We start from the raw sequence: 60,948 nt of genomic DNA, 5'->3' as shown, positions 1-60,948 counted from the left end.
TACTAAGTTCAAGTAGCGTTAAGCCATTAACAGAGTCCCGGCTTCAGCCATCGCTAATACTTGATGCATTCAAAATTGACCAAATGTTCTGCCATTAAAAAAAGACCAAATGTTCCGCTACCGTTCTGTCATGTCCAATTCTGGCAACGTTTTCAGAGGGCAAAACTTGAACACACGGTGAGATGGCATACAAGTAGCAAGCATGGATAGTCCACCCAACACCATAGTATGCAAGGCAAGGGAAGGCATTTCTTTGCGGTCAAGAATCAGAATTCACAGCAGCCAGCAGGGTTAGACGTGGCACTATAGTGGCCACTTCTGTCATGGAACAATAATAGTGACAGCAACACATAAATACTTCCTGCATACTACTACTCAACCTCTACAGAAACATCACCCCGTGGCAAAAACACCTAAGCAAGCATAGCATACAAAATGACAAGGGAGAGATCATTGGATTTACAGCCTCATAAGATGATCCATGTCTTACGAGTAGGAACACCCCATTGGGAGCTCCAGAAGGACTAAAAATGAAACTGCACCCTGGATTATTGAGTACCTGGGCTACAGATTCAGATGGGTGAATATGGCTGGTACCAGGTCGACCACGGACCACGCGAGGCTGGCATACTGGACGAACCTTATGCCTGTGTCCACGTCATATGACTTCTGGGGGAAGAGGGAGAACACCCTCTGGAGGTATCCGACACCTTGCTTCACGTCGGGCTTGCTCTTGCTGTAGTCAGCTTTCAGGGCAGGAACATAGCAAGACGATACATTGGGAATGCCCAGGGTGCTGCACATGACGGGCAGCAGCCATTTGGAAAGCGCCTTGCTGCAGAACTTCACGACCAAGATGGTCGGTATCCCAACAAGGACACGCCCTGCAAATGCGAGCAGGGGCAATTGGGGGCTGAAGATGAGGGGGGCATCAGGGGTGTGGAAATGGAAGTAGGTTTGCTGGATGCCATAAACCTGAGTCAGGTTTGTCAAAAGAAAATGTCAGAGATAACTCATATACATATAGTATAATTCAGAATGGTGAAAAGGCTATACTGAAACATTAAGAAACAAAATAGACGAAAGGCCTAAAGTTTTTTTTTTTTTTTGAATTATGAACTTGGTACCAAGAGAGTGATTGACTGGCAACAAATCATCATAGAGAACTAAATCTTGTACCACATAATTGTTTTTGGGACAGTACAAATATTTAGTCAATGGCCAACTTTTATGCATTCCATCAACAAGATGCATTAGAAACTAGAGATATTATAAATAAATGGTTAAGGAAAGTGAAAAGCAACCAGAATCCATGCCATGTTATTTTTATCTTAAACTAGCTTCATTTCCAGTCTAAGGCTAGTACAGGAGGTATGTATCATATGTTCAGTCTGACCAGAATAGACAGAGTTCTTACAATTCCAAAAGCGACTCCGTTGAATGCTGCATGGTATTCAAAGCTAGGAGTTGGGAATTCTGGCTTCGGGTATGCAAAGCACATCAATAGAGAGAGGCCTGCCCAGAAGGATGCAACTGCAAAGGGGGCAAATTGTGAGGATGCGTTTCAACTTTCAATGCCACACCTTGTCCTTATGTGCCTCTAAAATTTGCAGTACGCGAGCAATGAGGTATATGGACGTACCGTTTTGTCCAGACACAACGAAGGCGTCAACGTGGTCATGGACAGCCAACCAGAATGCAAGGATGACAAAGCCAAAACCAATACCAGCAATAACATCGGTCAAGCTGTGCATACCCAGATATATCCTTGCTGTCAATTTCAGGTAAACCAAACCGTCAGTATCTTTTGGTAAGTTGAGAAAAACAGTTGCCTAAAGAACTCCAACTCACCAATGCCAACTAGCATAACAAGCAAGACAGCTAGAGATAAACCCGCAGCAATCATAACACTGCCATGTTCTCCATATGCAAGGACATAATGTAACAGATATCTGCATTGATCAGAAGCAGCATTAGTTGACAATTCTTTTCAAGCTTCCCCTATCCAAATAAGATCAGCAGTATACCCCATGAGACAAACAGTATTGAGAGCATGCGATGATGGCAGCCCATATTCCATGGCATTTTCCTTCTCATCTTCTGTAGCTGTTACTCTTCTTACAGGAGGGGAGCATGGCCGAGGAGCTGACACTATATCCTGCAACCAGAAACATGATGAGTGTCAGCAGTTAAACCAAAGGTTATACCTTCAATTGTTAATGAACAGATGATAAACCTTGACAGAGTTGCCGAGGTAATCACAGAAAGCCATGAGGAGGGTCATCTGTCTAGCCAGCTTGCCGTGTCCACTCTACAATATGTATAAAAAAACAAAAACAAATCAGAATCATAGGGAGTTGCAGCAGGAAATGGGGAAAGAGAGTCAATCAGTAAGCCACAAGACATACCCAGAAGAGGAGAGGGAGGAATCCCGTGTAGAAGGGAACAGAGACAACGCAGGACAGCACAGAGAAGAAATTGTCCAGCAATTTGTGCTGCAACCTCTGCAACAATTTCAACAGCCAACATAATTTAACTTCAGAACCTTACAAATGGACAACAGAAGCATCGAAGATAAGCAAAATCATAAGACTAAGATACCAATGATGTTGTGAGGCACATTTTATCTCTGTTTACTTGTTACTACCCATCCATACTAGTTAGGTTCAGGAGGTTAAACTCTAAAATTTGTGGCAAGTTCATCTCAAGTTTCTCCAGTTAATATAATCACATCCTTTCCTCTACCAGGCTTTCTTATTCCTGCAAAGTAGACTAATCGCGAAAACGTCAGGAACACAAGTGAAAAACATCAAATCGCGCGATACAATACAATTCCTAAAAGAGAAGCGCGGCTGCAAATGCAGTTAACTCGTCCATCGGTAAAATTAGCCGGAAGCAGCGAGGGGAGGGCAGAGATGACGCGCGCGGGGACGGACCTGGAACCTGAGGATGGCCGTCGTCTCGGCGTGCACCCGGCGCGTGACCCACGGCTGGACCAGCGCGCGCGCCCGGCGCGTGAGGTCGTAGAACGAGGCCGCCCAGACCCACCCGGCCACCGCCGACAGCGCCGCCGCCTGCCACCTGGTCAGCCCCGCGCCGCCCGCACCCACACCCACGGCCGCGGCCTCCATATCCAATCTCCCCCGGCTCGGTTCCTCTCTCGCTCTCGGGCGCAGGATCTCCGCACCGCAGGGAGGGACTCGCTGGGGCCGCGGCGCGGGAGGGCGGATTCTTGTAGCGAGAGGAGGGCGGGCGGGCGGGCGCAGGCCGAGGCGGACGGGGTCGTGTGGATCGCGGAACTGGACGGGACGGCGACGGGGGAAGGAGGGGAGGAGGTGGTGGCGTTGGCTCGTTTCGTCGATGCCGGCCGCCCCCCGCTCTGGACCGGGACGACCACGCGGGTTCTCGGGGCCTCCTCGTTTTCTCTCTTCTTTTCTTTTCTTTTTTGTGCCCCTGGAAGTTTCGGATTTGCGGGCGTCATGCGGTTTGACGTTGACTTTTGGAAGGTTCTAATCCTTTCATCCAAATTGTGGTTTGTTTTTGCAAGAATTAAATTGGTCATTGGGAAGTTTAAGTTTGATGAAGGTATAAAATACGCCCAGTAATTCAGTCAGAATACCCACAAACAGACGCTAAATAAGGCAGATGTTCCTACACAAAAAGGCTAGTAGGCTACGGTCTTTGCTTCAAAATGGAAATCAAACACAAACAGTCATAGCGCTGGCAAGTGCCAACAAAGAAACTTCCCAGGACACGCAGCGGCGGAGCCAGGAAATAAAAAATAACCGGGGGGGGGGGGGGTGAAGTTTAAAGGATTTTTTTTAGAACCTTAACATACCCTATCAACAATATATTAGTCTAAAATCATGAGCACGACCCAGTTAATCTTGAGCAGAAAGACAAATATGTTTTTTTATCCATACCAAACTATGAAACCAAAAGATGATGTGATCTCCATTACAGCACTACTCCATTATGCTTCTTCATTAGCAGCAACATGCAGATAGTAAAATAAAATTAGTGACAAGGTAAATAATATCTTCACAAAACTATGAAATTAGAAGAGATTTAAGCATACCACTATATTCTTTTGAGTTAGTAGCATACGACGTTTTTTCATGGCTTCAAACCGTTGTATGATTTTTTCATTAGTGATGCTTCTAAATATTTCCTTCTCGACATAGCATATCATCAAATCATTGAGTCATTCATCCCCCATTTTGTTGCGCAAATCTGTCTCTATAAAAGACAGTTGAAAAGACCCTCTCAACTGAAGCAGTTGCCACCAGAAGTATCAGTGTTAGTTCAATGAGCCGATAAACCAATGGATAAGATGTATTCATTTTGGTGTTGACCATAATTTCAGCAACCTTTGAAAGTTCTGTGCATCCAAGAAATTCTTTGTTGTTTCTAACACGGACGTGGAATTCTTTAAGTTCACTTGGTAACAGCAAAATATGGCCGACATCGAAATCTTCAGCATATATTTAAGCTAATCTCACTAATTTATCCACATCAAAGGTAGAGAAGGACTTCCTTGGGTTAAGTGCGGCCATGCACACTAACAGCTCTGAACTAACCTCACTAAATCGATGATTCATCTCTATCAAAATGGCATCGATGGCCGCAAGAAAAATCTCAACATGGTAGAAATGCATATTTGTTACCTTTTGCCTTCTACGTGCAGATGTCCTTCTAGCATTGACTTCCTTATCCATATTTGGCACTTTAATCTGATTTTTATCACAGAAGAACTTCACTCTTTTGAATAAAGGCTCCCATCCATTGTCTCTTGTATCCTGCAAGCGTTCTTTTCACACCCACGATCAAATGCATTGCTTCAACAATATCTTGATCCTTTCTTTGCAAAGCACGTGACAGATTATCTGTAATGCTCAATAACTCTATCATCAAATGCAGGATGAACACAAAATCAAAGGTTTCCATTTTACCAATTAAACCAAAGGAACCACCATTACATGTTGGTTTAATGGAACCTTTCTTCACAATCTCAAGCACCTCCAAGATAGCCTCCACATTACCAAAATACGAAGCAATGTTTTAAGATGTGAGCCCCATCTAGTATCTCCAGGCCTAGCAAGACTACTTTCTTAGTTCAAACCTCTTCCAGTGGCAATCTCACAATTCTCTACCTTTTCTAACAATTTATCATGATGTTTTGCGAGCAATACATCCTTTCTCATACATGATGCACCCACCGTATTGACTATCAAAGGAACATAGTTAAAAAAATCTGCAATAGCTGGAGTTGAAGTTGAAACAGCGACAACCACTAATTGCAATTGATGGGCAAAGCAATACACATAGAAGGCATATGGATTTTCATCACGAATCAATTTCTGGACACCATTAAATTCACCTATCATATTGGAAGCACCATCATAACCCTGCCCACGAAGCTTAGAGATGCTTAACTTGTGGCTAGAAATCATGTTGAGCAAAGCTTCTTTCAATGCAATTGATGTACATTTCTCGATGTGTTTTAGTCCAAGAAACATTTCCATCACCTTTCCTTCATCATTTACAAACCTTAGAATCATAGCCATTTGCTCCTTTATAGAAACATCTCGAGACTCATCAATAAGCACTTAGAATTTCCTACCATGAATCTCATCCAAAATCACGGCCGTGACTTCCTCTGCACAAGCTTTTGTAATATCCTTCTGTATATCTGGCGATAACATTCGACAATTTTTATACCCATTATTATATGCATCTTTCACTGTTTCAACCTTGTCTTTGTACCAATCAATCATTTCTCTATATGTACCCTTGTTGAGTGAAGTAGATGACTCATCATGTCCACAGAAAGCATCAGCTTGCAATATGAGAAATCTTGCAACATCTATAGAAGATGTTAAGCGAATCTTGTATCGACTTTCTTCCTCCTTAGTGTGCTTTTCAAGCCACACTTGTCCTTTGATTTATAAAGTCATCACAGTTCAACCTTGAATTGCAATGAGATTGAGAAGCAGCATGTTTATCAAATTTTTCCAAAGCCTTTTTGTAACCAATCTTTGCAAAGACATTACTACCAAATTTTTCAGGCTTTCCCAGCTGAAAGAAGAGATAACAATAAAAGCAAAATGCTGCATCCTTTGCTTCACTATACTCCAACCAATCATATTTCCCAAACCAATGGTGCTGAAAAGATCTCCATTCACCACTTTGCCATTTACGAGGATATGTAAAACCAAGAGCTTGTTGAGTTGGACCCCTCAAAACATATGCCCTCTTAACTTGATCTCTAATCTCAGATGGATAATCATCAATTGATTTGCGTAGTCCAGGATCACTAATGATATCCGAGCATCGAAACTCTACTCTGGGCATTTTTGGTTGTCTTGTGTTATCATTAGTCTCTAGAGGAGTACTACTGCTACTGCTTGAAAAATAGGTGAGCAGTGTCTTCTTCGACATCTTGCAATTCTAGGCATTATCCATAATGAATGGATTAATAATTGAACGATTGAATCGTTGACATACATATAAAAAAATAGATGCAGCAGGCGTAAATGTCAGACTCCATTTAGGCATTTACCTTTCTTGAATTTCTTCAAAGGATCCCAGCTTTGGCTAATTGGCTTGGCTGAATGGCTGTGCAGCCTGCTGCACGCCTGCAGGGCCCACGCGGCCACGCCCCTGCACCTGCTGCAGCCTCCGCCGGCCAGCCGCGCAGCTGCGCAGGCCAGAGCGCAAGGCGCTCGGCGTCCCAGCCCCCAGGCTCAGCGGCTCTGCTCCTCGGCCGCACGGCCCACGCGCACAAGCGGCCGCGCCTTGCGCCCGCGGGCGCCGCGCGCCTTGTGCTCGCTCGCGCCGTGCGCCTGCTTCCGCGCCGGCGCCGCAGCATTCCGCGCCGCCGGCTGCACGCCTGCAGGGCCCACGCGGCCACGCCCCTGCACCTGCTGCAGCCTCTGCTGGCCAGCCGCGCAGCTGCGCAGGCCAGAGCGCAAGGCGCTCGGCGTCCCAGCCCCCAGGCTCAGCGGTCTGCTCCTCGGCCGCACGGCCCACGCGCACACGCGGCCGCGCCTTGCGCCCGCGCACGCCGCGCGCCTTGTGCTCGCTCGCGCCGTGCGCCTGCTTCCGCGCCGCCGCTCACCCCTCCGCGACGAGCCTGCAGAGGTAGAGCTAGGGATTTGGCCGGTGGATTGGGGAATGTAATTTCCGTGTGAATGGAGAGGGAATGGATGGCCGGTTGATCGGGTGGGCTCTCGGTGCTGGAATTGGGCTTCACCAATTTGGGACAAAACTAAAAATGGGTGGGCATTTTGCTCTGGCTGGCCCAACAACGGAGATGGTGGTCGTCTTCAACCTTGAGTCCCCATTCCTGCCCCCCCACCAAAATCCGCCACTGAGGACACGCTGCCCGGCAGTTAGCTGTAGCTGTTTCTGCTAGTGCTAGTCTGCCACCTTTTCCATTTCCCCTATGGGTGACTTGGAACACACTACGCCTCTTGCACTGTAGAAGCATGATGCAAAATGAGATTCTATGAGTCGGGTGTCACGGCCTACGGGCGATTGGGCCGCGCGGGTTACTGTAGCGCGAGCTACTGTAGCACCGCGGCACAGAACCTTCAGCCCCAAACTACAGCCCCAAACTAAACGGCGAGGGAGTTGAACAGCTTGAATAGCCGGTCTCTGGAAAGCTAGTAACTCCGGTTCGAATTTTTTGTGCGAAGCGAGGACGAAAGCGCAAAAGAGTTATTTAGCAGGTGTGGTTTACTCAACGTTATTTAGCAGGTATGGTTTACTCAACGTGTAGAGTAGATTTTAGCCGTTATCTCAGACCGGGTCGTTTCATCGGACCGGACGGTGTTAAAGTGAACGGGTTTCTCACAATTTAAACGCAATACAATCCAAACTTAAAAAGGGTTAATTAGATCCACGTCATTACAAATTTTTATAGTTTTCATTTCGCACAAAAAAATATAGTTTTCAAATCTGGCATCAATTGATGATTGGCCCCGGGGGGGGGGGGGGGGCGGGACAAAACAAGTCCGCATGCGGTTTGGTACTTCAGCCGCACGTGTACGGGTGCACGGCAGCAACGAACAAGGGGAAAAACAATGTGCGCCTTGAGAATCTTGACTCCTTCAGCTTTGACGAGCACAAGAATGATGTTTGGCTCGTTGGGCTCTTCTGTCAACTGAGCTTCGCACAATCGCACTAGTCAATTTAGCCGTCTTGTAGTAGGCATTTTTTCCAGGCCTGCTGTGCATAAAGTCAGGATATGGATGCTGTTCTGCAGTACGAGCACGGCCTGTTCCGACGAAAATATACATCAGCACAGCCTTGATTTCCAAATGTGAAGCGTAACTTGCTTGGTCACTTCGTGCTAAGTCTTACATGATCACAAAAATAATAATTGGACATGCAGAGGATTAGAAACTGCAATGACACAATTAGAATTAAAAAATATTTAACATCCAAATATCCGATATGATGGTGCTAAACTTTAGCCTCGTTGGAACCAAACATCGAGGCCGCGGGGGGGCGGCGAGGCGGGCACGCGGGTCGCCGCATCGTATGGTCGCCGTCGATGCCACGGGCCGCCTGCCCGGTGCCCGCCTCCGGGCGCCAACCACACTACTGCTTCGTCTGCAGAGGCGGCGCCTGCGCCGCCGACAGATCCCAAGATCAACGGGATCGATGACGGCACAACGCCACCATGATCGTTGCAATTGCCATTTTGCCAACAGAATCACATTTGGATTCTTCTGGTTTCTGTATTTGAGATGATATGATCCGACACGATTACTCTGCAAATCTTCTCTAAACTAGATTTCCTCTCACAATCCCTTTTGAAAAGAAGCAGTAGCCGTACAAGGGCTAAAGTTGTGCCAAAAAAAAAAGGAGAAACAAATCTACTATACTATCAAGCCTTTGATATGCGCTGAGCATAATTCCAAAGTACCAAATGACAATGAGCATCCTATAGCCTTCGGCACAGCTCAGTGAATGATGCCTATTTATTCATTCTGCTTTATTGAAATGGAACGAGTGAATTTGATAATAATATTGGGACATGTGAAAAGGTATTCTTCACCGAAGGTAGGACAGTCAAACCACTCAAAGGTCAGAGCTTGCTGTGATTTGAGAGTTCCTGCTTCAGTTGGTCCCGCAGGACCCTTCTCAGAAGCTTGTTTGAAGCAGTTCTTGGGAACTCAGGAACAACTTTGACATGGCTCACCTGTCAAGATCGATATATGATTCCAGTGTCCTAGTGTAAGCATGTTTATCATACGATCATTTGACCTCGGCAGCAGAAAAGGGAATGTTTTACCTTGAAAAGAGGATTGAGGTTCTTCTGGATGGCTTTCTGGAACTTGCTCTTGAGAAGATTTACATCGTATTGGGCCGATCTATCTTTCAGCACTGCTAAGATTGCCAGATGTTCTGGTCCCCCACCAGCAGGTTTGATGCTAACTGCAGCTGTTTCTAGAAGTCTTTCATCGGCTCTATTGCATACCCTTTCTATCTCCACTGAACTTGTCTGCATATGCAGATGAGAACAATGTATTTGGTTCCATGAAATGCAAGGATAGTAATAAGGGATCAGAAACATTGGAAAGGGGAGGTTCAACCTTAATTCCTCCAAGGTTCATGGTGTCATCTGCTCTGCCCTGTACAATATAGTACCCACCTACTGTCCGCTGGATTATATCTCCATGTCGTCGGAGTTGCTACAGCACAAATACAAAATAAGGTTATTCGCCACTTTGTTCTACAACCTATAATAGCATGTAACCTGAATGCCCGATTCAGCAATTCAATTTGGTTCAGCAATTAAGTTTTACAGGCGAACACCACTGATGATATGTTCAGCATAAAATTCAAATATGCTGCTTGTTAAAAATTTAGGCAGACAGCCAAACAATGATGAGATGTTGCTGGTTAAAAAATTCAAATATGAACTGCTAATTTAGCAATCTAAATGGATAACCAACATATGCGGTTCCATACCCTTCCATTGTAAATGGGCATGCCACCAAAGTAAACCTTGTCATGGTCCGCATTGAGAAGCCAATTTGTAGCGCCAAAATGCAGAGGGAAGAGACCCACTTCTCCAGCACAAGGTACATCGTCAGGCTGCCATAGATAAGTCAAATGCTTATGCCTCAAACACAACAAACAAACTTGAAATATCTAGGGGGTGATACTTACATATGGAGTACCCTGTTCATCAAGTATGACAAACCCAGTGGACATTGATGCACCACTAAAAGCACCAAAGGCTTGCGGTTGCAAAAGACTACCTTGAATGTATGAGGATGCCAACTCCGTGCCCCCACAGCATTCGACAATGGGCTTGTATGAGGTGTGTGAAGTTAGCCACAGATTATCATCAATATCAGAAGACTCCCCTGTGGTGCCTAGTACCCTGCAAATATTATTGTAATCATCCTTCCACCAGACAGTGATGAAGATGACTGCCTTCCGAGTTCCAACAGTGCCACTAACCTGATTTTGGTCCAGTCAAGCCCTTTAACACAGTTCCCAGCTTTCCATGACTTCACCAAGCTAGGCACACTTCCTAATAAAGTCACACCTGCATCCTGCAAAATATTTTGCAGAAATAATCTAAGTGCACGAGGACAGATTGATTTCCTTTGTATTTTCTGTCCTACTATGAATATGCATTGATCAGCATTTGCTAAAACCAATAGTTTGATGAAAAAAAGGAACTGTAGTATACATCATTGAATCAAATGCTTTGGGAGCATAGACAGATTTGATGTTAGGTCGTTACTCAATATATAGAGGTATGCTAATAGTTTGACGAAAAAAAGGAACTGTAGTATACATCATTGAATCAAATGCTTTGGGAGCATAGACAGATTTGATGTTAGGTCGTTACTCAATATATAGAGGTATGCTAGAGCTGTAAACAAACAGATATGAAGTAAGCTATGCCTATGCTACTTCGACAGGGACTACTGAACATAACATACTGAAGCTCAAAAACCAACAGAACTATATGCAAGGAACAAGGATAAAACCTTTTAGGAGTTGCAAGCAAGTGATGGTGCAAGCTAGGCTAAGTGCTAACCCCACCTGTACAAATTTGCAGAAATCACGTCCAAGTGGAGATCCATGATATAAAGCCAAAGTTGCACCATTAAGAAGGCATGCGTACAGGGCTATAGGTCCCATAACCCAGCCCAGATTAGTAGGCCAACAAAATATGTCCTGTGGACGAACATCCATATGGGCCCACGTGTCAGCTGCACATCTTATGGGAGAAAGTTGTGACCATGGTATAGCCTTTGGCTCCCCTGCACAAGAAGCAAATGAAACAACAAAAAATAAATGTGAACATGAATACAGTGCAAGCAGAGAAAGAAAGGAAACGGTTGTAGGATATACCAGTTGTTCCTGAAGAAAATAATATATTAGTTAGCGCATCTACAGACTGATAAACCGGAGAATAGATAGGTGACCTGCAAATCCAAGAGATAATGTTCCTTACATGAAGAAATTGTCTTTATTTACAATGAAGCTGTGCTCAATTTTCACAAAAGAAGAATTATAGAATCATCTAAGCTCAAGATGCCATTTATTCATGTGTGACAAGGGAAAGAGGAAACTGAGCACATACCTTCCAGAAGCACGACAAAGAAAATCTTTCCAGGACATATCACCATTCCTCAGTGTAACTCCAAGATAGTCTCCGGTTGCAGGAATCACAACAGCTTTAGATGAAGACCCTTGCACGACACGGCTGTAAAATGGAATTATTACTAGCTAATCCAATGTGTGGTGATGATGATAAGTAATTAATTTTAGTAGTTCCATTCAATTGATCATAGGTAAAGAAAGGTTGACCAAATAATGCAAGTTCATGGTTTCACAGGATAATGCTTATTAATTCCGAACTGCAACATTAACATACTAGGTACAAAAATTTACAAGAACAACAAGTTTTTTTTTTCTTCTGAGAGGAGAAGAGACGAGACGAGAAGTTTTTTTTCTTTTCTTCTAAAAATGAGCAGATTAGATTACCATAACATGAATGAAACTGATGTCATACCTGTAAAGTGGAACTTTCTTCCCTCCTCTAATAATGAAATCCTGAAATTTACGTAATTTATAATGAGCCCACATCTAGTCCTAAATGGATATACCAGCATAAAATGCTTGCTTAATCTCTCACCTGAGTAAAAATTGCTTTTGCTTTTGAAACACCCATGCGAGTACCGATCTCCAGTGGTGCAAAACTATCTGCTATTGACACAACAACAAAGCCACCAAGGATGATAGCCAAATATATGATGACTGCATTGCATGTCATAGGCATGTCTATTGCGATCGGATCCCCTTTGTGGAACATGGTATCCAAGGCATTTGCAGCAGTTCTGAAAATATCGTAGCACCAAGGAAAGCCATATGAAGAATAATTCACAGAAAAGCTAAAAATTCTGTTGACTCAACTCTTAGTTTGGGAATAAAAACACACATCACTTGACTGCGAAGTTCTTTCAGTGACATACGGTTCACTGGATAATCATCATGGCCTTCATCCCTCCAAACAATAGCTGTACTGTCATCTGTCCTGTTCAGGGAAGGGCAAGGGAGCAGACAACACTCAGCAATGTTGAGCACTGCACCTTGAAGCCATGTCCCCCCTTTCTTTGATGTATCTGATGTACTTAGAATCGATTTTGGTTCTTTTTGGAACTTGACTGCGAGCTGCTTTAGCACCATTGACCAGTAGACCTGAAAAGTGAATCACCTCGAAGGCTAGGGTCACATCGTTGGAGGGAGGAAAACTTAAAGTACCCATCAGAAATTAAGTTCGGATAACCACTTTACACCAAGAAAATCTGAAAATTCAAGGACTGTTTGCTTTTATATGGAGTATTTTTATACTAAATTAGAGCAACTGACCTCTTGGTTCTCTACGGAGAACTTGTAAAAGAGATTGAAACTTGTTATCGGGTCCTTGTATGCTGGCCCTAACAGCTTGGGCCCGTTTGCTTCCATCAACCTCCCAAGGTTCGTTTGTCTACTGTCAATCCTGTGACAGTGAAACACTTGTTAGTATCAGGCATTCAGACAGCTTAATTGATAGTACAGCACCAACAACCTATCAATCTTACTGGTATTGTTGGACACAGCACAACTAGAAGCTTGAACGTTGCACAACACATTACACTGACATCACAATTTCCATTTCAAGCTCGTTCTGATGTGATCGTGGCAAAACGGGAGGTCGGAAGCTACTCGGTATCAAGCTGCCCTGTTTTCGTCGCAAAAGCAAAAGGAATAGGAAAAAAAACTCGACCTGCGAGGGGCAAACCACCCCGAGCGTTAATGTAAGAAGAGACCTCTCACGCAGGCCGAGAAAACCCTCCGAACTCTTGCTCCACCCTTGCGCAGGGTGCCGTAACCCATACGTAACTCGTGTGAGAGCGGACCGGGGTGAGCCGGGATCTATTTTCATATGCTTTGACGTGTAGGCAGCCGAGGAGATTTTTTTAACTTCAGTCTGAAATTCGCTCCCAGAATCGAACTCAGGATCCGAGAGAATCAAACTCAGGACCCGAGTGCTACTGACGGCACTTAACCCTTTCGCCGCAAAAGGAATAGGAGCGCGTCCGGCGATCGACTTACGGTGACGGGAACCAGTACGGCGGCGGGCCCCGTGTGGCGCGGTCCCACCCGGCGTAGACGGAGTAGTAGACGAGCTGGTGCAGCGCGTGCGGGTGCTCCGGCCGCAGCACCCCCGCGGCCGCGACCGCCGCCCACACGGCGTCCCCGGCGGCTCCCGGGCCCGCCGTGGCCGCGGCGGAGCGGAGAGCGGCGAGGAACGCGCCCGCGTCGGCCGCGCCGAGCCCCGCGGCGCCCACGTCGCCGGGCTGGATCTCCCACACGCTCCCCCTCGCGGTCGCCGCCATAGGATACGGATGTGATGGCCGCCGCCGCCCAAGCTCGCGTCTTCTTCCGGTCTCCCACTCTCCCTTGCGCTCTCTCGACCGGCCGGCTTGCTCGCGCGGTGTCTCTGTGGGCAAGCAGCGCTAGCGTCTCTGCGAGCGATCCGCGGACCCGCGGCAAGCTGATGAGCTGGCGGCAGGTGGGGTTCTGATTTTCTGTTCGATCAGTTAGGTAGGAGGTGTGGTGTGCCCGTGCGCGCTTGGTAGTTGGTAGTTGGTAGTTGGTCGAGGTAGAGCTCGCAGCTCGGGCGCTGCGCTGAGGTGACTGGCGAGCTAGCGGGTAGCGGCGCAGCCACGAGGTGGGAGTGGGAGTCCCCGGGTCGGTGGTTTCTCTTCTGAAGTCAACATGGCCGTTCGCGAATGGAGGAAGTTAACGCGCGACCAGTCGCGCGGGAGGGGCATGGCGCGACACCCCTCCTTCTACTTTGACTTCTATGTATGGTGTTAAGTTAAAACTACACTAACCTTTTTTAGTACAAAAGTATATTCTAAAAAATATTTTATCTCCTTTGTGCGAGCTCCGTTTTAAATACTGATTGCATCGTTGTGTTCTACGTGATGAGACGGTCAAAACAAAATCTCACTTGCATATATTTTAACGATATTTTGCAAAGGTAGCAAGTTGTTATATGTTATACAATAAGTTGCCACAAAACAGAAGATTTTATGCACATGAGTTGCCATACATATAAGATATAAGTTGCCACACATATATAATAAAAATTGTCATAAAAATATTCATAAATTATCACAAAAATAGTGCCACATAAGCAAAATATGTTGTAAACATCAATTGGCACGAACAATCATATACATAAGTTATCACAAATACAAAATGTTATACAGATAAGTAGTAAAAAAATAAGTATCAAACTCATAAGTTTATATATAAATTATTATAAACATAAAAGTTGTCATAGAAGTAAAACGAAAGTTGCTGTAAAAACAAAATTTATGATGACATGAGTTACCAAATATATAATATATGAGTTACCGTATATGTAAGATAATAATTATAAAAAAAATTATAAGTTGTGAAAGAATAAAGTTGGCAAAAAAACACAATTTGTTAAAATAGAATCGGTCATACGCAAAAATAAAATCAGTCATATATGTAATATGAATAAGTTGTCACAATGATAAAGTGTTGTACACATAAGTAGTTAAAAAGAAGTAACTTATCGTACACATAAATTTATATACAAATTGCTATAAAATTTAAAACACATAAATTTATATACAAATTGCTATACAAATAAAAATATTCGTACATGTAAAAATAAAAGTTGTCACAAAATCAACATCTATCATACACGAGTTTCCCCACATACAAGATACAAGTTGCCGCAAATAGAATTAATCATACATTGGGACATATGAGTTAACACAAAATAATAGTTGATATACACATAAGTTGTTACTATATTAATATAACATACACTTAAGTTGCTACAGAAAGAGAACAAGTGATCACATAAGTTGCTATAGTGAAAAACATCGTTAAAACATATGCAAGTGGGGTCTAGTTTTGTTCGTCTTGTCGCGTAGAACGTATTGGTGCAATCGATTCTCGAAACAGAGATACTATGAAGTAGATAAAATATTTTTTTAGGAAAGCTTCGTATATATAGAAAGGGGTCCATTTCCTTCCATGAATGCTATGTGCGTGGACAAACAAAAATGTAATAGCAACAACGTGCAGAGGTGCGTGGGTCGCTGGGCCATAGGTGTATAACACAGTCTGATATATGGGATTTGCTGGGCCACGGCCTGCGGATGCATACTAGGCCGTAGGCAGCCCTGCTCACGGTCGCGCGCTCGCATTTCAGCCGGACTGATCGTAGGATAGCTTTTTCCTTCGCGAATTCCGCTGGCAGAAAAGTGTGCGGTTATCGTATGATTAGAATCAGGCCCAACCAGCATCGTGAACGAAACCCAAGGCTCGAAAGCCCAAATGCTTTTAGTTTTCTCACACGCGAACTAGCCCACTAGGCCACGAAAGCTGATCGCTTGCTTGGTGGTGCTCGGGCCGGGGGATATACATCGCCCGCGCTACAAATGTGACGTCCATCGCCTGAAGAAGGACGCATCCACTAGTGAGCTGTTCTGTTAGCTTATTTGGTCCAATAGCACTCCACTCAGCACAGCCTGTTTTAGTTCTAAATGATGCGCAACCTCATTTGTCTGCTAGGAACCCTCAGGTCCACAGTTGCTGTTGGGTCTACTTGTGACGTGTTTAGTTTGAGCTTATAGTAGTATTAATTTTGGCAGAAAAGAGAAGATTTGTGGACCTAGTTTACTTTATTCTTTATTTTTATTTCTATTTTTTTGGGCTCCCATTGCTATTGCTCGTGTTACTTGTAATGCTAAATTATTTATTAGTAATGCTAAATTATTTGTTCTCTTTGTAGACTAAATTGTTCTATGATGCTGAACTATTTGTTCGCGATATTTATTTATGTTATTTAGCCTATATAATCAAATGTTCTCGATGTTTAATGTTTTGTTCGTTGTACATTATTATTTGTTCGTTATGTTTAATTATTTGTTGGTAAAAATACTTATTTGTTCGTGTTGTTAAAAAATTTGTTCCCAGCAGCCGAATCTAATTATTTAGTATTAAGAAACTTTTAAAAAAAATACATGCAAACATAGACAAGTTTGGTCTTGTTTTGAAGATTTTATCATAATAAAGATAATGGTGCAATTCAAATTTAATCTGGATGCTTAGTTCAAAAGTTATAACTTTTTTTAGTTTGGACTTGCATGCATGTAGATGATGTCAGCAACTTATGCATGCATGCTCATATTTTCTATAAATTAAACAACCTTACGCAAACATTCTATCAATATGCACGTATGAATTAGTAACGGGCCTAACAGGCCTGACTGCAGCCTAATAAATCTCACGCTCCCCCAGCGGTAGGGGAAAAGTCCGCTTCAGGTGATGGTTTCGGTAACCATCACCTCAAGCGATGGATAATCGCGTCCGCGCTCGGGTGCTTTGGAGCCATCCACCACTCTGTGGGACGGTGGGAGCAAGACGGCAGTGGGCTAGTGGCATCGCCGGCTGAAGCAGTGGATGGGATCGGGCGAGGCGGCGGCGGGGCTGCACCACCGACTGAGGAAGAAGGCGGCGATCCACGAGCGTCCAGTCAATTCATGGGAGACATAAGATCGGGTCTGTCAGTACGCGGCCGGCCCCATCATGTAATCATTTGCACGACAAACACCCATAATCAGTGACGGGGTTGGACCGCAGGGAGAGGTTCCTACGGTCGATTTTTAGACTATTTTTTGCTTTTTAGTAACTTTTTGTCGTTTTCTAATTTCAAAAAAAAATTAGAAGAATTTTTTCAAAAGAAAGATTGAAGAGATGGAAAAATTTTAGAAGGAAAAATTTGAGAAAAGTTGAAGAGGAAATTTTTTCGCCCAGAAAAAAATTAGGTAGAATATTTTTGCATCGAAAACAAAAAAAAGTCAAAGTAAAAAAATTATATCAAAAAACAAAAAGAAACATCGGTGATTTTTTTAATTTGGCAAATTAAAAAAAGAGAGAGAAAAACCACAGCCGTCGGGCGGCTCGCCGCCGCCGCCGGGGAGCGCGCAGCCGCATCGCGAGCGGATCCACCGCCGCGCCGCACCGCGAGTGGATCCCTCCGCCGCCGCAAGCAGAGCTCCCCAGCCGCCGCCGCCGCCGCGCGCGGAGCTCGGCCGCTGCCGCGCCGCGCTGCACTGCGAGCGGAGCTCCGCGTCGCGCAGCCGCCGCCGGGAATAGATCGGGGGGAAGGGGAGGGGGAGGGGAAGGAGAAGGGGAAGGGGAAGAGAAGAGAGTGCGGGAGTGGGAATGGGATGGGACGCGGATGGAGTATAGATATTTTTTATCGACCGTGAGTTGTGAAACTTGCAGTCGGCTGTAGATTCAATATTGGGATCAGTGACAGATTTATAGGAGCCTCTCCTTCCACCTCTTTTTTTCATCATCTTCTTCCTCCTTTTCTTCTTCCTCTTTTTTATTTATAATTGAAAATTGTGGCATTTTCTTATCATCTTATTTTAAGTTGAACCGGTCCGCACATACAACGTTAACTTAGGCCCATTTGGAGGGGCTAAATTTAAATGCTAAACTATGGCCCACTCTATTTTAAATACACTAGTACTAAGTTTAGCATTTGGATTGAATCTTACCTTAATCCTCTACGCAATACTACGTGTGTAGGCATTGTAGGTACTGGCGTTAATCGTGCACATGTCTAGATACGTAGGTGTATGGTGAGTTGGTGACTTCTCCGTTTCCTAAGCAATCCACGGGCGAGCAATGGCTCGCCGGCAGGTCACACAAGCGCAGCTGTCCAGCGCCTGACAGGCACAGCCGCGGTAGCCGGTAGCAGCTGGTCCAGCATTGGCCGACCGCGGCCGCGATTGCGATAGCGTCCTCCACCAGTCACCGCTCACCACTCCGGCCACTCCACACCCACAACGCATCCCTCCTCTAGCCTTTTGGCTGCGGCCACGCCAACCCCTCTCCCTTCACCTCCTGCTCCCGCGCGCCGGGCGCCATTCGCTTCCCTTCGCCGCCACCGCCGCGCCATTGAGCTCCAGGGGGCCGAAAGCCACCGTCCTGGCGCCAGGTCCCCGGCGCCGCGCCGCCCGGCTGTCGGTGCCCGCCGTGGCGGCCGAGACTGCGCGCGCCGAGGACGCGCCGTCCCCGTCGCCGTCTGGGGATGGCGCGTTCGACTGGCTGGACCACTGGTACCCTTTCGCCCCCGTGTGCGACCTCGACCCCGGCGCGCCGCACGGCAAGACGGTGCTCGGGCTCAGCGTCGTCGCCTGGTACGACCGTGGCGCCGGCGAGTGGCGTGTGTTCGACGACGCCTGCCCGCACCGCCTCGCGCCGCTCTCCGAGGGCCGCGTCGACGGCAAGGGGCGGCTCCAGTGCGTCTACCACGGCTGGTGCTTCGACGGCGCCGGCGCCGGCGCCTGCAAGTTCATCCCCCAGGCGCCCGCCCTCGGCCCTCCCGTGCACAAGAACAGCAAGGCGTGCGTGGCGTCGTACCCAACCGCGGTGCAGAACAAGATCCTGTGGTTCTACCCGAGGCCCGAGCCCGAGCACAGGGACGTGCTGCAGAGGAAGCGCCCGCCGTACATCAAGGAGATCGACGACCCGTCCTTCGTCACCGCGTTCGGCATCAGAGATCTCTTGTATGGGTAAATGCTCAGCCTCTTCTGTTCTTCTGAATATTCATTCATGATTCTTCCATTGCAATGCCCCATTCACAATTCTGAACTGCCTCCACTGCAGGTATGATATCTTGGCAGAGAACCTGATGGACCCTTCTCATGTCCCGTATGCCCACAAGGGGCTGATAGGCGGGCCCCGCAACACACAAGATCCCGGGAGATATGTACCTGAGCAGCTTACCCTGGCAATGCAGATTACTCTGAATTTTCAGAAGGGAGTTGCTCTGTCAGTCCTGTAACGACGGTGTTCGTCTCTTCACAGTTGAGCACGACAAAGAAGGCGGCGGCTCGATCAAGCTGAAGATAGAGGAAGCGAGCCTGGCCGGGTTCCTGTCGTCGTGGGAACGCGGCTCCTGGAGGTTCGTCGCGCCGTGCACGTTCTACAGCTCAGGGACTAGCATGCAGGTGTGCATCCCCTCTCCCTTTGGCAATGCAGCCTGCAGGTGATGCCATGCCCTGACGAACCCACAGAGCGAGCCACTTCAACAGCACGGCATTGTTCGCTGGCCCTGCAGGCGAAACCGGGGAAGAAGAATGTCGTGGTGTGGCAGTGGGTGGCGGAATGCACCCGCCTAAGCCCAGAGGGTGAGTATTCGGGGGTTAGCTAGCGATTAGTTCGATCTCGCTCAAGAACACGATGAACACTCAGGTTTAGAGTGGTTCGGGCCGCCGGAGCGTAATACCCTACGTCCACTGTGTGTTGTATTGCTTGAGTCTGGAAGAGCTTGGAGCTGAGTCCAGCTCGAGTCTGAGTGTGCTCTCCAGTGTCCTTGTCCTGTACAGCGAGCGCCTCCCTTTTATATCTCAAGGGAGACGCGTATATGGCCGTTGGGTCCCGACAGGTGGGCTCAACAATGTAGTACAAGATAACGTAATATTCATACATTATGGTTTTGTAGGCGGGGGAGATCTCACTTCTAGATTTCCTTGACTGCTCCTGGAATCCCCCGCTCAGCCTGTCCAGGCGCTGTCTTGTTGAAACGGCGCCTGGCGTAGCTTGCGGCGTCGCCTGCCACGCAGCTGAACGGGTCGTGTAGCTTACGGCGTAGGTGGCATGATGGAAAAACGTCGTGCCGTCGTATCCAATTAATGCGGCAGACGGGCTCTGCGTGGGTACGGCGCATGCGGCCTCACTGTGTACCTTGGTAATACACGGTCTACAGTGAGGACTGACAAGATCTGCTCCGCGTGCCGCGGCGGCAGACCACGCCTCAGTCACCCGCATTGAATGCGGTGGGAGGGCGAGGCTTCTAGTGGAAGACTCATGCCCACGCCCGCGCCTGCGGGACACATGGTGGCTCCGGACCCCCCGGCGGTATATTAGTTCTACGCGCGTGAGGGGCCCAGACGGACGCGGGAGGTCCCGGACCCCTATGGGGGTCCGAGGCCTCGGCTGTCGGTTCAGAGCTTCCCCTCCTTAAGGACACGTGGCGTCTCTGGACCCGTCCCTGAGCGGAGAGCGGGTCTGGGGCCGTTGGCCCGATGAGGTAAGGGTCTGTCCATGGCACTGGCGGAGCTAGAAATGAATCGAAGGGGGGGCTATTTTTCCCTGACTAAGAACCAAGGAGGAAGAAGTATGTTCCTGGTAGGTGGCGCTAGGAATTGTATCAACCACAAACTGATTGAGATTGATGGGTTGCGGCAGCCAGAGTCCGATTCATCTCCCAACCGGCTGCATACGCCGGCGACCGGCAGACGATGGAGACCGTAGACTGGGGGGCGGGGCATGACGAGGCGACAAGGCATGAGCGGCGATGCGCCAGTCACCTCGGCGCTGCGTGCTGTCTGCAATTTCTAGTATGGCTGCCAGTCTGGGTGATTGGGTGTACACAAGATGGGCCTTAAAAGCTTCAATTTTGCATATATCTATGTATATACGATATACCTATGTGATTTTATTTTGGTCTAGGGGGCAATGACCATCTTTTGCCGACATGTAGCTCCGCCACTGGTCCATGGGGCCCGGCTGCTCCGCTCTTTACTGCGTAGCTACGAATGACTACGCGAGCCTTGTCTTGCTGCAGTAGGAGTGGGTATCAGGGTACCGACAAAGAAGACGCCCCGGTTCATGCTCGTGGTGTTCTGCGTCCCGGTGGCTCCTGGCCGGAGCCGGCTGATCTGGGCGTTCCCGAGGAATTTTGGGGTCTGGCTCGACCTGATCATACCACGGTGGCTCTACCACGTCGGCCAGAACCGTGTGCTGGATTCAGATGCTTACATCCTCCATGTCGAGGTGACCGAAAGCCAAATGCCCGAATGTTTTGTACATTCTCAGGCTCAACTAGTTGAAGATCTATTACCCTTTGCAGGAACGCAAGTTTGCTGCGTCAGGCCTTGACAACTGGCACAATGATTGCTATGTGCCGGCATCGTCGGACACCATGGTCGTCGCCTTCAGGAGCTGGTTCAGGAAGTACTGCAAGAATCGGGTTGGCTGGGCGACCCCACAGCCTGACGAGCTGCCGCCGACCCCTAACAAGGACACACTCATGGAGAGGTAACTAAGCCCATAATCTACCACCGGTTTTTCACATTCACCTTAAGCAAAGCAACAAACACCATAGGATCACGGTGAGCTCTGGTGGTGCTCATCATCTCCGGATGCCATGGACAGGTACTGGTCGCACGTGGTGCAGTGCAGGAGCTGCAGCGCGGCGCTGAAGGCCATGAGGGCGCTCGAGGTCGCCTTGCAGGTCGCGTCGGTCGCCGTCGTCGGTGTCCTCGCGGTCGCCAAGGAGACGACGCTGGTCATGTCGGCTGCTCAGAGAGCCGTCGTCGTGTCCGCGGCCGTGTTGTGCTTCGCCGCGTCCCGCTGGCTCTCAAACTTCATCGAGAACAACTTCTTCTTCCAGGATTACTCCCATGCTTACAAGTGACGCGCTCTGGAGGATGAGGAGAATGCAATGATTGTGTTCGTAAAATTTTTATGAAAAATTAAAAAAGTCAAATGATTTATAATTTGGAATGCTGCTGCATTGAATTGAGGATGTTTTTTTACAGCGGACCCACCACATCGGCTGATCCAACCGCCACTGCCGGGCCCACAGGAGCCGCGTGCCCACGAGTACCGCCACACCCACACCGCAGCCACGAGTTCCCGTTCGTTGCGACGCCGCGAGATCTGCCCCGGTTGTGGCCGCGCTTGCCGCCGCCGCGCCATGGACCCCCTCTCCCTCCTCTCGCTCGCGCGCTCCACGCGCCCGTCGCTCCCCCTCGCCGCGGCCGCCGCGCCACTGAGATCCAGGAGGCTAAGCGGCGGCGCCAGGATCGCGCAGTCGCGGTGGCGCCGCGCCGCCCGGCTGTCGGCGTCGGCCGTGGCAGCAGAGACGCCGCGGACGGAGGAGCCGCCGTCGCCGTCCGGGCAGGAGCGGTTCGACTGGCTGGACCAGTGGTACCCTTTCGCCCCCGTGTGCGACCTCGACCCCGGCGCGCCGCACGGCAAGACGGTGCTCGGGCTCAGCGTCGTCGCCTGGTACGACCGCGGCGCCGGCGAGTGGCGCGTGTTCGACGACACCTGCCCGCACCGCCTCGCGCCACTCTCCGAGGGCCGCATCGACGGCAAGGGCCGGCTCCAGTGCGTGTACCACGGCTGGTGCTTCGACGGCGCCGGCGCCTGCAAGTTCATCCCCCAGGCCCCCGCCCTCGGCCCGCCGGTACGCCGCGCTCCGCCGATCCCCACATTTCCTCCATTGCCCTCATCACTCACCACCGCAAACTGAAGCCAAAATCCTTCTCGTGACTCTCGCGCGCGGCAGGTGCACAAGAACAGCAAGGCGTGCGTGGCGTCGTACCCCTGCGTGGTGCAGACCAACATCCTGTGGTTCTACCCGAGGTCCGAGCCGGAGCACAAGGACGTGCTGCAGAGGAAGCCGCCACCGTTGATTCCTGAGATTGACGACCCGAGGTTCATCACCGTCTATGGCATCAGGGATCTTCCCTACGGGTACATGCTCAAACATTTTTGCTATGCTTCTGCCATTGGTCGATCCAGCTGCATTGCACATTTGGATATTCATGGTTCAGTCATAAGTAGCTTGTAGCACTGTTGCAAACTGCAATGCAGGTATGATGTTTTGGTAGAGAACCTCTTCGACCCAGCTCATGTACCATATGCGCACAAGGGGATAATGCGTGGAATCCCCAAGAAGGAAGATCCCGGAAGATAAGTCCCTGATCTTACATGAATATCACCACTTACCTTTGGCATTGCAAGTGAAGTGGTTCTTTCAGCCTAATTTTTGTTGAGCTTTTATACTGGGGCTCATGCTAGAAAGAGTGAAAAAGAAGCTGCTTGAAAAAAACTCTACCCGAGGGGTGTGAAACAGCCCCACCATTTTTTCATTAAGAGGAAGCCTAACCGGCTTAACCGGGTAGAGAAACCCCCCGAACCCTGGCTCATGCCCGTGAGGGCCAAGCCTTGCGGCGAGCACAGCGAGGAGTTTTTTTTCACTCAGCAGCCTGAAATTCGCTTCTGATGAGATTCGAACTCAGGACCTGCTGAGAGCGCGACGCTACCGGACCGGGCTAGCCAACCGGCCGCCCGGCCTTTCGCGAAAAAGAAACTGCTTGGCATTCTGCATCGCTGATTGGGAGTGTTTCTTTTCTTCACAGATGACTACGATAAAGAGGGCGGCGGTCCGATCAAGATGAAGATCAAGGAGGCGAACATACAAGGGTTTGTGTCACCGCAGGAGCGTGGCTACTTCCAGTTCATCGCGCCATGCACGCTCGTGCGTTTACCGCTTTCCCAAGAGGTGTAAATCCATCCCCCTTTGTCAATGCAAGGCGAGATGGATAGGAATTCGTAAAACCATGTTGACACGCCGGCACGGTTTTTCTGTTTTTGGTGGCCGGCACGGCCAGTGGTACCTGCTGGTGTTCTTCAGCGTTCCGGTTGCTCCTGGTAGGAGCAGGGTGATCTGGGCGTTCCCGAGGAGGAACGTTTCGGTCTGGCTCCACAACATAACACCGCGGTGGCTGAACCATGTAGAGCAGAATCTTATATTGGATTCAGACATTTTCCTCCTTCACGTTGAGGTAACTCAAGTCCCGTCAGGCACAACCAACATCTGATTTCTGGTCTACCTCAAAGCTTAGTGATTCGGACTTGCTTATGTAACCCTTGTTTGTTGAATTCCTTTTGCAGGAGCGCAAATTTGCTGCGGTAGGCCTTGATAATTGGCAGAAAGCTTGCTATGTGCCCACATCATCTGACAACACGGTGATCGCATTTAGAAACTGGTTCAGGAAATTCTGCAAGAGTCAGGTTGGCTGGGCAACTCCACAAGTCGATCAGCTGCCACCAACCCCTACCAAGGATCAGCTCATGGAGAGGTAAATGAGACAGAAAACATCACCTGGCAGAGAATTCTCAATGCAGTCTGAACTGTGAATTGTGATGCTAAGCAACTGATTCCCGTCCAGGTACTGGTCACACGTGGCGCAGTGTACGAGCTGCAGCGCTGCGCTTAAAGCCATGAAGGCACTCGAGGTTGCTCTGCAGATCGCGTCTGTTGCCATTGTTGGAATCCTTGCCGTCGCCAAGGGAACGCTGGTAACGTCGACAGTCCAGAGGGCCGTGGTCGTGTCCACGGCCGTGCTATGCTTCGCCGTGTCCCGCTGGCTAGCCAACTTCATCCAGAAGAACTTCTACTTCCAAGATTACATCCACGCCTACAAGTGATGTGTTCTAGAAAACTTACGACTTTTGTTGCTAGGAGTTTGTTGATAGTAAATGCAAATTAGAAATGTGTAGGAAGCACAGCAAATTATTTGACACGGTAGTCGGTAGCTACTGTATATAATCAAGTATGTTCATGCAGTGACCACTGCCGATAGGATCTGGCATAATATATGCTGCGGGACATGTAAATCACATGCGAGATATGGATCATTGGTCAAACTACATATTTTGTTTGCATTGAAATCCAGACAATCAAATCCCATTGTTCCGAGGAACAGTAAGCCATACAAGGGAATATAAATAATTTCAAAATATCTATCAACATAGCTTCTGTATTAACATACAAGGGAGTATCAGGTTAATTCCAGATGCAGCAGTTCAATTTCTGTTGCATCAGATGCAGCAGTTCAATTCCAGATGCAGCAGTTTAATTACCGTGCGAGGACTGAGGCATCTCACGGCACGCGATGGCCTCGGGCTCCACGTGGCATCCATAGGAAGGGGAGCGCACCCAGGCGCTGGTGCGCCCGTCGCTCACCGAAATTAACTGAGATGTGTAAATATGCTAATTATGGTGTTTGAAAGACACTGATGATCTAATAGATTTGTAAGGGCAGGTGAGGGGCTAACTTAGACCCTGCACCGGCAAAAAAAAATGGCGCTTATTTATAGGGGCAGATGAGGGGCTAACCTGCCCCTACAAATGCATTTCTTAGGCGGTTTGACCCCCACTTACCTCTGAAAATGGCCGATAAAAACTACAAACTACCTTCTTCCTCCTCCCGAGAAGTCGTCGTTTGCTTGGGGAAGGAGCTCTCCGAAAATCCATAGAAAGAAAAAAAATAGGAGGGAAAAATGTTTTAAACTTGATTTCCTTCGAGTTGGGGGCTGTAGGAGATAAGTTGATGCTAATCTTATAACATTTCTGAGCTTTTTTCTTAGTTTTAAGTCTCAAATGAAACTCTCTTTATTAATGAGGAGTTTTTTTAGAAGTGACTGCATCTCCATCCGAGCATCTTACAAGCATATACGACTTGCATGCATGTCCAGACGTACGAACTTGCGGCTGGACAAGTGCCACCTAACCAGGGAGCAAGGTATATCATGCTGGCTCCGCTGTCCAGTACTGCATTGCCCAGGTGGCCACCAGTAGTGCGATCTCTAGATCCTCCACCGCTGTGCGCGCCTGTGCCGGCGCTTATATATTCCTAGCAGCTATTCCACTCCAGAGAGCCGGTACAATCGTCTTGGATAAAAGTTCTTGCGTTTGTAGAGAGCGAGCCATGCATGCATTTCATATAGAGCCATATATATCTGCACACCCATGATGCCTTAATTGATCGGCCCATTTTCCTTTTTTCATTTCATGTTCTAAAATGATTTCCGAGCATCTTAGGTTTTATTGTCGATCGAGACACGCCTGCTCGGTGATCTCTAGAAATGAAGTACTGCTACTCCTTCCTTCGCGTGCAGTCATCCTCAGGTCGCTCTCGCTCCAATGGTTCCTTTTCGACCGCGTGCTGGAGACACGCATGCATGTTCGGTTCGTGTTTTGATAGCTTCTGGATATAATCCGACGTTTTCAGGTGCGTATAAACTCTGTTTTCAGCGATTCGTGCATGCATATGCCTTCCCGAGGTCTGTTTGAGTTGAACTGATTAGTTTTATATTTTGTTTTTTTTCTTCTCAGCTATATGTGTCGCCTACGTCAACACGTGTGCGACACGTTTTTTTTCAGGTGCATATGTATGTATAATTATATATATTTGTATAGTTCGTATGTATTTATTCAGTACTGAGTACACACATACGCATGGTCACGTATAAAGGGGTGGTAAAGGGCCCAACATTTTGAATTTGAACTAGAAAATCTAAGGATCGGGCCCTAAAAGGGCCGGGCTCTAAACATATATATTTTTGAACTAAAAATTTTAAGGACTTTATTGGGCTGTGAAGAGGCCATTAGGGCCATGGCCCATTACCACCCCTACGTATAACCTCGCCTCGCTAGCTCCTCGAGATGCCTCCTTTCTGAAGATAGGTAGACTAGGATGCACAGCGCGCTTCGCCGCGAGGAATGATGCTGACCTCTCTGCTAAAGTCTAGAGAATTATCTTTAACATATTGGTTTAAGCACGACATTTATTATTTTATACCACAATAGAAGCAATAAAAAAAGCGAGGATATTTACTTGTAGAAATACAACACATTAAATGGAGGTAGTAATCTATGCTGGAGTATAAAATTAAATGGTATATGCTGGAGTACAAAATTGCAGTAATTATATGATTTGAAAATACTAAATAAACTGAGATATGTAAATATGCTAATTATAGTGCCTGAAAATATGCTAATTATAGTGCCTGAAAGACGCAGATGATTTAGCCGATCCACCGTGCTATAAATTTTTATGATAGAAGTACGGATTATAACAATTTCTTATATTTCTTCTTGAATAGTAGAAAGAGGTAGTAGTTTCATAGTCAGTCGACGGAGCAAATTTTCAGAGAGAGCTTTCACCTTCACAAATCTTCACAGAGAGCTTTGACCTTCATGCAGTGACACTCTACCCTGCTTTAATATTTGTTATTTTAGCTTTCTAGATATATTAATTTTGCTATGCACTTAGATATAGAAAAAACTATGTATTTAGAAAAATCAAAACAACTAATAATTTCGAACTGATGGAGTATTAATCAAAGAGCAAGCTACCAGCGATGTGTTTAAAATCTTATTGAAACCAACATAATTATTTTAATAGGTTTGCCCCGTACATTAAAGAGCAAGTTAGCGATGTGAACGTTTATCTAAATTAATGAATTTGTTGCAATGGTTTTTTTTTTCAAAAGCATCTCTGATCATGGTGGCGGCTGGCTTTTGGGCCAATATTGTTGGGCAAAATTTTGCTACGACACCGATGGTGGACACGGCAGGCCAAGCTTACGAGGACGTCAGAATGGGCAGGTCCGAAATAGATGCATGGTCTGCAAACGTAGCAACCTACTCGTAGGTCAGTAGCAGTAGAAAAGTTTCTTAAAAAACAGTAAAAAGAGTAAGACACTACACAGGTATTTCTTCGAGGATATGAAGGTACATATGCTAAACCTACTAACGTAGTGCTCCAGAGGTTCTCGCGCGTGACGCGCGGCGCGCGGCGCGCGGCGCTTTTGTCCGTTGCACGTACGCACGCATGCAGGGCGGGTCACGGCACGTGTCTTGGACACATGTATGTGTGAAGCCATGCCCTGGCGGTAGGGCGTGCTCAGGCGACACGTTACGTCGGCTATATATTGTTACGTGGTGGACAGCTAGAACCGTGCGCCGCTTGGGCTTTGCCAGGAGCTAGCTGTTAAGCTGTACGCACGTGTGCGTACACGCGCGCGGCAGTCCGGCTCATGCATGCGCGCGTCTCGCCAGCCGCTGCCGCTGCCGCTGCCACTGCATGCATGCAGTTCGACACGAACGCCGCCACCTGTCCGCGTCCGGTCACGTGTTGCATGCACCCAGCCCCACGGCGCCGTTGTACTATATGTAGTCGCGCTCCCTTCGTTCTGCAATAAAATATTCGCTGCCGCAAGACGCCATGACGGTTGAGGATAGCGATATCGATGGACGGCAAGGCGCCGCAAGGATTTCTTGCAGTGAAGGAAAACAACGATGGAGTAATAATAAGCCTCGGTCGGTCTGTGCATCGTGGTAATATAATAAATCTACATAATATTACTAACAAAATAATATAATCAATTTTGTGCTCATTTTTCGTGTACAAATCATGTTGTGATTATGCGAGACATTGATCGTTTCGAATCCGGTTGGGATTCCGAGTGAGTTATTCGGGTTCCGGTCATGATTTTGATTATTGATTTGTCCAGGTTTCAGTTAGGATTCAAATTGATGAAAAACTAGTCCAACTCGCATATGGAATGGACTAAGGTCCACATGTCAATGACACGAGGCGGATCAAACTAAAATTTTAGATGGAAACTTAACTTGCTTTAGTAATAGATATAGATAGGCTTCAACCAGAGATGTAAAAGACCTATTTATCATTGATGCATGCTGCGGAATGCTGCGGCATGTCAATAACATCTTCCACACGAACTATGCAAAAATTTCAACTTACAGATAGAACAAATTAAATCAGAAAAAAAAACAGCTCTAACAAATCAGAAAAGAAAACAGATATGTAGGCCGGTCCGACCCTGCAATAAGGTCGTTATCGATCGAAAGCCTTGTTGGAGCACATTCATTCCTTCTAGCCAGATACGCCAAATGCAATGGTTCTGCACGACCAACCGGAGGACGACGACAAATTCAGCTCCGGCCTCCTCCATCTCCCTTGTTGTTCACGTGAACATCACGTGAGTATGTGACAGGACACGCTCACCGTGCCCATCTCAGCTCTGCTGCCTCCTCTATGCCCGTCTTCGTCTTCGTCCTCGCTCTCTCGAGCACGCGAAGGGCGAATGCGGACGGATCGTTGAGGGTCGTCACGAGCTAGCTACAGACATGAAGTGCTTGATGCATATGCGTGCACGATGACGTCGTCTTGCCTCCAATCTAGGAAAACTCCCAGCCTCCCAGCTAAGATTGTTATTACTGTTTCATCAAAAAAAAGATCGTTATTACTTGCCCGCCATCGATCAGAGAATTTCAGAAATAGAAGAATACCTAGTAGTACAAAGCTTCCTGCAACCTTCCCAAAAAAGTGCAGAGAGAGAGAGAGAGAGAGAGAGTTGGCACAGGACAAGTCGACCTACCCCAAAAGATCATAAAAGTTAGTAACTTGCCGGTTTCTTCTTACGTGTGTACATGAATGTAGTTGACTAAATCGTCAGAAATTCAGAACTAACATTTTTCTAAAGAGCTAGCAGGACTATGAGATCGGTATCTTGAGCAAGTCCAGCATGTACTCCTGCTCCCTGCTGCAAGATCTTGCTGCTATTTGGTCTCATGCATGTTACACTAGCTAGATAGATGCATGGCAGATTATTGTTGATGCCAATGCAAACTGGAGACGCGGACAATTAATTAAACAACTTGGTTACGGTCATTGCGCGCCCTTGTACTAACCGAAACCGAGTGAACTTTCCGCGTTTTATTTGCTAATAATAAAACATCCATGCGGGAAAGCCGAATAATACCATCACTGTTGTCATTGAATCTCTTGAAGTAGTTTCCAGCGCCAGGTTGCTGCCTTTATTTGAATCCAGCTAGAGAAAGACCAATGCATGACGACCAAGACACAACATGACATTTGAGACACACACACACACACATATATATATATATATATATATATATATATATATATATATTGCTGAAATTTCTATGACTAAATAGCTCCAGCCGTTCATCGATCAGTTTCTTTTTCTTGACGAGGCAAGAAGCTATAGGAAAGACGAAAGAGCCTAGCTATTTGGGCCGACATATATGTAGTACGCCGGCCTGTTTGACAATCCAAACACGCGTGTCCTTCCATATGCATGTTATCATCTGTGAAATAAATTGTAGTGATGTTGGAGCTAGCTAGCTAGTGTTGTGAGCAGCCGGCCAGTGCGTGTGCGTCGATATCAACTGGCACCATCATGCATATAGTTCCAGCAGTAAGAAAAAAGTACGTGCTGCTGCTAGCTGTGCTGCATAGAGCAAACTCCTTTTTCGTAGCACACTCCCTCCGTTCTTTTTTATATGACACCGTTGACTTTTTTCTTCAACTTTGACCAATATTATTTAATTAATCAGTTAGTTAAATGAAGTGAAATGAGTACCTTTCGTCTATTATCAAGAGTCTCTTGAATCTAACTTGAAGATTTGACTATTTGCATAGATATTTGTAGAAAAGACGAATAGTCAAACGAAGAAAAAAAGTCAATGGTGTCATATATTTAAAAATGGAGGGAGTATAATACAACGGCCGGGCACCATCGTTCTTTTCGCAAACGATTGATCGATGATGACGATGCACAAATGCATGCATCTCCAATAATAAAGTCTATTGCCCTAGCTTTTTATCCACACAATATGTACCCATCCAAAACTTTCTCGTTAGCAATACACAAAACTATGGAGACTACTGCTCCCTCCGTTCAAAAATTTAGATTTTCTATATTCGTAACTTTTTGCTGCATACTATGAATCTATAAAAAACTAAAACGACCTATATTTTGGAATTGAGGGAGTACTAGAGACTATACGCTGAAACCTTTTTTCGGTGAAGGATATCCATGAAATCATGGCGATCGAGGTCCATTAGCCCCCTCGAAAAAAAAAAGCAAAGCACGCGCATAACCATGCGTGCATGCATGAAGATGAATTGGAAATGTGGTACCTTTCGTAGCATACCTCGAAAATGGTACAAACACATCTGAATTGATGAGCAAAAATATATATCGGTAGCAGATTCTTAACCTCCGAGAACATAGTAGAGCAACTACGTCCGGCAATGCTTCAGGGAGGCCAGGTGCATCGGACGCACGCAGCGTGGCACGACCAGCCTCCTGCTCAAAAGTCAAAACCAGAGAGCACGGACGGCTGGGTGTGCCACGCCATGCGCGTCTAATCAACCCGGCCCTCTCCGTTCCTCATCCATGAACCTGCTAAGCTGCTCCATGTATATTTCAACAACCTCTCAACCATCATCAGTTCAATTCCTAGCACAACGCACCATATATGAAAACGCCATGATCGATCACATGTCCAAAACCCTAAAGCTAGCTCAAGGTACACGCAACGCAGGGCACGGAGGCTAGCTATAAATACCAGAGCCTTGACGACGGAAATGACCATCCAGCCCCCGGCGTATCTACCGTTAGTTCTTAGTTGACTGTTTGTGGGTGTGAAAGGCCCGTCCTTTTGGCGCCTAAAGCGATGAGAGGTGACGTGGACACGCATGGCTGCCTCATAGGCTCGAACACCTGCGGATCGGACCGCGTCCGTGGGGCCCGGCGCGCGCCCCTGTTGGTCAGTGGTGGGATCGCGGACGTGGAATCACTCGGGCCACCCGACGTGGAACCGCGCCATAGGCGCAAGGAAACCGGCGCGGGCCGGCCACCAGTATGCGCACATCGCATCGTACCAAACAATTTAATTTTGAAGCGGTTTTGTTTCTCGTATACCTTGTCCCTCTCATTTTCTTCTTCTTTTTCTTCTTGCTCCTTTTCTCACCATAGCTAAAAATTGTGGGGGGGGGGGGGGGGGGGGGGGGGGGGGGCTCCATAGGATGCATGTGCATGGTTGGGGGCTCGACGCCCTTGCCCCCATGCTGCTGGATCCGCCCATGCACATTATCATCATTTGGGAGGAGCTAATTAACTATCTGCATCATCAGTCTAATCGGGTTCTTACTCGTTGATTCTTCTTGTACGAGCCTAGCGTTAGCGTGCCTTTGAATGTATTAGAAGCAATCTTAACAAATTAAATAGCTAGAATAGTTTTTATAGAAATAATTAGTTCTACATGCACTAGTACCACTACTAGAAAACAACACATTCGTCCCAGCACATTAGTACCGGGCGTACTTTTGCCCGGTACTAAAGGTCAATTTAGTACCGGGCGGTACGCACAGTGTCCTGAGAGTCTAATAGTACCAACTGGAACCACCACCGGGCGTTGAGAGGTAACTATTTAGTACCGGCTCCACCCAAAATATTTAGTACCGGGTAGAGTCTACACCCGGTACAAAAAATACCCTACTAGTACCGGGCAAATCCTCCACCCGGTACTAACACACACAAAAATATCTACCATGACGGATGAGTGGCCAGCAGCCTTTATCTATTCATCCTCTTCCCTTCTCCCCTTTCCCTTATCCCTTCTCTCTTTCCTTCTCCTTTCTCTCCTCAATCGAACAGCCGGCCAGAGCAGGCGAGGGAGCTCAGCAGGCGAGCGCCCCCGGCCAGTCGCGGCCACGCGCGCGGGCAGGCGTGGTCCGACAGCGGCGACGGACACGCGCGCGGGCGTGGCCAGGCAGCGGCTGCGGGGAGCTCCTCCAGCGCGGCGACCCCGGCCAGTCGCGGCGACCCCGGCCAGTCGCGGCGACGCGCGCAGGGAGGCTTGGCCCGGCGGCGGTGAAGCGTCCCCTCATGAGAGAATACTTAAAAGTGGTACATTATCAGTCCCAGGAGGCTGATAACACTTTTATTACATCATATGGTACATCACCGTACACCTCTACGCGGAAGTGGGCAGTGAAGCGCCACTATCACGAGGATAACAACTAACACCCACACGACGATATTAACTACGAAGAGGGGGTCGTCAGAGTCTTGCGCCATGCGGAACCTCCTGTGGGTGATCCTAATCCACATGCAAGGTTGGGTGCAGGACGAAACCTCTACTCGACGTCTTCGGGAACGAAGTCTGGATCTTCCTCTGTAAAAATTAAGAATGGGGTGAGTACAAACGTACTCAGCAAGTCCAACCACACCCACGGAGGGGTATAAATAGAATATAATACACAGGATAAATCAAGGATAAGGCTAAGGTTTAATTTACGGAAAGCTGATTTTTATGCAAGGGTTCATTTGAAAGAAAGGATTTTCAAAGCAAGTTTTCTTTGTACTGAATAACACATAATGTTGGCCCACACATGACCCAAATTTTAAGCTGCTACCGGACTCCTCATCCGCCGTAGCACACGGCACAACTGCCGGACACATTCCCAAAACAACTCACGCCAACCCATCACAAAATAAACACTAGTTATGTGACCACACCGTAACTCGCCCAGTACCATGGTCACGACTATTCGAATAGATTTCAACTCTGCAGAGGTGTGCAACTTTACCCACAAGCGGGGTACCACAGCACAATCACCGTAGTGTCGGTGCAGATCCCAACAAAGCCATTACCCACCTTAGCTAGACCTGACTAGCCATCACGGGATCCACCAAGGGGTCATTGACCTATCACAGAGGTTTTAACCAGGGCATAAGTCACACAGAGCTAATTCCTTCTCCTTGATCACCCGTTGCTCTCAGCTCTCCTGATGGCTATCAGACTAACTAGTGGGGTTTATGCTAAGCCGTTGCCCATACAACGGTCGAGTGGTTTGCACGATAATGGAGTTAGGTGAGATGACATACCAACTCGGTTCTTAATTGTGACAAGATGGATATCTCCCTTCCTTGCTCAACCACACAGGCACGAGCACACCATTTGGCAAATCACACAGAAGTGCCATCCATCCCGTCTAAACTTATCTTTCAAAAATTTCACATTTTTCCCTTCCCACACACTCACACATTTTCCTTTTATAAAACAAGTTGCATTGTGTTTAATGTCCTAAGTGTTCTAGCAGCGATTAACGTCCAAACAAATCACATTCAGACATTAATCTGGGTGGTCAATGAATGGTTATAACAAATCAAGGGGTGGCTATCCAACCATGTTTTCAGCAAGCAAAACATATGCAATTTTTATAAAACAGGCCAATAGGTTGTGTTTATAAAAACTAGGACAAAACATGCATCAAAGGGCGGGATTGAACTTGCCGTCTTCGAAGCCTTCCGGGAAGTCCTGCTCGAGGTACTGTCCTTCGGGTTCGGGGTCGCGGAACTGATCCTCGTTCACTTGTTTGTAGTATTGCTCGTGGACAGGTTCTCCCTCGTTCACACCGTGATCTACGACGCGTACAAACAAACACACAATCAAGAAAAAGAAATAGAAGTTTTATCGTTGAGCTTGAATCGGAAACAATTAAGATATGGAGATAGGAGTAATATTTTTGGGCGATTTCCTAATGGCATGTCCAAAACTATGTTAGGAATGGCGTGGTAAAGTTTCGGGTCGATCGGAGATCGTTTGGCGCATGCAATGATAGGTTGGAGAGGGATTTAGGGTTAAATAAGGATCCAGGGGCTCATTTGTAAACTGTCTGGAATAGGAAAGGACTTAGTTGTAATTTCTAGAAATATTTGGGGCATACTAAAAGGTGTGGGGGTTTAGTTAGAATTAAGTTTATATGGTGGAAGGGTTTGTTTTGAAATATAATAAAGGAGGGGGTTTCTTTTGAAAAAAGACTAAAGAGTGGGAGGGTTCTTAAATAAAAAGGAAACATGCCAGGGGGCTTTGGGCATATTTGCCCTCCTCTCCTTCCTCCCGACCGAAGAACAGGGGAGGGAGGGGCGGCTCGCCGGCGGCGGCCTGGGCCGGCGGCTCGGGGCGCGAGGGCGGCTCTAGAGTGAGGGAAAAGAGAGAGGGAGGAGAGAGGATCCGATCCCCGGCCGTGGTTCGGTCGGGGGTGGCTCGTGGGAGCTTGGGCACGACGGCCGGCGGGCGACGGCCGGCGGCGACTGTGGTGGCGCCTCTGTGAGGTTCGGCGGCGGTCAGGGAGTGGGGCAAAAGCACGAGGGGACCCTGGGGGTTCGATTCCCCCGCTCACCTTGGGTTGGGATGGAGCGAGGGGACGTCGCGATGGTGGCCTGCGGCGGCGGGCTCTGGAGCTCGGCGTGGCGGCGCTGCGGAGCTTGGAAGGAGGGCGTGTGGTGGTGGCCGGATTTGTGAGGCTCGTGGGCGCGGCGGAGGGACGATTTAAAGGCGAGGAAAGGCGGTGGAGCGGTGGCTGCGTTGGTGGCGGCCGGCGAGCGGTGCGGGGCGCCTTCAATGGCGTTTGGTGTCGCGATGCGGCGGCAGCGCGATTCGCGGCGGCCCAGGTTGACGCGACGGCTCGGGCAGGCGCGCAGGCACGTGGAGGGGCCGGGGCGCTGTGCTTGTCGCCGAGCGGGTTCGAGCAGCGAGGCGGCGGCGTAGTGTGCGCGTGTGCTTGCGCAGGGCACAGGAGCGGCCGGCGGCGAGGATGGGCACAGGAAGGCGAGCGGCGCGGCCGCGTGGAACGCGTGCTGCGCTCGGCTTGTGCTCGAGCGGTGCGCGGGCGTCGTGGCGTGCACGGCTAGGTGTGTGCGCGTGCGTGCACACGGCCCAGGGGGGTGCTTGGCGCGGCGGGGTGCACGGGCCGAGGGGGTGTGCGCGGGGGTGAGCGGGAGGCGGCCACGCGAGCGGGGAAGGCGGTGGCCGGGCCGGGCGCGCTCAGCACTTGGGTGGGCAGGGGAGGCGGGGCAAGCGTGGCGCGTGCGGCCAGGGCACAGAGAAGGAAAGAGGAGGAGGGAGAAAAGAAAAGGGAAAAAGGAAAAAAAGAAAAGGGGAGGGAAAAAGAAAAAGACGGAGAGAGAGAAAAAGAGAGATCGCCCGGATGATCTCGCGGCGGCGACTGCGGCCGGACGCGCACGCGCGCCGGTCGGGCGTGATGCGGCGGTCGGCGGTACGCGACACGCGGAATAGGAAAAAGAAAGAGACGAGACCGTGATTGATTCGGATGTTAGGGCAGAGATATGATGGGACAGGTTTCGGGGAAAAAGGGCTCAGAGGTTTAGGAAGGTTTGAGCTCAATGATGAAAAATTTTGAAGATTATTTTCCACGCGTGATTTATTTGGTAGATTTTCGGGATGTTACAGGCGGCGGCCGCGGGGAACTCCTCCGGCGCGGCGACCCCGGCCAGTCGCGGCGACGCGCACGAGGAGGCGTGGCCCGGCGGCGGCGGCGGCCGCGGGGAGCTCCTCCGGCGCGGCGCCCCCCGGCCAGTCACGATGACGCGCGGGGGCAGGCGTGGCCCGGCGGCGGCGGACACGGTGGATGCTCGCCGGCGGCGGCTGAGATGCGGAGATGCGCGCGGGCGTCGGCAGATGCAGACACGGTGAAGCTTTTCCGGCTCCTCACCCCTTTCTACTCTCAATTATGTTTCCACCGCCACTTGCTCATCTTTTTTCTCCGTTCTTGAGGAACAGAGACAAAGTTGATGATGATGGTGGTACAAAAAAATGAGAGGAGAGAGAAAGGGGTGAGGAGCTGGAGAAGCCATTTAATTTTTTTGCACAGAAATTCTTTAGTACCGGTCAGCCCGACCGGTGCTAAATGCAAACGCATTTAGTACCGATCAGACGGTACCGGGCCAGGGACCGGTATTAACCGGGTTCCTGCCCGGTACTAATGGCTATTATTCTAGCAGTGTACAAAAACAATTTGTAGCAGTACATGATTTTTTTAGATATGAACCAAAATACCACCCGTTTCTATAAATGGAGCGGGGTTTAGCAAACGAACTGCCGCTCTGAATCGATTTGTAGGGCCGGGTCATCCCTCACCCGCCCCTACAAATGGACTCCATTTTAGGAGGAGGGGGGAGTGACCCACCCCTAAAAACTTATTTGTAGGGGCGGGTTACTCCGCACCAGCTCAAAAAAATGGCGCTCATTTGTAGGGGCAGATGAGGGGGTAACCTGCCTCTACAAATGGATTTCTAGAGCAGTTCGACGCTCACCTGCTCCTGAAAATAGCTGGTAAAAGTTACATACTCCCTTGTTCCTCCTCCCAAGAAGCCATTGTTTGCTCGGGGAAGAGCTCCACAAAAATCCATAAAAAGAAAAAATAGGAGGGAAGGTTTTAAATTTGATTTTCTTCAAATTGGGGGTTCTAGAAGATAAATTGATGCTAATCTCATGCCATTTCTAAGTTCTATTTGCTAACGAGGAGTTTTCTAGCGGTACGCATCTCCATCTAGCATCTTGCAAGCATATACGACTTGCATGCATGCCCGGACGTACGATTACGAACTTGCGACTAAACAAGTGCGAAGCAAGGTATATCATGCTGGCTCCGCTGTCCAGTACTGCAGTGCCCAGGTGGCCACCAGCAGTGCTTGTAGAAATACAACACACTAATAAATGGAGGTAGTAATCTATGTTGCAGTACAAAACTGCAGTAATTATATGATTTGGAAATACTAAATTAACTGAGATATGTAAATATGCTAATTATAGTGCTTGAAAGACGTAGATGACCTAGACGATACACCATGGTAAAAACTTTTATGATAGAAGTACGGATTATAGCAATTTCTTGTATTTCTTCTTAAATAGTACTTCCTCCGTCCTGAAATATAAGTCATTCCAACATTCTTGGAGAGTCAAAGTGTTGGGTACCATGATTAGGGGCACCCTAATCATGGGACTAAAGCCACCCTAAAAAACACAAACACATGCTGGGCAACCGGGCACACGAAAGCCTACAGCCTCCTTCCAATATGGAAGAAAGAAAAGGACTCAAAGAAGCCCAACACGCGGCCCACGTACGCAGTGCAGCCCATCCGCACCCCCCTCGGACCCGCAGGGTGATCTCTGCCTCGCTCGAGGGCTCCCCGCCGAAGCCCTCGACCGCGCCCCGCGCCTCCGACTCGCTCGAGGGTAGCGAGCCTACCCTCGGGGGAGCGGATCATCTCCGCCTCGCTCGAGGCCACCCCTCGACAGAAAAGACAAACGGTCTTTCCGCTCACCCGTCAGCCGTACGGAGGCATTAATGCCAACTACTCCTCCACAGCGCTCGGGTCAGACGGCGTCAGGCCGCCATTCCCCACAGTGGCTGTGACCGGAGTCTTGTCCGCCAACCCCGGTCACTGCTCCGCCATTCCGGACGCTGTGACGACACTGTGGGAACCTGCGATGCTGTACAAGATGTGCTTGGCACTGCTCCAGCTACTATACTGCCAACTCCTCATACCTCCTTCGTACTTTCTCTTCCGCGGAGCCCTCGAACGGCAAGGGCACGACCCTCGAAAGCGGCTCCAGCCTTGGCCAGGACAAGACCTTGGCATGTAGGACCCTCGGAACACCGCCACGCCACGCCTGGAGGACGGTACCCCCCACAGCAACGACCACGCCGCCTGCTGGAGCCGCCAGGACGTCGGCGCGATCTCCGCAAGACTAAGGACGATGCCCAGGACGACTGCCATGCCCGGCGCCATACCCCACAGTGTACTTCCCACAGTGCTCGACCACTGCACTCCCGCGATTCGAGGAGAAGACGACGACTTTCACGATCCCCTGTGCATGTACACCGCCCCTCCTTGTGTCTATAAAAGGAGGAGGCGGGCTTTCCCTTAAGGGGTGGTCGGCCCATTCGGTAGAACACAACGCTCAGCACAACTCGCAGAGCACATACGCTCTTCTGAGCCTCGATATCGGCACTCGCCACAATCAACTCCCCCTCTAGCAGAGACTTGGGAGCTTCCCTCCCTCTCTCGCCTCGCTTGGACCTCCTACTACAGGCACCCCCGGTGCAAGACAGTACAGTGCTCTCGCACATCCCTTTGCTGGACGTACGGCCCCACGGCCGGAACCAGGATAAACCCGTGCGTTACTGTGTTGCCTCTTGCATCAACATCTGGGACGAGGAATACACAACATCATCACTAGTTGGGTCCGGACCGCCGGGTCAGGACACTGACAGATGGCGCGCCAGGTAGGGGTCGTTGCGTGACATTTTCTCTTTTGTCCCCATTTGATCTCCAGGGATGGTGAGTAGATCCAACCCATTCCTCATGGGCACCTCGGATCCGCTCCCAGCGGGGTACGTGATCTGGTTCGGGAGTCTTGAGTTCAGAGCAACCGGCAACGGTTACCGCATGGAGCTCCTCTCAGCCAGAGGCAACCCTGACACTCCGACTTCACCGGCCCGGCGCAACAGGCGCTCGGGCCAGCACTCGCAACAAGTGCACCTGGAGCGGTGCCGGGCGGCATGCCTCAGCTCCCCCACGCGGGTTGAGGTTGCCATGTCGCAGCTCAGCGTCGCGGCCGACGGGGCCACCGCTTCGTCATCACGTGCCTCAGCGTCATCTACGCCGGCTCCATCATCGACTGCATCCCCAGTGCCTCCCTGGGGGGGCACGACTGCGCCGTCGCCCTTTCCCTTCGGGATGCGCAACGCTGCCACCTTCGCCTCTTCGTCCAGCACCAACTTCGCCGAGTACGAGGATCTGCCGGGTCATCATATCCTGTCATTCCGCAACCTCATCGCATCATCTCCTAACGACTCCTACCCTGAGACAGCGAGCTCGATCGCGTCAGCTTCTTCATGGACAACTTCACGGCCGAGGAGGCCGAGGATTACTCCAGGGTCCGCGACCTCGACGCTTTCCGCTCGTTCCAACTCGCGGCGGCTTACTGCCTCACCTGCTCCGAGGACTCCATCGAGGGGGATTACGATCCCACTCGGGAGTGCTTCATGGTCCAGCTCGCGGACGGGCAAAAAGACAACGCTCCGGGCAATGACGGGAACGGCGGGGCAGACGCGCAGGCAAACCAACAAGTGGTGTCTGCCGCGACCCCTTCTTCTTCTTCAAGTTCGGCGGCGCGGCAGGCACAGCTGGCGCAGCTCAAGGAGCTTCAAGCCAAGCTCGACGAGCAGCGTCGGCAGACACAGGAGCTGCGCACCGCACTCGAGCAACAGCGCACCGTGCATGGTGCACATGCCCAGGCGGCGGCGTGCGTTGCCCGGGAGCAGATCCAAGCTGATGACAACGTCGACAAACCTCTGGAACTGAAAACGGCTGGCGAAAAACTCGTCGCTGTGGCCTACCTACTCCAAGCAATGCCCGAGCCGTTGACGACTTCAGGTCGCAACCTGCGCCGCGAGGCACAGGCGCTCATCGAGCAAGCTGCTGTGCAGCAGGCCGAGAGCTCTGCGTCTCGCATGCGCTCGATAGTCCCGAAGCAGCCTGGTGGGATCGCACGCCAGGACCACGAGGGTTCGGTGCACACTCCACCAGGAGGGAAGGGAAAGGCAGCCGTAGCGCACGATGCGAAGGCACCCTCGGTGCACGACCGCATCGGAAAGACTCCCGCAAGGGAGCGTCTCCACGACACGCACGAACATGCCGGCGACGGCGATGCCCGCAACATCATCAATGGCAAGAAGTACACCCCTCGATGGGGTGGACGTTTTGACCCCGAACATGACAGGGGCGAGTCACCGGAGCCTCCGGGCACCCGTGTGTTCAGCCGGGAGATTCGTACCGCTCCTTTTCCCCCGCGCTTTTGACAGCCCACCACCCTCGTCAAGTACTCGGGCGAGATCGATCCCGCAGTCTAGCTCAACGACTACCGCCTAGCATGCCAGCTGGGCGGTACGACGGACGACGCGGTCATCATCCGCAACCATCCCCTTCACCTTGCTGACGCCACACAAACGTGGCTCGAGCATTTGCCCGTGGACCAGATCTACAACTGGGCCGACTTAGTCCAGATCTTCGTGGGCAACTTCCAGGGCACGTACGTGCGCCCTGGGAACTCCTGGGACCTCAAAGGGTACCGGCTGAAGCCCAATGAGTCTCTACGCGACTACGTGTGGCGCTTCTCCAAGCTCCCCAGCGTCACCCACGTCGAGGTCATCAACGCCTTCCTCGAGGGCACGACGTGCAGGAACCTGGTGCACGAGCTTGCACGAAGCCGTCCCACCAACACCAACGAGTTGTTCGACGCTACCACCAACTGCGCCGCCGGCGAGGAGGCCGTTGATGCCATTTTCGACGACAAGCCGAACAAGCGCAAGGAAGATGCACCCGCAGAGGGTAGCAACGCCAAGACTAACGCCCCCGCCAAGAAACAAAAGCGGGGGAAGAAAGGCAAGAAGCCGGCCCCACCAAACCAGCGCGGGCCAGGACAGGCGGAGGACTCTGACGAGGCCTTCGTCCCTGCCCCGGACCGCAAAGGACCTCGAGGCCCCCCCTCGAGGCGGTGGCGGCCTGTTCGACGACATGCTCAAGAAGCCGTGCCCTTACCACAAGGGCTCGGTCAACCACACCCTCGAGCAGTGCGAGATGCTCCGGAAGTACTACAACCGCGTCACGCATCGCGACGAGGACAAGAAGAAGGATGCTGGCGACAAAGGTAGAGACGACGAGTTCCCCCCGGTGGAGAACGTCTTCTTCATCTTTGGAGGGCCGACGACAAACATGACCTCTCGGCAGCGCAAGCGTGAGCGCCAGGAAGTCTTCTCCGTCACCAAGGCCACGCCATCCTACTTCGACTGATCGGAGGACACTATTTCCTTTCGGCCGCGAGGACCACCCCGACTACGTCCCACACCCGGGACGGTACCCGCTTGTTGTCGACCCCATCATCGGCAATACCCGCTTCTCCAAGGTGCTCATGGACGGAGGCAGCAGCCTAAACATCATGTACGCCCACACCTTAGAGCTCATTGGGATTGGATTGGACAAGCTCCGCTCCAGCAAGTCGCCATTCCATGGCGTTGCGCCGGGGAAGCGAGTCCAACCCCTTGGCCAGATCGACCTACCGTCTGTTTCGGCACGGCAGCCAACTTCCGCAAGGAAGTGCTCACCTTTGAGGTGGTGGGGTTTTGGGGAGCCTGCCACGCCATCCTTGGTCATCCCTGCTATGCCAAATTCATGGCCATCCCCAACTACACCTATCTCAAGCTGAAGATGCCGGGCCCGAGAGGTGTCATCACCGTCGGCTCCTCGTTCGAGCACGCCTACGAGTGCGACGTCGAGTGTGTCGAGCACACGGAGGCTCAAGCGGATGACCAGTCCCTCGCAGCCACCCTCGACAAGATGGCAAGCGAGGCCTTGGACTCCACGTACCGACACGCGGGCAGCTTCGAACCCACCGAGTGTATCAAGAAGGTGCCCCTCGACCCGAATCACCCCGACGACAAGGCGTTGTAGGTCAGCGCCACCCTCGACAACAAATAGGAAGTGGTGCTCGTCGACTTTCTCCGCGCCAACGCAGACATCTTTGCGTGGAGCCCCTCGGACATGCCTGGCATACCGAGGGAGGTCGCCGAGCACTCCCTTGATATCCGGCCCAACTCCAAACTGGTGAAGCAGCGCCTGCGACACTTCGACGAGCTCAAGCGCCGGGTGATCGGCGAGGAGCTGCAAAAACTTCTGACGGCCGGATTCATCAAGGAGGTATTCCATCCCGAGTGGCTAGCTAATCCTGTATTAGTGAAGAAAAAGAATGGAAGTTGGAGGATGTGCGTAGACTACACTAGTTTAAATAAAGCATGTCCGAAGGTTCCCTTTCCTTTGCCACGTATTGATCAAATCGTCGATTCAACTGCGGGATGTGAACTTTTATCCTTCCTTGATGCTTATTCCGGTTACCACCAAATCAAGATGAAAGAGTCCGACCAGCTCGCGACCTCTTTTATCACACCTTTCGGCATGTACTGCTACGTCACGATGCCCTTTAGCCTCAGAAATGCGGGAGCTACATATTAGAGCTACATCTTTACTGACATTGTCTTCAAGTTCGGGGTACCGAACTCGATTATCACCGACAACGGTACCCAGTTCAAAGGCAAGAAATTCTTGGCATTTTGCGACAGCTACCACATACGCGTGGACTAGTCGGCTGTGGCGCACCCACAGATGAATGGGCAAGTGGAGCGTGCCAATGGCATGATCCTCCAAGGACTGAAGCCAAGGATCTTCAACAAGGTGAACAAGTTTGGCCGGAGGTGGCTCACAGAGCTACCCTCGGTTATTTGGAGCCTGAGGACGACCCCAAGCAGAGCCATGGGCTTTACCCCGATCTTCCTCGTCTATGGCGCCGAGGCCATGCTCCCCACGGACCTGGAGTACGGGTCACCGAGGCTCAAGGCCTATCAAGAGCAGCAGAACCAGCAAGCCCGCGAGGACTCGCTGGATCAAGTGGACGAGGCTCGAGATGTGGCGCTCCTACACTTTGCGCATTATCAGTAGTCCCTGCGAAGATATCAAGCGCTGAGAGTTCGGCGCCGAGACCTCAACAAAGGGGACTTGGTGCTGAGGCTTCGACAGGACAACAGGGGTCGCCACAAGTTCTCACCACCGTGGGAAGGCCCATACATCATCGCCGAGGTGCTCAAGCCCGGCACGTACAAGCTGGCAAACGAAAACGACGAAGTCCTCACCAATGCTTGGAACATACAGCAGCTATGTCGCTTTTATCCTTAGAGTTCCAAGCTATTTATACATCGTTTGTACTCGCATTTATGATTTCCCGAAATAATAAAAGAGTATGCTCTACTTGTTTATTTTTTGGGAACTTTCCGGACCCTTGGGGGCTCGGAGGCGCACGAACACTGAGGTACGCCTGGCTTTACCCTCGGGCCTCGGCAAAGCCAAGCCTCCCTCGGGGGCTACTACGGGGGGAACCCCCGAACGTCCCCAAAAAATCGCCAACGTTTTTTTGAAAAATTTCCATATCTAAGTTTCTCGTATACTTGGAAAAAACGGACGCGAGGCATGAGCAACTATGGTATGGGGCCGGCCGAGCCGTGGGGCCGCCTACGCCTCCGGGATACGGCATCCCCCCACACCACCTCACGCCTATGTCGCTTATGAACGCGAAATTCCTCGCAGAAGTTTACCAAAGTCGCATACGAGAACATGGAAATAGAGTAAAAAAAACGAGGGCTCAAACGCGTAAGGCCTCGATGGGCCACACTGTCGATTTACAATTACCAATTTCTTACATCCACAAGTACTATTTTGACAAAGTACTAACCTATTACATGGGCTCCGAGGCCCAGACTACCTACAGGTTATCATCCCCCCTTGCGGGTCTTCTACAGCATTGAATTCGGCTATGGGGGGGATGTTGGCTTCCAGCTTCGCGGCCAGGACGGTGGCGAACCCCTCGACGGTGGCGTCGGCATCGTCCATGATGGCTGACGCAGTATTCGGGCTAGAGTCGTTGGGGACCACGTACCCTGACGACACTCTCTGGAGGTCCATGATGTAGTGCGTCGAGGCCACGGCGAGGGCTCGCAGGACACCATGGCGGAAGGTGCTCTTGGCGTGCTCGTCGATCCGAACACCTAGCGCTCACAGGTGGCTGATCACCGAGCTACCAAACACGGTGCCCTCCCCCTCGAGCTCCTGGCACACGCTCACAGCGGTCCGCTCCAGGTCAGTGTATTCAGCCTACGCCGCCATGAGCGCAGTGTTGACCGCCTCCTTCGCCGTAGTCTCGTCCGCCACTCTCTGCCTCAGCTCTGGTCAAAGGAACCATGATAAGCTGCGATGAACCAGAATCCAATAACAACAAAATCTCAAGCACTCACCTGTGATATTCTTCTGCGCTTCCTCCTGCTGGACTCGGGCGGCCTCCTCGAGAGAGGACAAGGAGTCCTCCTTCTGCTTGAGGGCGGCCTCCGCATTCCGGATGGCCACCTCCTTTTCCTCGAGGGCTTTGCCCTTTTCCTCAAGGGTCCCGGAGAGCGTGGCGACGATCGCCTTCTCGCGCTGGAGCTCGGCCTCGTTCTGCTCGAGCGCCGTCCTAACACGCTGCAGCTCGGCAGTCTGCTCCTCGGCCTCCTAAGCCTTCTGCTCCACCGCGGCCCTCTGGACGTCGCGCTCGCCGGCGGTCTGCGCCAGCTCTTCCTCTAGCGCCCGCTGACGCGCCCCCAGATCTGTCATCTTGGTGTTGGTGTTGATGTTCTAGAGCACCAAGTCAGCATTGTGCTACCCAAGCCAGTGCACTTGGGAATACAGCCAGGTCAATTCGTCGCTCTTTTTGCGCGAGATGTCCCGCAGCCGCTGCAAGTGGGAGAGCATGAATAAAACACATAAAATCAAAGCCAAATACAAATGATTCTGGGGAGGGAGCCACCCACCTGGCTGATCTGGAAATCCGGCGTTCTATGGAGCTCCAAGGCGCGGTCGAGGTGGCTCAGAATCTGAGAGCCGGCCTCGAACTGCGCCTTCCAGATGGCTTCCTCCTCCTGCTTGTTGCGGAGAAACTCCAAGAGGACCCCCGGACTCGATGAGCGCCCCATGACGGGGCTCCTTGGACGTCCCCGCATTGAGTACCTCCTCGGAGGCCGACGTGAACTCGGCAATCCGGTCGGCGGCGCTGGCCGCAGCAGCAGGGTCGATGTCCCTCGAGTCCCCGTACTCCTCACTGCTCTCCGGCAGCTGCACTACCGGCACCACGTTCTCCAGCGCTGTTTGTGCCATCACCACTGCAACAGCACCGTCGTCCCGGGCCCCCGCAGGCTCCGGGACGCAGGTTTGCTCCGCTGCCGGCGCCCTTGGTGCCGACTCCTCCTCCGCGACACCCTCGACCCCAGCCCTCGAGGGCTCGAGGACGAAGGTCTCCATCCCTATTTGGCTGGCGGGGCGTTCCTGCGCGCCCCCACCAGTTTCTCCTTCTCCCGCGACCAGCCGGGCGGCGCTATCCGCGGCGCCCCGACCGGCCTCGACTTCGGCGTTCGGCCGGGTGGCATCATTTGCGCCGCCCCGGTCGACCTCCCCCTCGGCGTCAGCCTGAGCGGCCGTTACAGCGCCGCCCTGGCCGGCGTCGCCCCTGCTCTCTGGCGCTCGAGCCTGTTGGGCCTTCTGGGCCCCTCGAGCCATCGCCTCCTGGAGCTTCGCGGCCTCCGCCACGATATCCACAATGGGCAAGGGCTGCGGTGCCGTGTGTGGTGTGGCATGCGCCCCGTTCTTGAGGGCCTTGGTCGGCGCAAGCGGGGCTGCATCCCTGGCGATGGCCCCGGAGCTGGTAATCGAAGAAGAAGCACTGAAGTCAGTAGGATTGGGGGTCGATTCAACGAACACAAAGAATAAAATCAAAATCACTTACCCTGACCGGGTGCTCATGCTGCATTTGCCCGAGCCGCTCCTTCGGGCCCGTGGCACACTGACACCTCTCGACGACTGACCCGATGGCGTCCTCCTTGGATTAGCCTAGAGCCTCGAGGCCGTCTGCGCGGACGTATCCACGCTCGTCGCGGACCCATCGCCACCCGTCAACACCGCGGGCGCGGGTATCCTCCTATCTGTCGCCGGTCGAGACGACCTCTGCCCTATTGCAGGCGTAGATGACCTCCCGCCCACTCCCGGTGTGGGCGACCTTCATCCCGCCGTTGGCGTGGGCGATCTACGCCCCGTCCCTACGAGGGGCGGATCCACCAACGACCCTGGCGTGAGCCTCGCCTCACCCAGCATCACGGGCACATCCTCGTCGCCAGCCCCTCGATAGACCAGCGGGGAACCCGCGCCTGTCGCCGCCTCGTCGTCATCCGAGAAGTTGATATCGGCATCCGAGGAGCCCTCCTCCTCCTCGGTGGACTCGGGCGTGGCGGGCCGCGGCTTCCCCTCCGCGTGTGCAATTTTGCACGCCTTGTCGTGCTTTTCCTTCCTCTTCCTCTTCCTATTCCTGGCGGCGACCGCCTCCGCCGTGTCCTTCTGCTTCTTCACCGCCTCTGCGTGCAGGCGGTTGACTTCGCGTTCCTCCGGGACCGGAGGCCTCGAGGTGTAGCCCCTGCGGCTGAACCCCTGCGAAACGCAACCCATTCAGAATCAGGGAGTAGGGAGAGGAGAAGCACAAATCGGCAACAAATTAAAATTGGAAGTTACCACAGAAAGGTACCCCGTCTCGAGGTGCATCTTGATCTCCCAGAGATCGTTCGGGTTGTCGGGGAACTCCGCCACCGCGTTCCTCGCCCTCCAAGTAGCGTTGTCGCGGGGGAGCAGCACGTACGACATCCTCGAGCCCGCCGGTGAAAGTTACCCTCTGCCGGTGAAAGTTCGCGATGACCGCCGCCGCCGTCAACCCCCTCCTCACCAGATGCCGTAACGCGTCGGTGAGCACCTCGAGCCTGGCTTGATGCGGTGGGGGCGATACCCCCCAGTCCCACTTCTCCGGCCTCTCCCGGAGCACTTTGTTGGTGAATGCCAGGAGCTGGTTGCTGAAGTTGCGCAGGTAAAACCACCCTCGGGTCCACCCGGCGTTGTTCGTTGTCATCCTGTTGGGGATGTACAAACTCCTCCGGGATGGGCGCAGGTGAAGCATCAGAGCGCCAGCGCGGGCGAACCTCTTCGGTTGGCCCCACACATTCTCGATGAAGAGCTCGCCGCGGAACAAATGGATCCATAGATTCCAGTGCGCCTCGATCCCCAGACACCCCTCGCAGACAGGGACGAAGACCGCCGCCTGCGAGATGGAGTTGGGGCCGAAGTTGTGCAGCTCCACCCTGTAGTACTCGCATAGCTCCCGCATGAATCTGCCAACGGGGACGCCGAATCCCCACTCGTGGAGTCGCACGAGGCTACGACGTAGCCCTCGGGGGGATCCGGTTTGGTCTCCTCCGGCCGCGGGGGAATCCACGCCGGCCGCTCCGAGTTGATGTTCATCGGCAGCAGCCTGTCGGCGACCAGCTGCTCCAAAACCGCCTCGGTGGCGGTGGACTTCCCTCACGACAACGGCTCCTGGACATCCAACATCGCTCTGAACCGCTGAGGGATATGGGAAGGCAAGCTCTACGGTGGCTAAGATGCGCTCTCGCTCTCTCCTTCTTCCTCCTCTCGCTCTCGGCTATGGGCTCAGGATGCAGGGGAGCGCGGAGAAGGCAGGGGAAACGAAGGCAAAGTGGTCAGGTGAGCCCAAACGACCCCCCTTTCCTGCTTTTATCCATCAAGATGGGCGGATTCACCACCGTGGCCCGAATCCATCGCATTGAATGCGGTAGATTTCGTTGTCTCTGACGGCTGGGCCCCATGACCGCGGAGTCCCCCATGCGCGCACTTGGCAATAATTATGGCGCGGTAACCGACGGACGCGGCGCAACTGTAGCACTGTTCCATCCGTCAGCTGCCGCCCACGACGCTTCGTCTACCCAAGGCAGCCACCTGAAAAGGCACACCCGTACTGCACCGCACATACCGGGCCACGTCGCCCACGACCAGCGAAAGACCCACGCGCACGACTTGCGACTCCGCGCTGTCTAAGCGAACAGTTACGGAATATTTCCTCCGGGGATTCATTACCGATGAAGGAAATCAATCCCAAGGCCTTACTGATCAGGAAATCAATCCAGAGTCAGGGACTTCATGGTGTGCCGTACAAGCTACCCTCGAACGCGGAGTTCGAGACATCCTACGCAGTGTTCAAGGCCAATCGAGGGTGCCTAGCAGGGGGATCCCATCGAGGGAGAGCATCGAGCCCTCGGACCCTATCGAACGGGTCCGAGCCCCGCCTAGCGAACCTTTGCGAGCGCTTCATGTGACGTGTCCACGGACCACGAGCCGACCCTTATCGAATGGGGCACGGACGTCCACTTGAACCACCCGATAACAGCTCACTGAAGCAGCCATAGCTCACAGCCCGGCCATGGGTAGCATGGTGCGCTTCACCCCTCCTCCCTGCGGAAGGGCGACGAGGGTTGTAATACAACTCGAGGGTCCCCTGAACGCCTTCACGCAGGCTGGGGCTCGGGGGCTCCTCGCACACCGTGGCTCAGGCCGCACCCTCGAATGGATCGACAACCGTCGATTGTGAAGTTCCACGTGTTTAACCCAAAACCTCCACTCTTAACGCGCGACTGCTAGATGGTTCAGCAGGACTATGAGTCACTGCGCCAGCACGAAAAACACTGAGGCCGGCTGAAAGGAATGTCGATGCCGTCTAAAAAAGATGCTGGACGGCCACCCCAGTAAAGCAACCAGGCAGGGCGACGTATATAGCCCTTGGACGAGTGCAAACACTCCTCCAAGGCCTCAGAGGCTACACCTGCGGGTGCGCTGGCGCGTCCCCACGGAGGAAACTTCACACACTCGAGGACCAAATCCTCTGCAGGCTTGCTCGAATGCCCTCGGCCGCACGACGTCGACATGCCCAGCGGTGGCACCATGGAACTCAAGGCGACCATGATCTGCATAGGCAACTCAGAGTGGCCACCTCACTGCTTCCCGAAGCACCGTTGTGACCTCGCCGGGCAGACTAAGGCCGCCGCAGTCAGTACTCGAGCCACACCCTCGAAGGGTTAAGTCTCTGCGGGGCTGATACACACCTGTACACCCTCGGTCATCCTCTCCGCGAAGGAGAAGGAGACTTCATTGCTCTTTACGAACAAAGATTACAAAGGGTTACCGTCTCGAAGCCGTTGAAAATTACAAATGTATTGCCACCTATGTGGCAATTTTCCCTGTCTTGGGGAGGAGAGAGCGCCGATGAAGAGCACCAAGTCCTTGGCCGACATCACGACCAGACTACTCGGGATTGCGAGGAGCAGCCCCCAGACCGCACGGGGCCGGCGGGATGCCCTCCTCGCAAGCTTTCTTCTAGCATCTCCTCCACCGAAGACCTTGCGGGGGGGGGGGGGGGCAAGCTGGCGAACAACACCCTCTGCACCATCTCCCCGAGAGCAACATTGTCGCCCAGAGGGACGATGCGAAGAACGGCCACCAAACCTGGCGCCGACGCCATGGTCAGGCATCTCAACGCCCCTTCAGGCTGAGGAACATCGCAGAAGCAGGACCCCACGGGCCCAATGCTCTTTTGCTAATCCCACTGAAGCTGAGGGATGGTGAGCACGCCCTCTCCAACTTTTCCCCACCGCTCGCAAGCATTCTTCTAGCATCAAAGCCTAAAGAAGCCAGGCCACCCCGTTCGGGGGACGGCCATTAAAGGCAAAGAAAAACCTTATAGACTTAGGTGAAGTTAGAAGTAAGAGCGGGGAAGTTGGAAAGGAAAGGAAGTCCCACGAGCCCTATTTATAGCCGCGTCGGGCGCCAAGCCTTAAGCCTGTCGCAGGGGAAAGGTTTGGACTGCCCGTGACGGCGTGGCACCCCACGAGCGAAAGATGCCCTTGATTACCGTGCCGAGACGTGACCAAACAACGCAAAGCCGAGCCCCTGGACACTGAGCAGCACAGCATCAGCACTGGCCGACTGACCTCGAATGGCGCGTCGCAAGGCGACCAGGGGAAGCAGGGCTGAGACCCTGAGCGCGGGACAGCTCGGCAATAGCACCAGCTGCAGAGCAGCGGGCGCCATCATGGCCCTGGCCTGCTCAGCATGCTGACGCGTCTCATCCCCGGAACAAAACAAGAAGGGCACGTGCCTCGGAGTACTTTTTCTGCAGGCGCACTGCCCCAACTGACGAGTTGTCGCGTCCGCCAGGCCAGCACCCGGATGCGCCTAGCGGGAGCGCAGCGCCGATCGGTCACATCAAGGGGTAAAATTGCCGAAATACCCTTTGGCCGAATCTCCTGACTCGACCAAAGGCTCGGGGGCTACTGTCGGGTACCATGATTAGGGGCACCCTAATCATGGGACTAAAGCCACCCTAAAAAACACAAACACATGCTGGGCAACCGGGCCCACGAAGGCCTACAGCCTCCTTCCAATCTGGAAGAAAGGAAAGGACTCAAAGAAGCCCAACATGCGGCCCACGTACGCAGTGCGGCCCATCCGCACCCCCCTTGGACCCGCAGGGTGATCTCCGCCTCACTCGAGGGCTCCCCGCCGAAGCCCTCGACCGCGCCCTGCGCCTCCGCCTCGCTCGAGGGTAGCGAGCCTACCCTCGGGGGAGCGGATCATCTCCGCCTCGCTCGAGGCCACCCCTCGACGGAAAAGACAAACGGCCTTTCCGCTCACCCGTCCACCGTACGGAGGCATTAATGCCAACTACTCCTCCACAGCGCTCGGGTCAGATGGCGTTAGGCCGCCATTCCCCACAGTGGCTGTGACCGGAGTTTTGTCCGCCAACCCCGGTCACTGCTCCGCCATTCCGGACGCTGTGACGACACTGTGGGAACCTGCGACGCAGTACAAGATGTGCTCGGAACTGCTCCAGCTACTATACTGCCAACTACCCATACCTCCTTCGTACTTTCTCTTCCGCGGAGCCCTCGAACGGCATGGGCACGGCCCTCAGAAGCGGCTCCGGCCTTGGCCAGGACAAGACCTTGGCCTGTAGGACCCTCGGAACGCCACCACGCCACGCCTGGAGGACGGTACCCCCACAGCAACGACCACGCCGCCCGCTGGAGCCGCCAGGACATCGGCGCGATCTCCGCAAGACCAAGGACGATGCCCAGGACGACTGCTACACCCGGCGCCATACCCCACTGTGTACTTCCCACAGTGCTCGACCACTACACCCCTGCGATTCGGGGAGAAGACGATGACTTCCACGATCCCCTGTGCATGTACACCGCCCCTCCTTGTGTCTATAAAAGGAGGAGACGGGCTTTCCCTTAAGGGGTGGTCAGCCCATTCGGTAGAACACAACGCTCAGCACAACTCGCAGAGCACATACGCTCTTCTGAGCCTCGATATCGGCACTCGCCACAATCAACTCCCCCTCTAGCAGAGACTTGGGAGCTTCCCTCCCTCTCTCGCCTCGCTTGGACCTCCTACTACAGGCACCCCCGGTGCAAGACAGTACAGTGCTCTCGCACATCCCTTTGCTGGACGTACGGCCCCACGGCCGGAACCAGGATAAACCCGTGCGTTACTGTGTTGCCTCTTGCATCAACATCTGGGACGAGGAATACGCAGCATCATCACTAGTTGGGTCCGGACTGCCGGGTCAGGACACCGACACAAAGTTTTTCAAATTTGACTAATTTTTGTTATTTTAGCTTTTCTAGATACATTAATTTTGCTATACGCAAAAACTATGTATCTAGAAAAGCCAAAATGACTAATAATTTGTAATGGGGTAGTATTAATCAAAGAGCAAGCCACTAGTGATGTGTTTAAAGTCTTATTGAAACCAACAAAATTATTTTATATTTGCCCCATGCTTTAAAGAGCAAGTTAGCGATGTGAAAGCTTATCTAAACTAATGAATTTGTTGCAATTGTTTATTTTTTGTCAAAAGCAACCCTGATCATGGTGGCGGCTGGCTTTTGGGCCAATAGCTGTTGGGCAAAATTTTGCTAGGACACGGACGGTGGACACAACAGGCGAGAGGACGTCAGAATGGGCGGGCCCGAAACTGATGGTCTGCAACAACTTAGCAACCCAGATCGTAGGCGCATACAAGTTACATGATGTTTTTAGATAAAGGATAACCAATCCGGCCTCTATGACGAGACATATACAGCCGATACAAGTTATATGATGTGACTAAATTTGGTCAACTTTTCCCCCACCCCGCTCAAAACGTCTCGTTCCCCTGCTACAGGCAACTTTGAAGCGATTCTCGTTCCCACCGCCGGATTCGTTGGCTCCTCCATGGCGCTGTTCAGCTTGGAGAGTCGCGGATCCACTTGGTGGTGTATATATCCCCTTCTATTAGAGTATTTCTAGGTAGCTAGGTTAGAGTTAGTATATTCCCTTGCTCCGGCCGCTGGTGGCGCTGTCTTCATCCTTATCTTCGAGGCTGTTCGGCTGACCAAATCTTAGCTTGTCTCGGTTTGTCTCGACTTATTTTTTCTCATATAATACTATTTATTCTACCAGCCGAACACTATTTATTTGATCAGCCGCACAGCCTCTTCGCCATCCTCATCTTCGCCGTGGCAGATTTCCGCTGCCTTGAGGGTGTTTTCTTCTTTCGCGTGGAGTGGACCTACACATCAGTGACCAGGGATCACATCGGAGAAGCCTCGTCCGTTTTTTCATGGGCCAACGGATGGTGACTTTTCATAGCGTTACCATGTTCTGGACCCTTAACGGGCTATGTTCACTTTTGACCAATTTGGACCATTTGGTTTTCGGCCTTGCTTCTCTACGGGGTTGTTTGCTGCGACCCTAGCAATTTTTAGCTGTGTTACTAGCTCGGTGCCCGTACCTTTCTACAGATGATAAAAATAATTTCACAATAATATATAGAGAATTTCACAATAATATATATAATTTCACAATAAATTTCACAATAATTTCTACACATGAGATTTAAGATTTATTAATATACACACACAATCATTTTGTTGTCACCAGAACTTGTCGAGCAGCGTCCAATCAGGCTTGTGTAAGAAATAAATGTCCTCCCACATCTTTTCGAGCAGCTTGTAGGACTTCTGTTTTTGAAAAGATAAATATCCTCCCACATGATTGTAAGAATTAACAAAAAAATATTTAGCCATTGAATATCATTGCAATTTTTCTTAAACATTGAAACCTGCACACATAAAACATGGTGAAAATTTATGCAATCATTTGACTTAATATTCACAGGGAAAATGATTAAAAGCTAACATGCTATTTTTTTTTTGACTCGAAGCTAACATGCTATTGAAAGGGAAGATGCCGTAAAAGCCAAGGCTATTTCCTTAAGACTTGTAGTATTCGATCTCTTCTTTATCTCAATTAGCTCAGGGCAATCATTCATATGCTTTTTTGAGTACACGCCAATCTGGTTCTTGATGGGGAAAAATGCACTTTGTTAGTTCTACAACTTGATGCACTAGGCATGAGATTGTTAAAAAAATGCTTAAGTGAAAAAATGATGGAAGTGAAAGAAAGCAGAAAAACAACATTATCACATATCACAAAGTTTCTGGGTGAAGAAAAAGACCTTCATATGCTAAATGGCTTGGAAAGCAGATCAGTAACAACCCTATCGCCCGCAACATAAACCTAATCAGCTGAAAATTTAAACTTGTTTTCATTGGGTATGTAGTTCATTTAGGGGCGAAGCTAGAGTTGAACCGAGCGGGTGTAATATCCAAGGTTCTGCTGCTAGCTCTCTAATTTATAAGATGGAAATTTAATAATTAGCATTGAGTTTTCATTTCGGCGTGGGTGTCCGTGCACCCCCCCCCCCCGGAGCCTACGTAGCTCAGCTCCTGGGTTCATTAACTCAACAGTTTATACTAAAAAGAATGGCCTTACTATATTTTCACTAATCCATGGATTGCTTTTTTCAAGCAGCAAGGCGATAATTGTTGGATCTGCTTCTGTCTGATGGTTTGACATCAAAACAACATTAGTGGCCCTGCAATGACATACTTTAGTACTATTTTGAATAAGAACGTTTGGGACCATGTATTACAAGAATGAGTATCCCAGGACAAGAACTGTAACAACCTCATGCCTGGTGCTTCAAGTTGTAACAAAACTAACAAAGTGCATAAGAATATATGGTTTCCAAAGTTTGATGGGTACTAACTGTCAGCATACTTTCTTTTATCAAACTTGAGAATATTGAGTCACGATGGAGCGGCGACGGGATGGAGCGGCGGCGGCATACGGGAGGGGGTGGCGACGGTGGGGGTGGGAGGGAGGCGTGCGAGCGGTGGGAGAAGCGGGCGGGTGACGTTTAGGCGGCGAGATTTGCGGGTGGGCGAGCGCTGGGCAAGTTGAAACGATCGAAGTAAGATCACATGTGGAAATTCAAATGGGCGAATCACGACCGTCGTAGGCTTAACCAAGGAGGGGGGCCACGATGTAGACGAGAAAACGTCACCCTTAGTCCTTTTTAGTAGTATAGATATAGAGAAGACATTACTAGTGGTGGATATCATAGTTTCCATATTTATTTTGATATATTTTTTCTATGTGATGTTTTGTTGGATATTTGTTCCAGATCTTCTTCGTCATTTGAATAATCTGTTGGGAAAATTGGTCTCATAACACTAAAAGATCGCGATTTCCGTAAAATACCACCGAAAATGTTTGGCCTCATAAAATACCACTAAAAATTACAGACGTTACCCTACCCAAATATATATAGTATTCTGTTAGATTTTGGGTGCAGCTCTGTTAACTTGGACATATATACCCCAAACCGTTTTTTCAAATAAAAACATGCACAACGCATGAGAAAGAAGCACAAGGCTAATGCTTGCACCATTTCAACAAAAGAACAGTATCAATGGCAACATATGCACTGAAAATTATCAACCATAACTAGTGCTTCATATTAACACATCCAAAAGCCAACAAATTGACACATCCATATCTTACACAAATAAAGAATCCCCTTGCACAAACAAAGAGCGGGCGGTCACCGCCCCAGCTTGGCACACCCCGGCGAGGAGGGAGCCCCCGCCAGGAAAGCTCGCGCGCCCCCGTTCGCCCGCCCAGATGCGTCTAGGGGCGGTGCGGGGAGGCGGCCAGGAGGGTGCGGGGCGGCGGCGGCCCGGGAGGCGGCAACGGCGCAGCGGGGAGAGAGAGGCGGCGGCGTTGCTCTGCGAGCAGGGAGGGGGTCGAATGGTGCTCTGGAAGCGGAGGATAAGGGCTGAATGGGCTAAGGGCATTTGAGTCATTTCACGTCCACCATGGACAGACGACAGGTGCAGGAAGGAGGGTGCTGATCGCCTGATCCAACCGCGACCGCCGCTGCCGGCCCACAGGAGCCGCGTGCCCACGACTCCCGCCACACTCCCACAGCCACGAGTTCCCGGCTCCTCGCGACGCCGCGAGGTCTGCCCCGGTTGTGGCCGCGCTTGCCGCCGCCGCGCCATGGACCCCCTCTCCCTCCTCCCGCTCGCCCGCGCCACGCGCCCGTCGCTCCCCCTCGCGGCGGCCGCCGCGCCACTGAGATCCAGGAATCTAAGCGGCGGCGCCCGGATCGCGCAGTCGCGGTGGCGCCGCGCCGCCCGGCTGTCGGCGTCGGCCGTGGCAGCAGAGACGCCGCGGACCGAGGAGCCGCCGTCTCCGTCCGGGCAGGAGCGGTTCGACTGGCTGGACCAGTGGTACCCTTTCGCCCCCATGTGCGACCTCGACCCCGGCGCGCCGCACGGCAAGACGGTGCTCGGGCTCAGCGTCGTCGCCTGGTACGACCGCGGCGCCGGCGAGTGGCGCGTGTTCGACGACGCCTGCCCGCACCGCCTCGCGCCGCTCTCCGAGGGCCGCATCGACGACAAGGGGCGGCTCCAGTGCGTCTACCACGGCTGGTGCTTCGACGGCGCCGGCGCCTGCAAGTTCATCCCCCAGGCCCCCGCCCTCGGCCCTCCGGTGCACAAGAACAGCAAGGCGTGCGTGGCGTCGTACCCCTGCGTGGTGCAGAACAACATCCTGTGGTTCTACCCGAGGGCCGAGCCCGAGCACAAGGACGTGCTGCAGAGGAAGCCGCCGCCGTTGGTTCCCGAGATCGACGACCCGGAGTTCGTCACCGTCTATGGCACCAGGGATCTTCCCTACGGGTACAGGCTCAAACATTTTTCAGAGTCTTGCTATGCTTCTGCCATTGGTCGATCCAGCTGCATTGCACATTTGGATATTCATGGTTCAGTCATAAGTAGCTTGTAGCACTGTTGCAAACTGCAATGCAGGTATGATGTTTTGGTAGAGAACCTCTTCGACCCAGCTCATGTACCATATGCGCACAAGGGGATAATGCGTGGAATCCGCAAGAAGGAAGATCCTGGAAGATATGTTCCTGATCTTACATGAATATCACCATTCATCTTTGGCATTGCAAGTGAAGTGGTTCTTTCAGCCAATTTTTTGTTGAGCTTACACTGGGGCTCATGCTGGAAGGAGTGAAAAAAAATGCTTGGCATTCTGCATCGCTGATTGGGAGTTTTTGTTTTCTTCACAGTTGACTACGATAAAGAGGGCGGCGGTCCGATCAAGATGAAGATCTCGGAGGCGAACATACAAGGGTTTGTGTCACCGCAGGAGCGTGGCTACTTCCAGTTCATCGCGCCAGCCACGCTCGTGGGTTCACCGTTTCCCCAAGAGGTGTGTGTAAATCCCTCCCCCTTTGTCAATGCAAGCCAAGCTGGAAGGAATTCATAGAACCGCCTTAACGCGCAAGCATTTTTTTTTCTGTTCTTGGTGGCCGGTCAGGCCAAGGGCAAGAAGAAGGCACCTCGGATCCTGCTGGTGTTCTTCTGCGTTCCGGTTACTCCTGGTAGGAGCAGGGTGATCTGGGCGTTCCCGAGGAACGTTGGGGTCTGGCTCCACAACTTCACACCACGGTGGTTGTACCATGTAGGCCAGAATCTTATATTGGATTCAGACATTTTCCTCCTTCACGTTGAGGTAACTCAAGTCCTGTTCCTGTCAGGCACAACCATCTGATTTCTGGTCTACCTCAAAGCTTAGTGATTGGGAATTGCTTGTGTAACTCTTGCTAGTTGTTTAATGAATTCCTTTTGCAGGAGCGCAAATTTGCCGCAGTAGGCCTCGATAATTGGCAAAAAGCTTGCTATGTGCCCACATCGTCGGACAACATGGTGATCGCCTTCAGGAACTGGTTCAGGAAATTCTGCAAGAATCAGGTTGGCTGGGCAACCCCACAAGTCGATCAGCTGCCACCAACCCCTACCAAGGATCAGCTCATGGAGAGGTAAATGAAGCAGAAAACATCACCTGGCAGAGAATTCTGCAATGCAATCTGAACTGTGAATTGTGATGCTAAGCTCCTGATGCCCCGTCCAGGTATTGGTCACACGTGGTGCAGTGTACGAGCTGCAGCGCCGCGCTCAAGGCCATGAAGGCACTCGAGGTTGCTCTGCAGATCACGTCGGTCGCCGTTATTGGATTCCTTGCCGTCGCCAAGGGAACGCTGGTAACGTCGACTGTCCACAGGGCCGTGGTCGTGTCCACGGCCGTGCTGTGCTTCGCCGCGTCCCGCTGGCTAGCCAACTTCATCCAGAAGAACTTCTACTTCCAAGATTACATCCACGCTTACAAGTGATGTGTTCAGGAAAACTTGCGGCTTTTGTTGCTAGGAGTTTGTTGTTGATAGTAAAGGCAAATTAGAAATGTGTAGGAAGCACAGCAAATTATTTGATACGGTAGCAACTGTATATAATCAAGTATGTTCTTGCAGTGACCACTGCTGCTGATAGGATCTGGCAGTCTGCTGCAGGATATGTAAATCATATGCGAGATATGGATCATTAGTCAAACTTCGTATTTATTTGCATTGAAATCTAGACAATGAAATCCCATTGTTCTGAGGAACAGTAAGCCAGACAAGGGAATATAAATAATTTCAAAATATCTATCAACGTAGCTTCTCTACGTGTGTTGTGTGTTCCCACAAAAATTCCCATGGTTCTCCATGAAAGGAAGCTGTTGAATAAATGTTTCAAACAAACAAAATAAGAACACCTGTGCGTACAAAATGTGTGGCTACAAACTAAATTCTCGGTTGCTGGCGACCACGGTAGCTGCACGAGGGAAAACTTATCCTAGTAGGGAAAATGCATTCAATTCCCATTTGGAATAACAATGCGCTATCCAAGATATCCCTCAGGCCCTGAAATGCAAAGTTGCTTTAATGATTATCAGGAGAATTTAAATATCAAAATAGACATGACAACCAGTGCAGATTCTAAATGATGAACTGTATTCTTTAAATTGCTTTTTATGATACAATAAAGAAATGATCAGACTTTCTATGATGTACCTCGTCATATATGAATCATCTGCTGTACTGATTACAATCTTCTCGCCCGCTGCAATAAAAGGTGGTGCCTGATATAACAGCAAAAGGGGTAATGTTTGTAAGAAATAGTGCGCACATGGGTCCATACAAGTTCAATCACTATTCAATAAGTTACGCATCCAGGAAAAAAATTCAGGACAGAACTTATTTTCAGGTAAAGTCAAGGTGCCGCATTAATGAAGATAAGCGAACCGATCAAATTTATGGTGGCAACAAAATTTAGTTGACAAAAGGAAAAAAGAGGGCGAATCATGAGAAGGTTACGTGCCTAAACTTCAAATGAAAATATAGAGAAGTATAAAGCTGTGCCGATTCAGCAACTACAAATCAGCTCCGTAAATAGATGATCTATAAAAAAAAGAAATTGCAAACAAAAACACGCCTACTGCACTCCATACACAGTCCAACAAAGATAACAGCACTAGATCAACAAGTGCATATAATAACAATAGTTCTAGGTAAGCAAACTACAAAATGGTGCCCAGCAACTTACAAGCACTGTAAGACCATTGTCCAGCACGACCCTTTTATACCTGCATTTATAACAAGCATGTGCTTAGTTAACTCTATAATACTGAGGCTTCAAACATCTGACTGTAAAAATTATGAAGTTGGTGTTATTAAAAGATATGTTCTAAGTGCTATATGATAACAATATAATGACAAGGGTGTTCATCAATCTTGGGTCTACAAAGTCCTCTGCACTATCAAGCAATTTAAGTCTTGGAATCAAATCTCAAGATTACAGATATCATTTCAATATAATGGTTTAGGAAGCCAAAAACTACTGCAGTATGATCTGGGCAGTCAGAAACCCTGTATAATAATGTTATTCATTACCGTCTAGCAGAGGTTTGGGGCCAAAAATATCTCTTACATTCACAGCCTCACCAGTGATTGGAAGATGTGAGGCTTGAATTCAGCACAGCTGCACAGGTAACCAAAGAGCTAGTTTTGACAATTTTAAACAGGTGACTGCAGCTTCTTGCTTTTACAAGTTCTGACTGATACAAACTAGCCTACTTCCAAAATTCAGCATCCCACCGCCTGTGTCTACTTGATATATGCATGTGCTGGTAACTTATATTCTCTCTCAAAGCGAATTGCTATTAATCTTGTTCGCTCACTGCCAACTAGAATGCTCACATTAAACAATTAATCACTACTCATTAGATTGCATTAAATCATATTACTATGTAACCAGAACCTCATTGCCAAACATTTAACAAGCCTATTCTCTTTCAGAGTATGAATAGACACCCAGGATATGCACTCTATCAACTAACCCATTAAAAGTGGTAAAAACAACAACAAAAAAATATTGTTAAGCCTATTTTCTTTCAGAGTATGAATAGACACCCAGGATATGCACTCTATCAACTAACCCATTAAAAGTGGTAAAAACAACAAAAAAATGTTGTTATTTGTAAATCTATGATAAACAGATCTTATACGAAATAAGTGGATGATTAAATAAATAACATAAAAACTTACTGAGGTTGAGCAGTAAGCCCTTTTGTATTCGGCTGTGCTTCAACAACAGTGCAAGTCACTCTTGGAGGAACCGTAGCAGACATTGGCCGGCCATCAAAGTATTGTAGGTTGACCTTCATTTCATCTGTTTATAAGAGAAATAAGTAGGGTGTAAGGATTTAACAAATGCGTTATAAACTAAATTCCAAACTGAGCATATGAAATGAAGATGGACAGTGGCACAGTGCAAATTTAAAATCGAGGTGCTATGGTTGGAGACTATGATAAGTTAAGCCCTATAGTAGAAGGCAGCTATAAAAATAATAAACATTACTAGATTTACACATATCGCTCCTCTGGCAAAACTTAAGTCGTCCACTTATAGTATTAACTTTTTTTTTCTTGAATACGCAGGAGAGCTGCGTATCTTTGTATTAAGGAGAAGAAAAGGCCCAATTACAGTAAAACCATACCACACCTTGGACCAAAGTGAGGGTGGAGTGGAGAAAACACTGAGGGCTATTACATATAAAAACGGACACCTAAGGACCAGACCAGTGTTCAAACACACCCATGGCACTATAGTACTATTAACTTAAATTGAGATTTTTGTACTTTGTCATGCTAGGAAAACTGAAAGGTAATAATACTACACAACCATCAGCTTTCAT

At 50.5% G+C, this 60,948-nt stretch overlaps 6 protein-coding genes across 7 annotated transcripts in view; 3 read left to right on the top strand and 3 right to left on the bottom strand.

Annotated features, from left to right (window-relative positions):
- Positions 1-229: 229 nt before the first annotated feature.
- LOC120691236 (lipid phosphate phosphatase delta-like) lies at positions 230-3,399 on the bottom strand. The gene is made up of 8 exons (XM_039974260.1): positions 2,937-3,399; positions 2,409-2,504; positions 2,237-2,311; positions 2,028-2,158; positions 1,852-1,952; positions 1,643-1,771; positions 1,418-1,533; positions 230-975 (listed from the first exon to the last, which is right to left on the bottom strand). The coding sequence occupies exons 1-8, from the start codon at positions 3,129-3,131 to the stop codon at positions 565-567; spliced, it is 1,254 nt and encodes a 417-aa protein (XP_039830194.1). The 5' UTR covers positions 3,132-3,399; the 3' UTR covers positions 230-564.
- A 5,379-nt stretch (positions 3,400-8,778) lies between these two features.
- Positions 8,779-14,125, bottom strand: LOC120690894 (probable acyl-activating enzyme 18, peroxisomal). The gene is made up of 14 exons (XM_039973775.1): positions 13,636-14,125; positions 12,910-13,039; positions 12,479-12,738; positions 12,176-12,377; positions 12,053-12,093; positions 11,621-11,743; positions 11,389-11,462; positions 11,077-11,297; positions 10,483-10,577; positions 10,186-10,402; positions 9,985-10,110; positions 9,606-9,704; positions 9,305-9,514; positions 8,779-9,211 (listed from the first exon to the last, which is right to left on the bottom strand). Exons 1-14 carry the CDS (start codon positions 13,917-13,919, stop codon positions 9,098-9,100), a joined length of 2,196 nt encoding a protein of 731 aa, XP_039829709.1. The 5' UTR covers positions 13,920-14,125; the 3' UTR covers positions 8,779-9,097.
- Positions 14,126-18,204: 4,079 nt separating this feature from the next.
- On the top strand, positions 18,205-22,154 carry LOC120687533 (protochlorophyllide-dependent translocon component 52, chloroplastic-like). The gene is made up of 8 exons (XM_039969548.1): positions 18,205-18,216; positions 18,337-19,163; positions 19,258-19,356; positions 19,457-19,555; positions 19,633-19,732; positions 21,253-21,429; positions 21,506-21,693; positions 21,811-22,154. Exons 1-8 carry the CDS (start codon positions 18,205-18,207, stop codon positions 22,070-22,072), a joined length of 1,764 nt encoding a protein of 587 aa, XP_039825482.1. The 3' UTR covers positions 22,073-22,154.
- Positions 22,155-22,208: 54 nt separating this feature from the next.
- Positions 22,209-25,122, top strand: LOC120690698 (protochlorophyllide-dependent translocon component 52, chloroplastic-like). Its single transcript, XM_039973458.1, has 7 exons — positions 22,209-22,849; positions 22,952-23,139; positions 23,260-23,358; positions 23,806-23,950; positions 24,060-24,233; positions 24,343-24,530; positions 24,621-25,122. The coding sequence occupies exons 1-7, from the start codon at positions 22,355-22,357 to the stop codon at positions 24,877-24,879; spliced, it is 1,548 nt and encodes a 515-aa protein (XP_039829392.1). The 5' UTR covers positions 22,209-22,354; the 3' UTR covers positions 24,880-25,122.
- Positions 25,123-55,746: 30,624 nt separating this feature from the next.
- On the top strand, positions 55,747-58,346 carry LOC120692440 (protochlorophyllide-dependent translocon component 52, chloroplastic-like). Its single transcript, XM_039975736.1, has 6 exons — positions 55,747-56,546; positions 56,676-56,774; positions 56,943-57,087; positions 57,196-57,390; positions 57,510-57,697; positions 57,790-58,346. The coding sequence occupies exons 1-6, from the start codon at positions 55,864-55,866 to the stop codon at positions 58,046-58,048; spliced, it is 1,569 nt and encodes a 522-aa protein (XP_039831670.1). The 5' UTR covers positions 55,747-55,863; the 3' UTR covers positions 58,049-58,346.
- LOC120692441 (elongation factor P-like) overlaps positions 58,254-60,948 on the bottom strand; it is a 5,248-nt gene continuing 2,553 nt past the window's right edge. For both annotated transcript variants that reach the window (XM_039975737.1, XM_039975738.1), the window contains 4 exons: positions 60,299-60,422; positions 59,298-59,337; positions 58,766-58,833; positions 58,254-58,615 (listed from right to left, as the gene is read on the bottom strand). In XM_039975737.1, the coding sequence (XP_039831671.1) occupies positions 58,609-58,615; positions 58,766-58,833; positions 59,298-59,337; positions 60,299-60,422 (239 nt within the window). In that variant the 3' untranslated portion in view covers positions 58,254-58,608. The remainder of the gene's footprint in view (positions 58,616-58,765; positions 58,834-59,297; positions 59,338-60,298; positions 60,423-60,948) is intronic.

The sequence above is a fragment of the Panicum virgatum genome, chromosome 9N (assembly GCF_016808335.1).
Source record: "Panicum virgatum strain AP13 chromosome 9N, P.virgatum_v5, whole genome shotgun sequence".
In the NCBI taxonomy this organism is placed as follows: Eukaryota; Viridiplantae; Streptophyta; class Magnoliopsida; order Poales; family Poaceae; genus Panicum; species Panicum virgatum.
The sequence above is the reverse complement of the archived record's forward strand: the minus strand, read 5'-3'. Positions and strand labels throughout refer to the sequence as shown.

Coding starts and splice junctions, on each gene's coding strand:
- LOC120690894 (XM_039973775.1), bottom strand. CDS start 13,919: ATGGCGGCGACCGCGAGGGGGAGCGTGTGGGAGATCCAGCCCGGCGAC. Junction 10,578..11,076: donor ATTTCTGCAAATTTGTACAG/GTGGGGTTAGCA, acceptor AATATTTTGCAG/GATGCAGGTGTGACTTTATT. Junction 9,212..9,304: donor ACCTCAATCCTCTTTTCAAG/GTAAAACATTCC, acceptor CGATCTTGACAG/GTGAGCCATGTCAAAGTTGT.
- LOC120692440 (XM_039975736.1), top strand. CDS start 55,864: ATGGACCCCCTCTCCCTCCTCCCGCTCGCCCGCGCCACGCGCCCGTCG. Junction 57,088..57,195: donor GTTCACCGTTTCCCCAAGAG/GTGTGTGTAAAT, acceptor GTGGCCGGTCAG/GCCAAGGGCAAGAAGAAGGC. Junction 57,391..57,509: donor TTTTCCTCCTTCACGTTGAG/GTAACTCAAGTC, acceptor TTCCTTTTGCAG/GAGCGCAAATTTGCCGCAGT.
- LOC120687533 (XM_039969548.1), top strand. Junction 19,357..19,456: donor AACACACAAGATCCCGGGAG/ATATGTACCTGA, acceptor TCGTCTCTTCAC/AGTTGAGCACGACAAAGAAG. Junction 21,430..21,505: donor CTTACATCCTCCATGTCGAG/GTGACCGAAAGC, acceptor TACCCTTTGCAG/GAACGCAAGTTTGCTGCGTC.
- LOC120691236 (XM_039974260.1), bottom strand. CDS start 3,131: ATGGAGGCCGCGGCCGTGGGTGTGGGTGCGGGCGGCGCGGGGCTGACC. Junction 2,505..2,936: donor CGGCCATCCTCAGGTTCCAG/GTCCGTCCCCGC, acceptor AAATTGTTGCAG/AGGTTGCAGCACAAATTGCT. Junction 976..1,417: donor ACGGAGTCGCTTTTGGAATT/GTAAGAACTCTG, acceptor AACCTGACTCAG/GTTTATGGCATCCAGCAAAC.
- LOC120690698 (XM_039973458.1), top strand. CDS start 22,355: ATGGACCCCCTCTCCCTCCTCTCGCTCGCGCGCTCCACGCGCCCGTCG. Junction 23,359..23,805: donor AAGAAGGAAGATCCCGGAAG/ATAAGTCCCTGA, acceptor TCTTTTCTTCAC/AGATGACTACGATAAAGAGG. Junction 24,234..24,342: donor TTTTCCTCCTTCACGTTGAG/GTAACTCAAGTC, acceptor TTCCTTTTGCAG/GAGCGCAAATTTGCTGCGGT.